Here is a 72,089-nt window from a genome sequence, read left to right on the forward strand (position 1 = left end):
TGAAAAAATGGAAATTATTCCAGTAACAAACTATATTTGCTCTTGTTGAACCACTTAATAAGGTTACTCCAGGATTCAACAAAGTCATCCTAAGCTTAATCACTCCATGATATATGCTTATTAAATATGAGAGTTGTGGGATAGTCAAGGATGTGGCATTCAGAGTTAAAATGAAATATAACTCAAAATATTACCCTGGGATCAAGTATAGTGAATCTCACAGCTTTTTTTTTTTTTTTCATGGAAGTAAGGTTTATATTCTACATTTTATTGCCTTTTTTTTTTCTTTCCTGAAAGACTACATGGGCTGCTTCTTTTTTATTGAGGTAAAATTCATAAATAACATTATATTAGTTGCAAGTGTACAACATAATAATTTAATATTTGTATACAACACAAAGTCATCACCACAATCAATAAATCTAGTTTAATATCAATCATACATACAGTTGACCTCCTTCTCCCATCCCTCCCCCACCCCCACTAATCTCCTTCTCCTCTGGTGACCACATATCTGTTGTCTGTATTTTTGACTTTGGTTTGTTTTGTTTTAAGAAAACACTCTTTGATATAAATGACAGTAACATCTTGTTTGATCCATGTCCTAGAATAATGACAATAAAGACACATATAAACCAATGGTACTGAATTAAACTCAAAAGCTTTTGCAGGAGTTCCCATCGTGGCTTAGTGGTTAATAAATCCATCTAGGAACCATGAGGTTGCCAGTTTGATCCCTGGCCTTGCTTACTGGGTTAAGGACCTGGTGTTGCTGTGAGCTGCAGTGGAGGCTGCAGACTGGGCTCTGATCCTGAGTTGCTGTGGCTGTGGCATAGCTCTGATTAGACCCCTAGCCTGGGAACCTCCATATGCCGCGGGTGCAGCCCTGGAAAAGACAAAAATAAAATGCTTTTGCACAGCAAAGGAAAACATTAAAAAAATAAATAAGCTGCAAGAATGGGAGAAAATCTTTACAAACAATGCAACAGACAAAGGCCTAATCTCCAAAACATACAAACAACTCATACAATTCAACAGCAAAAAAAAAAAAAAAAAAAAAAACACAACATAAATGAAAAATGAGCAGAAGACCTAAATAGACAATTCTCCAAAGAAGACATATGGATGGCCAACAGGCACATGAAAAAAATCATCAAATTGCTAATCATTAGAGAAATGCAAACTAAAACTACAATGAGGTAGCACAACACACCTGACGGAATGGCCATCATTAACAAGCCAACAAATAACAAAGGCTGGAAAGGGTGTGGAGAAAAGGCCACCCTCTTTCACTTTTGGTGGGAATGTAAATTGGTACAACTGCTATGGAAAACAGTATGGAGGTGCCTCAGAAAACTAAATATAGAACTAACATATAATCTAGCAATCCCACTCCTGGGTATATGTTCAAACTTTCATTGAAAAAGATACATGCACCCCTATGTTCATCACAGTGCTATTAATAGCCAAGGCATGGAAACAACCTAAATGTCCATTGACAGATGAATGAATTAAAAATATGTGGTACATATATACAATGGAGTACTACTCAGCCATAGAAAGATAATCTAATGCCATTTGCAGCAAAATGGATGGAACTAGAGATTCTCATACTAAGTGAGATAAGCCAGAAAGAAAAAGACAAATACCAGTGATATCACTTACTTGTGGAATCTAAAACATGGCACAGATGATTCTATCTACAAAACAGAAATAGATCATGGCCAAGGAAAGCAGACTTGTGGTTCCCAGGGGGGAGGAGGAAGGGAGAGGGATGGATGGGCAGTTCAGCATTTTTAGATGCAAACTATTATATTTGGAATAATTAAAAAAAATAAGGCAAAAGACTTGTAGGCCAAAAAATAGAGAACACTGCCAGGAGTTCCCATTTTTGTTAAGCAGGTTAAGGATTCCCAACATAGTCTCGATGAGGATGCAGGTTTGATCCCTGGCCTCACTCAGTGGGTTAAACATCCAGCATTGCCAGCATTGCCACAAGCTGCAGCAAAAATTGTAGATACATCTTGTATCTGGTGCTGCCATGGCTGTGGTGTAGGCCAGCAGCTGCAGTTCAAATTCAATCCCTAGCCTGGGAACTTCCATATGATGCACATACAACCCTAAAAAGAAAAAACTAAGAAAAAAGATAAAGAACATTGCTGAAAGAAATTAAAATAGACACAAAAAGTGGAAAGGCATCTTGTGTTCATGGATTGGAAGATTTAATATAGCTAAAATGTCCATACTATTCAAAGCAATCTACAGATACAATATAACTCAAACCCTTTCAAAATACCAAAGAATTTTTTTTTTGTCTTTTGTCCTTTTAGGGCTGCACCAGCAGCATATGGAGGTTCCCAGGCTAGGGGTCTAATCAGAGCTGTTGCTGCTGGCCTACACCAGAGCTACAGCAATGCCAGATCCAAGCCGAGTGTGCAACCTACACCACAGCTCATGGCACTGCTGGATCCTTAACCCACTGAGCGAGGCCAGGGATCAAACCCACAACCTCATGGTTCCTGGTGATTCGTTTCCACTACACCATGACAGGAACTCCCCAAAGGAATTTTTTGAAGAACTAGAAAAAGCATCTTAAAACTCATAATCTTAAGAAATAGAAACAAAGTTGGAGGCCCCACACTCCTTGATTTCAAAACATATTACAAAGCTACAATAATCAAAACAGTGCTGTGCTGGCATAAAGGCAGGCATGTAGACTAATGAAACAGGGTAGAGAGCGCAGGAATAAAAACTCACATATATGGTCAATTGATCTTTCAAAAGTGTACTAAGGCTAAATTAGGGGGAAAGATAGTCTCTTTAACAAATGGAATTTGGAAAACTGGATATCCACATGCAAAAGAATGAAGTTGAAACTTTACATACCACAATAGACAAAAATTAAGTCCAAATGAATTAAAGACTTAAACATTAAGTCCTGAAACTGTAAAATTCCTAAGAGAAAACACAGGAGAAAACTTTCATGACAATTAGTTTGGTAATTCTTTCTTGGATATGACAGCCAAGCACAAGCAATAAAGCAAGAATAATTAAATGGGACTCCATCAAATTAAAAACCTTCCGTGCTACCAAGAAAACATTCAGCAGAGTAAAAAAGTAGCCTACAGAATCAGAGGATATTTTTGCAAACCATGTATCGGGTCAGGGGTTGATATCCAGAGCATATACAGAACTCTTACAACCCAATAGCAACAAAACAAATAACCAAGTAAAATATGGTCAAGAGATTTTTTTTTCTTCTTTTTTGGGCTCACCTGCAGCATATGGAAGTTTCTGGTCCAAGGGTGGAATCAGAGCTGCAGCTGCTGGCCTACAGCACAACCACAGCAACACCAGATTCAAGCTGCATTTGGAACCTACACCACAACTCACGGCAATGCCATATCCTTAACCCACTGAGCGGGGCCTGGGATCAAACCCACATCCTCAAGGATACTAGTCAGTTACCACTGAGCCACAATGGGAACTCTGGAAGAGGTTTGAATAGCTATTTCTCCAAAAGTGATATACAAATTGCTAACAAGCATATGAAAAAATGCTCAACATCACTCATCATAAAAGAAATGTAACTCAAAACCACAAAGAGATATCACTTCACATCTGTTAGCATGTTTACTATTAAAAAAAAAAACCCACAAAATAATAAAGATTAATGAGATGAGAAGGATGTGGAAAACATGTAACTATTGGTAGGAATGTAAAGTGATTCAGCCTGTTATATAAAACAGTGTGGTGGTTGCTCAAAAAATAAAAAAAAATATAACTACCACATGGTTCAGCAATCCTAATTCTGGATATTTATCAAAATAATTGAAATTAGTATCTTGAAGAGATATTCATACCTCTATGTTCATTACAGTATTATTCAAAATAGCCAAGAGAGTTACAAACACCCCACATGTCCAGTGATGGATGAATATATAAAGACAATCTATGAAAAGTATATATAAAGAAATTGTATATATATAATTTGTTCTTTAAAAAAGGGAGGAAATCCTGTCATGTGCTGCAACATTGGGATGAGCCTTGAGGACACTATGCTGAGTGAAATAATCCAGTCACAAAAAGGCAAATACTCATTCCTGGTGAGGTTTCTAAAATAGTCAAACACTTAGAAATAGAAAGCAAAATGGTGGCCACCAGGAGAAGGGGAAGCTGGTAAAAGGAGAATAGTTCAGTGGGTGTAGTTTCTGTTTTCTAAAATGAAAATTTTCCAGGGATATTGCTGCATGATGATGTGCATAGAGTTAACACAATTTTACTGCGATCTTAAAAATAGGTAAGATGGTAAATTTTATGGTACATGTTTTTTACCAGAAAACATTTAAAACTTACTTTTCTCAATAAAATTTTAAGTTCTATATGAAAAGTCTTTAACTATAGCAAGAAACACCAAATAACTCTATTGGATTTTTTCACTTCAGCCTGCCACCAAGTACATAAAAATTTTTCTGCAATGCGACTGGAAATCAATGGGGAACAAACATACAGAGAAAAATAAATGTTTGTCTTTCTCTCCATAATTATGGGGAAAGGCTGGTTAGGAAAAAACCCGGAGTCCATGGAAGAAAAAGAGAGATGTTGGTAAATTCTTTGAGATCACTGATGTATACTCAATAATTTGCCTCTGCCAGATTGTGCCAGAAGGACAAATAGAAAAGTATTGATAAGTAAACAATCCATAGGGATTGAGAATTTCCATTTATATTGTTAACTTTTAATCATTTCTGAAAGTACTGTAGTGAGTTCAAGGGCCTTCTCAGCTGATTGAGGAAAAAAATATATGGCCACGAGGTGGCACCAGGACCCAACAATCTCTATTTGGGCCAAACTGATAGGTTTGCATGCAGACATGTCTTTCATAGCATGAGACCTCCCAGAGGTCACAGCTCAGAAGAGGATGAGGACCAGAGGCTCCTGGGGGAGAGGGCAATCAGAAAGAGGACTTGCATGCCTACATGACATCACTTAGCAGCAAGATGGGGCACCTGTAGGTCTGAGAGCAGCAAAGGGCAGCAACAACTTGGGTTCTTCCAAGCTCAGGCTTATCTTATCTATGGCCAGAGGATATAAACTGAATGCAACTTTGTAGGGTACAGTGGACAGGGCTATATTTAAATATTTCAGGGCTATATTTAAACCAACTGAATGTGTAGAAATATGGGTTCAGCACCAGTGAGCTTTTGAGTTAATGGGTCCCAGCCTGCTGTGAAGACATAAACAATATAGGACAACATACAAGGGGCTGTCTTTAACCCATCTAGATACCCAATATGTCACAAGGTATGCTCACTCAGCAGTAGAGGATGGGGACATACATAGTATCTTAGGAAAATCACTGTTTCCTCCCAGCTTTTTCGAAAGGAGCCATGCTATTTTCAGAGGAAGAAAATATGCTATTTAGTCATCTTTGGGAAATATAATAATAGTTTTTGTGACCTTAAAAATACTTCATGTTTATGATAGAGTGAATATGGGCTCTGGGTTTGTTTTGTTTCCTTGATTGTATTGAAGCCAAATATGTTTTATCATCACTTTGAGATTTCTAAAACACTTAGAACACAAGTCTGTAGATTATGGAAATAGATCAACTTTGGTTTTAGTTGCAAAAACTTTGCTTGAATTAACTCACTCTTTGAAGTCTCTTGAATAAGGCTATTTGTAAATAAGATTAGTCTGCTATGAAATCAAAATATTTCTGGTTTTTAATATGTGATTTAATACAAATGTAATTTGTACTTAAAGGCCAACTCAGTATGCTCTAAAAATATACCAGGCCTGTTTTATGTGATGAAGTATTTTCAGTAAGTAGCTTAGTTACTTTTACGTTTATTTACACTTTTGCTTTTTATTGAATTCAGCTCAATTCAAATAATTATAAACTATATATATATTTGTTCCCAGATACAAATTTTATTTTGTATTGTGATAGTGAAAAAAAATTAAGTCCACTGGTCTGTACTACATATATATATTTAAGATATTTATTATATAATGACATTTAAGAGCTATATTAAAATACTATTGTGGTAGATTCTTTTTTAGTAATAATAACGTCATTCTAGCTGGACTAATCATAAAATGTAGAGGGCATTAGGTTACATTCTGTAACTGATAATATAGTTTGAAAAATACAGGAAAAGGAACCCTATTTCCTTTATATAAGCACAGATATACACTGGAAACAAATAAAAGGAAGTATTTGAAACATAAATTCAAGAAATTCCATATGACTATATACTGGAAAGGATGATCCTATCTGATGAAATGCCTTGAGTCCTTCTAGAGTCATATTTAGCACATCTCGTCATTTCCAATAAGCAGTCAAAGCCCTGAATCACGGAGACGGCTGAAATTAGAGAATTCTGAAACCATAAGCAAAAGCAGTTAACCCCAATCAAGTCTCAATAATTAATATCTTTGGTTGGCAGCTGAGCCCGAATGTCATCATATATTACAGATGATGAGGCTACAGTGAATTAAATCTTGTCGTTGAGATTGCTTTCACCATGGTTAGGAAATATATTTCATACCTTATTTTACCACCAGGTGTGTGGCTTTTGCCACTATGGCAAGTAGGCCACAGTTGGGATTCAATGGATGAGTTTAAAAATGAGTTGGGAGTAGTGGGCAAGGTAAACTTGAACCATTCCAAATTGAAATTCCAAAACTAATGGAGCTCCAATGTTGCCTGCAGCTTCAATAATCAAGTTTAAAACCCTCCCTTCCACCTACTAGGTCTGGGCTAGGTCTGCTGCCTCCAGCTCGCAGGGATTCCTTGTGCGCATGCACTCAGCCTCACCACTTTGCTCATCTGTTGGCAGCCTCTGTCTTAAACTTAAGACTTTAGGTCATGCTTTCTATTGCTAGCGTTCTTACTTGGAAAACTTTAAAAACTGATTATGAGACTACCTTGGATGTTAGGTTATTTGTGTAAAATTTAACTGACAGTGAAAACCTTGATGTGCAGATGGAAACCCTAAATTCTGTGAATCAATGACTGCAGCTGAATTTATTTTTCCAGTTTCACTCTGGACTGCCTTTTTCACTTCTGTGGTCTATGACAAGAGATCAAAACCCTCAGAGAAAATATGAGCTCTAGTTGGGGTAACCACATAAATTACACATCTATGATCTTCTTTCTTTACAATGATTTTTTTGCCAGTCGTGTTAGTTCTATCATCTTTTCAAAAGCCTTATCAGCACTGTGGACAGGGTATATCAGTCGTAAAAATTAACATTTAACCAACTCTGAGGTCAGTCTGGCTATGGAAGCCAGCTGTTCAGACTGATACTTTGCGTTCAAAGTGTGATTTCAGAGAAATACATTTAATTGTAAAACAGATACATAAATAACTTCTCAAGGCCTCCAACATCTGGATAATATAACCCTGTGATTGGATTAAAAATGTTTGCTTTAGAGGAGAAAGGGTGAAGTTCTAGATATGAATGCACAGGGAACTCAGGATAATAAAGACAGAGCTTGCTTACAGTTTAGGTTTCAGAGGTGTACAACTCCCTCAGCCCTTTGATACCTACGTTCCTCCCAACCCTCTCATTCCCCTCCCCCCTCAGCTCAGCCACTAAGAGGCACTGGCAGATTCAAGCACAGCAGGGCAGAGAAAACATACAGACTTGCCTCTATAAGAATTTGGTTCACCCGATCCAAGGTAAGCATTCAGGATTCATAAGAAAAGAAAGTAAATATGGATTTTCTTATATCCACCTTAAAAAGAATGCAGTAACGGAAAGCATCGGGCAAGAAAGAATTTTTTTTTTTGTATTTTCTCTATACACTTAATTCTACATGTATTCTTTCTGTAACATACATAAAATGTGGGTAAAAAACATTGAACACATTCCTAACAGGCTTGAAATGCACAAATACCTTACTCTGCTTGGTTGTAATAGTGACATACATTTATAATAGTAAGTATAAATATATATATGCTGTAAGGATATTGCATACTGAGAATCAAAAACTATTTGTATTTTAAACATATAAATGCTAAATCTGAGAGCATAATAAACAAATGGATTACAATTATCTCCGGCTGCCTTTCTGGATAATTGAGGATCAAATAACAAGACACCTAGTACGCACAGACAATTGTTTGGAGCCTGTCTAGACTAGGAAAGGCAAGCAATATGGTTGTCATCCTCAACGTGTTCATCTGCAAGATGAACAGGTGGAAATTTAAATGACAGGAAATATTTAAGAGGGTTCAAGAAAAACATGATATTGCCTGACATTACAATAATTCACTAGCAAATAAGCCATGCTGAGAGTAAGTCCATAAGTGTTCAAAGGTCAGAGGTTCACAGAAATTCGCAATGAATGAAGATACAGGGGAGGAGTGTTGAACAGTCCTGAAGGTTGGGAAGATTTTTATAGACAGGTAAGGAGGCGAGAAAATACTAGAATGTGCTAGGAAGTCAATATCCCACCTCTCCAGCAGTAGAACAATTTGTTCTGTTTTAAGTAGTAAACAACAAAATCTTTAAATCCTGAATTTGTAATTGCTAGTTGGATTCATTACTGCAGGATTTCTGAGAAAAGTAAGATATTTTAAATCCAAAAGGCACCAATGTTGAGCTTATTACTAGCATTTTAAAATTCTTTTAACTCTTACTGGTGCTCAGTTTCTATCATTGTAAAATAGCACTACTCGCAGGCCTGCCAGGATAACTCAGTGCTGTTCTGAGGCCCTAGGGAAATGTTGGGGACAAACATGCACTTGAATTATAAGCACAATGAAATGTTATAAACTATTTTTAAGGGAAATATCCCTACCCACAGGTGCAATGAGCTGTCGCTGTGTGTCCTGAGATATATGTATCGAAATCTTGTTCTTTATTCTCACTAACAGTATTCAATCCATTTTGAGAAATAAAGTACTTTTGCCTGTAAGTTGTACATACATTGCATTTTGCAATGATTCTTTTTTTTTTTTTTTCAAAAAGACAGAGAATGACAAGGGAATATTGTGCTATTGATATGTCCAGCCACAGGGTGTCATTCTAGTTTTACAGATTAGCCTGTCTGAAAGCAATACTCTGGAAGCAGAGTCCAAGCACCATATCATATTCAGTTTATTGAATAAACAGGGAAAACTCTTAGTTGCTACACTCAGCAAAGTACATTACATATTTTCCTCAATCTATTTTTACTTTTAAATTATTTTATCTTTAGAATAAAATATGAAGGCCCTAGACTAAAATATCTGTAGTTGACTCAACCTTAGTAAATTAAATTAGTCTATGCTTGCCTTGGGAATATAGTGAGAGAAATGTGCCGACAATTTACTGTCTCTCATATTCAGAACTGGCTATAAGGAAAAGTCAAGTTGACTAAGAACTTTATTTATTTATTTATTTATTTATTTTACTTTTTTTATTATAGTTGATTTACAATGCGCTGTCAATTTCTGCTGTATAGGAATGTGACCCAGTAATACATTCATATATATTCTTTTTTTTTCATATTATCCTCCGTCATATCCTATCACAAGTAATTAGGCATATTTCCCTGTACTATACAGCAGAACCTTATTGCTCGTCCATTCTAAATATATGAAAACTTTTTTTCTTTTAAAACTGTTTCCATTCATCTCATCAAACCCTTAAACTTTGTCATAGCAGTTCATGATTCAAGTAAAATCCAGGTGTGGTGGGTACCATTAATTTAGGCTGAATCTGCAAACCCTTTCAGCCCAGCATTAACACAGACTCTGAATCTATAGTGTTGCCCCAGTTGGTTTAAACTTGGCACCAAGTAGCTCACATTGCCTTCTCCTTTATTTGGTACAGCTCATTAACTGAAAAAGGATAGCTTTAACCATTTTAGAGAAACAGGGTCAAAATGGCTTAGAAAGATCCCTTCAATCTTTAAAGCAGTGACAGACTAAGGTTAATAAGAGGTAATATTAGCCTGATTCTTTGCACCTCCCTTCTCAAGTCACTGGTAATTTGGGGAGACTTCAGCCTCTATCAGAAACTTGAGAAACTCCCTCATGCCTGCTTTTATTGTTTACCCAGCCCATCACCATGTGTAGAAAATGGAGGCATGTTTTACTCACTCATTCAGCAAGCATTTTTGAGATACTTGGCCACAATGGAGAGAAAACCAGACATGATTCTTTCACTCATTCTGTGAGTCTTTCTTGGGTGAGAGAGACATGAATCAAATAACCACACAAGACATAATGTTCCAGCGTGGTTAGTGCTGAGAAGGAGACCTACACCGCAGCACTACAAATGCTCCTGTAACTGGGGACTTGGCCTCCTGGCAGAGATCATAAGGGACATCCTGAGTAAGCTCAGGATAAGCTTGGGTGTGACCAATGAAGACAAACATGCACTTAAGTTATAAACACAATGAAGTGTTATGAACTATTTTTAAGGGAAATATCCCTACCCACTGGTGTAATGAGTTGTGCCTGAGTGTCCTGGGATACAAAGAATAAGATATAAGTATTGAAATATTTTTCTACACCAGTCAAGTGCATGTCAGGCCAGGAGACAGCACAGTGACTCCCAGGACCAGGACAGGACGGTCTTTGTGCATGGCCAATGCAGAAAACGTGATGCCAGAAGGTGGAAGTGGAGTCAGTGAGTCCCTTCAAGGATCTGGTTCTTTATCTCTGGTCTTCGTGCTCTGAACAAGAGGAAGGAGAGAAAGGTTCTAAGTGAGAATAAGGATGGGGGAGGGCAAAGAGGTGACTCTTCCAGGATCAGATTTGCCTTTGAGAAAGATTATTCTGACCTTAGGATGCAGAAGAAGTTCTAGGGGAAATAAGGAGGAGGTTCTCAACGGGAGCTTGTGTTAGGGACATAAAAGCTAAGGATTGGAAGAAGAGCATGAACTTGAGACATAAAGTAACCCCTTTCCTGTTTAGAGATTCCATGTGGGGAGAGATATGATTTCATTTCTTTAATGTCCCATGTTGCCATCCTATAAAAAGTTGGCTTAAGTGTTGACATGTCAATCACCATCCCAAGGGAAGCAAAAGGAGTTTTCCTGACATTATGATGCTATATTTTAATGACTCATGCATATGTTTAGGTAAATAACCCCACATACTGCTGTAAATTATTATTATACCCATTTAGACTTTCACAAAACTTGTGTGGAAATCGGAGTTTTCCTACATTCATGATAACTTTGAGCATTGTCAATATTTTTTAACTTTGCTTTTAAAACTTAATTTAAAAAGTCTTTGTGTTGACATTTCTATAATTATTACAATTGAACATATTTTCACATGTTTATGAACTATTTCTATGAATTATTTGTGTCATCTGCCCAATGCTACTGCAGTATTTGTCTCTTTCTGAAAGATTTGTAAGAGCTCTTGTCTTTCTGTATTTAGCAATTCATCTTCCTATTTGTTTAATAAGAACAAAATAAGGACCTCAAATTGTCCTCTATCTTAATTTTTTTCTTTGTATTCTATCTTACATCTTCTGTTTCCTCCAAAGTTTTCAATTTCTTTATCCCTTCATCTACTTCATGGCCACTTAAGAACAATTATCTCCTTTCTGTAGGAGTGCCAGATTTAGCAAATAAAATTATAGCACACCTAATTAAATTTGAATTCCAGATAAGCAACACACAATTTTTTATCATGAGCATGTCCCCTGCATTTTTCGGGACATATAGTACTAAAAGATGATGTGTTAATTACCCAAAATTCGAATTTAGTTGAGGGTCCTAAATTTTTTCCTGGCCACGTTATCCCTGTTTCAATTTTCACGTGTAATTACAAGCTGCGTAATTCATTCTCTATGTGTCCATGCAAATTCTGAAGAGCAAGAAGGATATTGTGCTCAACCATGTTTGGACAGAGAACTTTTGTAAGGCTAACCTGTAAGCTGCAGTCCTTCTATTGGATTGATTGCCTTTGGTGAGTTTCCCAGAATGCTCTGAGGCTGAGGGATCACTACCATCAATGGAATGAGAAGTTTCTCTCAAAAAAGAGTAGAAAGTTATACACCTCATGATTATTAAGTTTAAAAGAAATCACCCTCCCATTTGGAGTGTTTTGATAAATCTATAAGAGTAGTCTTCAAATATCTGTTCTATTCATTCTGATGTTTTTAGTTTTAAAATACAATCATATTATTTTGTAAAGGTCCTATTTCTTTACTTACCTAGGTATTTCTGAAAAAAATCAAACATAATTGTGGTAGGCCAAATAATATTACCTAAAATATTAGATGCCTCCTAATTCTTAAAACCTATGAATGTGTTACCATGGATGGGCAAAGGGACATCCACAGAGGTAATTAATAAAAGAACTGGAGATGGAGCATTATCCTGGGTAACCAGGGTGGAACCGTGTCCTTACAAGGGCACCTATCAGATGGAGGCAGTGAGATTAGAATCAGAGAATGGATGTATACAGGTATAACTGAATCACTTTGTTGCATAGCAAAAATCATCACAACTTTGATAATCAACTATACTTCAATAAAACTTTAAAAAAGGAAAAAAAAAAGAATCCGAGAAGCCAACATGATAATGAAAGCAGGGTCACAGAGAACGGTTGGGGAATGCTATATTCTTGGTTTGAAGGTAGATTATGGGGTCAGGAGCCCAGGAAGGCAGGCCCGCATTGAATCAGGAAAAAGCAAGGAAACAATGATCCCCTTGAACGATCAGAAGAAAGACTATTCTGCACCTTGATTTTAGCCCATAAGACCCATTTTTGACTTCTAGCCTTCAGAACTATAAGATTACAAATATGTGCTGTTTTAAGCCACTAGATTTGCAGTCACTTTACAATAGCAATAGAAGCCTAATACGATGACCATGATCAGAATATTTTCCAGGTTTTCTTGTATGTCCATACATTTCATTCAATATAAACAGAAGTAAAATAGAAAGAACTCTTTATATTACTATTTGTTTATTTTTTAGGTAATAAATATAAGAAAATAGAACTGCTGCAAAATAACAACTCTTCATGCTTTGTGCTTTCCCAAATCTCATATCAACTGGAATTTGGCAAATCAATAGGTTTTGTTTAAAGATGCACTTTATCATTTTTGGTTGTTGCTATCAAACGTTATCCAAAGGTAAATGTTTTTTATTATGAAATTTGGATTTTATTTCTAAAATATGTACCATATTTTTTTAATTCATATTACTCTTCTAAAGATTGAAGCATATAAAATATAGTTTAGTTACTTTGAACATACATAAGACTTTTTTTAAAATCAAAAAGAGAAATATTAAAATACTCTATTTTGAAAAGAAAGTGTTAGTTTCTGATATACAAAGACACTGACATGAATATTCTATTTTCAAAAATTGTTGGATCTTCTGTTTTGCATTCAATTTACAGTAACATAATTTTAAAACAGTTTCAGAGAAAAAATTTATGTGACTTACTGTTGTGTTCCTAATAAAACAGAAAAACGGCATGTTATGAAGAGCCATAATTATAGGGAGTTTCATAAGATATACTTGCAAAGGTCTCATGGATTAGTCTTTAAAATGGTCCAGCTGCTGTTGTTTGCCTTTAAGTTTTGGTTGGATATATTTTTGAGCACAACACATTTGGTTATAAAGAATATTGTATTATACCCAAATAGTTCCATGTGTATAATATTATATACTTTGGAACTCTGAAATTAAAAAAAATTCTTAACAATCTCTTACTTTGAATTGTATTTTATTAGGTTTCAATAATTGCATATATGATGTGAATTTTTTCCACTCAACATTGTGTTTTCATTGTAAAAACTGATGGATTCCTAAGATATTTATTTCATTAGTGAGTTTGTTAACTTTTTTTAAAATTTGTTTTTTATTGTTATTTCCCCCAACACACTATTTTTTTTCCACTGTGCAGCATGGGGACCCAGTTACATATACATGTATACATAATTTTTTCTCCCATTGTCATGCTGCAGTGTAAGTATCTAGACATAGTTCTCAGTGCTACACAGAAGGACCTCATTGTAAAAGCATTCCATAAGCAGTAGTTTGCATCCATTAACCCCAAGCTCCCAATCCCCCTCCTCCCGCTGGGCAACCACAAGTCTATTCTCCAAGTCCATGAGTTTCTTTTCTGTGGAAAGTTTAATTTGTGCTATATATAAGATACCACATATGAGTGATATCATATGGTATATGTCTTTCTCTTTCTGACTTACTTCACTCAGTATGAGAGTCTCTAGTTCCATCCATGTTGCTGCAAATGGCAATACTTCATTCTTTTTTATGGCTGAGTAGTAGTCCATTCTGTATATATACCATATCTTCCTAATCCAATCATCTGTCAATGGACATTTGGGTTGTTTCGAGCTCTTGGATATTGTGAATAGAGCTGCAATGAACATGTGAGTGCATGTGTCTTTTTTAAGGAAAGTTTTGTCCAGATATATGCCCAAGAGTGGGAGTGGGACTGCTGGATCATATGGTAGTTCTACGTATAGATTTCTAAGGTACCTCCATACTGTTCGCCATAGTGGCTGTACCAGCTTACATTCCCACCAACAGTGCAGAAGGGTTCCCTTTTCTCCACAACTTTTTGAATAATATTGATTGATTTCCTATGTAACAGACATTTATACATTTATTCTTGCAATGATCTCATGGAACACATATTCATTATATATGTAAGGAAAACGAGGCTGAGAGAACTTGTTCCAAAGACTGTTATTTTAGCAAATACACATTTCTATCTCTGCTGTCAATAATATTCTGAGTTACACTTTGTGAATATATTTTAATCCTGATCTCTAAGCTGATATAAATGATTGTTGTGCACAGCATTTAAGCTTTTTATTTAGCAGGGTATTATCCACCTTACATAGTAATATGTCTGTATTAGTCAGACAATGCTAGGCTATGCTTCATAACAAAAATACCCCAAATTTCATTAGGAGTGTTTGTTGCCTATTCCTGTGCAGTTGACTTCAGATTGTATATTTACTCGGAAATTTCTCTCTATTTGTTTATCATTCTAACCTGTTCTCTATCTAATTTTGTGTTTCTCTACCATGAATACACACACACACACACACACACACTTAAAGTAAACTCTAGAGGAGCCAAGAAGGGAAAATAAAAGCAAGGGGATGGGGAAATTCACATAAAAAGAGATTTAATAATTTTTTTTAATAAATGAAAAAGATAAAAGTCAAGAAACTAACAAAAATCTGTAAAAACAAAAACAATGTGCATAAATAGAGATCTGTCTGCATAAATGTAGAAGTGCCCCTAAAACAAGCTATTTAGGGTAAAGAAGCAATATAAAAGTTGCTTTTTTTAAAAAAAAGTAACCTACTATACCAGGAGGTTACTACTGGCTGATAAAAAAAAAAAATGAAGTGGAATAAAATTGCTTTGAGAAACCTCTTGAATAGAAAATCTTGAATAAATTTTGAAATATACTGTTATATAGTTAAGGTTGAAAACTGATTTCAGACAAAAAATTTAGGCCTTCAGGATAGGAGCATAGCTCATGACATTGCTTTTACATAAGAAATGCAGGCTTGCTAGTTTGTGTCTGACCCAGTATAACTTTTCATTCCTGTATAATTAGCACTGATAATGCTGATCTTATGTCTTCTTGTGTTACAACTTCTTTTTTTTTTTCCTTAGATGTAAGCCTAACAGGGAAATATGTGAGCTGTACAATGTGTTGTTCATATTTGCAATTCTGTCTCACCGCCACATATGCATGCATAATAGCAGAATGGTCTCAGAAAGAATTCAGAAATTTAAAGTTTTAACTCTGGCACTTCCACAGGTTTAGGATAAGACATTCACTCCTTTCCTTGTTGGTTTGATCCTCTCTTTTTCTTGTACTTAAAAGACTGTTTAAAAATCAAATGAAAAATAAAATAGTGTATAGTGTTGGTTGTTTGGCATCATTTCTTATCTCCTGTCTTTTTATTCACCATTAAATAAGCTCACAGAGGAAATTTGCATCAAAACAGAATGGCTAAGTAAAGAGAATGCATTTGTACCCTTTACTGTGGTAAATATGTATAAAAGTAATAAAAAATTAAATCCCCCCACCCTCCTTTGCTTGGATTCTCTTAATATATATGACCAGTGTTTTGCCAATTTTTCAAAAAATATTTTAATGTAGGCAAAATAAAAAATATAATGTGTATGCCTTTAATAATTCATTTTATCTTAAAATATGTGTCCATTCAGTAAAAATCTTTTATTGATATGCCAAGATCTTATTCAGGTGTGTTTGTCGAATAGCATGACCAGCTCTTTCTTAGTTTCATTTTCTTTAAACTGGAATGGGAACTTAAGATACTTTTCAAGCAATATGAGTACAGAATCCTTCTATATTTTTTTTCAATCTTCTAGCTAGTGTCTTGTCTACACCTAATTTATGTTTGTGCTGGGGTTTTTTTAAGAAACTAGGCCACATATAGTTAAACAAAATTCTCTAAGTAATCAAATTCTTAAAATCCTATTATTTTATTATATAACAAAATTTAAATCACTAGTATCCTTATTAAGAATATGTTTTTAAAGCTGTATTTTTTTTCCTTTTCTTTTTATGGCTGCACTTACCCCGTCCCATATAGAAGTTCCCAGGCTAGGGAAAAACTGGAGCTGCAGCTTCAGGCCTACACCACAGCCACAATAACAGTGGATCTGAGCTGCATCTGTGACCTACACCACAGCTTGTGGCAATGCCAGATCCTTAGCCCACTGAGCGAGGCCAGGGATCAAACCCACATCTTTCATGGACACCCTGTCAGGTTCTGAACCTGCTGAGCCACAACAGAACTCTGATTTTATAATTTTCAAGTCATAAACACATATGGGACTTTTTATTTGAGTCTGTTTTACTTCTTGCTGCTTTACATAAAAGGCCCTTCCCTGGGACATCCACAAGGTTTCCCTCGCTTCTGTCTGGTCTCTGCTGAAATATTAACTCCATAGAAAGCCTTCCTTGCCCAGCCTGGCTAAAATAGCCCACACATAAATATATACCTCTTATCCTGATTTATTATTGTCCATAGCACCTAAAACTGCCTGCCATGTTCTATTTTTATTTCTGCATTTTGTTTTTCTTCCTATTCTAGAATCAAAGCTCCATGGAGCCTGGTTCCATGACTGTTATTTTTCCCACTGCTATATCCAAGTCATAGCATGTGATCAAAAATATTTGTTGAATTAATGTGTTAAATCACTGTGAGCCCCCATTTCTGCTTAAGAGCAGAATAATTAATCTAGATACCTCCAAGTAAATGCAGACAAATTCAAAATTTCAATAATAATTTCTGACTTGAACTTAATTGAATTCATGGATTTCTCTCTCTTGTCCTTACCCTAAGAAGCCATCTCAATTATGATCATGCATAAGAAGATGGGCTTACTTGCTGTCACAGCATGGTGTTGCTGGGGGCACCACAGTGCCCTGCGCAGTTCTGCACTGGCACCCACTGAGATGGAACAATTGAACCCAACACTTTATTTTTGTCCTCTTTTCCCTTGGAAACTTCTGTTGATATCTGAGATCTTCCATGATCTTTGATGGACCAGAATTGGCTGCCAAGATCCTCTGGGTCTATAGACCACTTCCATGACTGGGGAGGGAGAGTCAAGTGGCAGGCACAGAAAACCAAAGGAAACTCAGAGGCACAGGAAAGAGGTTGCTTTCCTGGGTCCCCTCATAAATAGAAAAGGCAATTTTCCATTTATCATTTGATGCCCCTACATCACTGCTCAGCAGGTCTGTGAGGCTGTTCCACTTCAGGGTCCAGGAAAAAATGGGGCACAAGCCCTCTTCGTTCTGACATTTGAGGGTTACTATCATTTCCCACTTGGAACTTGGCTTAAGATCCCTTCTCAGAACACTTGACACCTATCATCCAGTCATTTCATATCTCCCCCCATCATCCCTTCATCACCCACCCTGTGGACAAGTACTTCTTCTGTTCTCTTATATAAGGAGGAATTTTAGGAACTAAGGCCTCAACTTCCTGGTGTTTGAATATAATTACCTTTATTTTTTTTTCAACATATCCATCTTTTGCTTTTGAACCTTGGTAAAACTATTTTTTATGTCATGCACTTTAAAAGCTACTTAGAAACTCTTGTTTTATCTGCCAAACAAATAGCTCAATGAGTATCAATTTCAATGAACCAGTAGGTCTTTGGGATAACTACTTGGGAGAAGGAATGGAGAGGCTTCACAGGTCTAAAACTTTGACCCAACTACATGAACTCCACTCAAACGACACACACAACACATATATACATACATACATATGTACAATTAACTCAAAAACATTAGGGAAAGAAGGAAAAACAAGGAAACAAAAATTATATGCACAAAATTGGCTTTGCCTGACAATATTTGAAGATGAAAATATACCTTAGATAATAATATATTTATGTTTTTAGTTGTAACATTTTTAAAGAAAACAGTATCATACCATCGAGATAATTGAAAAGGTAATTGAAAACCCTTGAAGTGAGGGCTTTTAATGTATAGTAGGACTTTGAAGCATTAAAGTCCTACTACCAAGGATAAACAAATGCAAAGGGGGAGATGTGGTTGTAGATTCAGTGGTCATTGAAGAATATCAACAATTTTCACTAAAATATCCTTAGCTATTAAATATCATAGGACATTAGAAGAATCAGGAAGTTCAAAAAAATGATTAAGGAGTTCCTGCCATGGTGCAGTGGATTAAGAATCCCACCAAGATGATGGCTCAGGTTGCTGCAGAGGCTTAATTCCTGGCCGTGGGTTAAAGGATCCAGCATTGCCACAGCTTCAGTGTAGGTCACAGCTGTGGCTCAGATTCAATCCTTGGCCTGGGAACTTCTGTATGCCATGGTTGCAGCCATAAAAAAGAAAAAAAAATTATTACTAAAATACAAACTTATGGAAACTTTGGAAGATGCAGAAAAGTGAAACTCATACCAAGAATATTTCCATGTCCCAAAGGTAAATCTGCATTAATATAGTCATTTAATTGCTTCTTTTTTTTTTGAAATTTCTGTAAAGCTCTCTGTCTGTTTTATACAACTGTGACAATAGTACACTATGTAATAATAAATTTTGAAGGTGTTGTTCACTTAATATTATAACATTAACTTTCCGTATTATGATAAGTTCTTCTTTAACATTCATTTATTAGATAATAATCAAGATTGAAAATCATGGCATGGATAAGTAAAGGATTTTAAATATAAAAATTTAAGTATTACATGCATGATATTTTTTCCCAAACTTTTTATATTATTCTTTAGAAATCTTAGAAAACAGTCTTTCTGGTATATAGTCACACCACTTAGAGTATAAAATTTAAAAGGTTAAGATGTGCCACCCAAATAGTTCAAAATCATTTGAAATAGTAGCAGACTCTGATCGTACAAAGATATGTATATTTTTCATGCCTCAGTGTAATTCCTTCTATCTGTATCCAATTAGCTCCCCCAAAAGACAGACCAACTATTTTCTTCAAATCTTTATCCCCGATTTATTTTTGATAAATTGAATAATAACAACATTCTACTATGAGGGACAAAACAACTTCAGAGAAACTATTCTACAGTTAACATTTGCCTCAATGCTTCATTCAATTTAGAAAATGCTTAAGGCTTAAGATTTGCCAAACATTTTCCAATCCATCTTCAAAGATTTACATCTAGGCAATAGCTATCTCAAGGATCAGCAATATAATCTTGATGCAATCATCAATTCTAATGGATATTCAGAAGTCTTATCACAACACCATTTTAGGATCAACATACTTGGAATTGAGCCTTTGGCAAAACAAGTTCCTGTCTGGAGCGGTGTAATACAGAACTAAGTCATAGCTTTCTCCTTCCTCTTCTCTATGAAAATCATCAGATAAATAACTATATATAATTGGATGCACTTCCTCTTGACAACGTGTGTTAGAATTGAAGTTGTGTTCTAAAAAGATATGATTATCATCTCTGCATAAAACCAGTTTTGATGATGATATTAGCTCATTCTTTCTCTTTGCATTCCTGTTGTAACAATGAAAATTACCCTGAGGTGGCTAAGTGCTTCATATATATTATGGGGAAAAAGCTGAAGTACAAATAAATGCAAATGAGAAATACACACTAATGTAAAATATTTCAAAACATTGCTCTGCCATTCTATGCTCCTTTTAGTAAACCCATGTGGTCCTACAATGGGTATTTACTGTGGTCCTGAAGTCTATCCATCTCCTTGAAATTGAGAGCTCGGTCTTTATCCAAAAATATGCTTTCCTCCATTTAAAAATTGACTTAATAGGCAACACTTCACATTTAGTGGGAGTCTCCCAACTCATAATGGGTGACAACTGGGTCCTCCTGGGTGCCCAGTTGCCCTTGCACTGACCCTTTCCCTATTGAGAGTTCAGATGTGGTCACAGGCAAACACTGAATGGATTTAAGCCTCAAGTAGAGCATTTGGCTCTACGCAAAGGCTGCCAGAAGTGTAAGAGACCTCATCCTTGTTGCCCCACCATCCTTGAACCAGTCCCCAAATATCTGGCCAGTTTCTGGCCTCAGATTCTTGGCTTGAGAGGGAAATGGGTATCATTGCTCCTGAGAGCTGCATGGCCACATGCCTCAGTTTGCCTGGACCACTCAACGTGGTCCTGGCTTATGCATGACTAGCTGTAGATTCTTTCTCAGATTTGGTTCTGAAGTTTGCTTTTCTCCAGAGGACACACTTTCTAAATACATCCTAGACATTGTATATTTATTTTTTTAATTTTAAAAAAATTATTAAGGTATATTTGATTTACTATTTTGTGCCAGTTGCTGCTACAGTAAACTGGCCCAGTCATATATATATATATATATATATATATATGCATACACACATTTCCTTTCTTATATTATCCTTCATTCTAGACACTGTATGGATGGCTTGAGTTGTCACTGCTAAATCTGAGATCCCCGATATAAAGTCATAATCCAAGAAGGGACCTTTAAAATATTTGTCAGGACTCCTCCTTTCTTTCCTTCCTCTATTAATGATTCTGTGTCTCATGCTCATCTTTCATCTCTTTCAGGAGTCCATCCATGGACTCAAAGTAGCTTGCTGCTCTAATTTAGACTACAGGTATGTTATGAGCTTTGAGTAGAGTAATGTATGCACAGAGATCCTGAAAGATGCCAAACAATTTTCCTAAATGGGATAGGGTCAAATGATTCCTGAGACTACATTCAGAAGAACTGAGAATCCCAGTAAACTCATCTGACCTTCCTACAGTGTTGGAAGAAATAAATAAATCTGCGTTTTGTCCAACCAGATAAGCTGAGATCAGTCCAACCATTGACACTCTTGCCCTAGGAAAGTCCATCTCTACTTGGAGAGTTCAGATAAATTCTCAGTCTCCTAGATGGCAAGAGGCAGCCTCTAGGTGCATGAGGTCACAGCTGTTTCATGGGACTTGTGGTTTCAGAGAAGAGACGTGTTCCTTGGATCCATCTGGTAGCTTTGGTACCTCTCCTGCTACTTGCCACACACTAGGTGCTGAGGATATTCCCTAGACTGGTGACCCTTGGCCTGAACGGGGACTGACATTGCCCTGGGCAGAAATCTGCTGCCAAAAGCTCTGTTGTAAATCATTGTCCCGTGTAATTTATAGTCTGTGATCTCTCAGAGAGGAAATGTTTCTCGGTCCTCCCCAGTGGCTTTTCCCCACTTATCAACTGCCACTCCCAGAGACTTGCTTGGGTCTGTGATCTTTACATAATTTCCCTGCTGAGGGCTTATAGGTAGGAGGATCCAAATTTCAGAAAACATTGCTTATCCTCAGTGATTTTCTCTGACAAGAGCCATTGGCCAGACTCTTCCTTTTTTTTCCTAAGTTTTATCCAAATGTAGTTAATTTACAAAATTGTAATAATTTTGCTGTACAACAAAGTGACCTAGTCTACATAGACACATATCCATTCTCTCTCATATTCTTCTCCCACATAGATCATCACAGAACACCAACTGGGTAAAGTTCTCTGTGCTATCAGCAAGTCCCCTTTGGCCAGTCATTCCCTATACCTTAGTGGCCAGACTCTTAATTTTATTTATTTATTTATTTATTTGTCTTTTTGCTATTTCTTGGGCCGCTCCCGCAGCATATGGAGGTTCCCAGGCTAGGGGTCGAATCAGAGCTGTAGCCACCAGCCTATGCCAGAGCCACAGCAACGCAGGATCCAAGCCGTATCTGTGACCTACACCACAGCTCATGGCAATGCCCGATCAGTTAACCCACTGAGCAAGAGCAGGGACCAAACCCGCAACCTCATGGTTCCTAGTCGGATTCATTAACCACTGCAGCACAACGGGAACTCCTGGCCAGACTCTTAGTCCCCTGCTCTTCAGAAGCAAAAGAGATCATCTTGTCCTATACTTATTATATAGGAAGCAAAACTGCAGGCTTCCTTTAGCTGAATGATAAGATTTCACTGGGTTTATTTTGCTGTGTCTTCCCTGAGGTTGGTATGGGGCACTTGGAAGAGGGTCTGCCTCCAGAACTCCATATGTAAAGGGGGGATTTCTGAACTCCTCTTCCTTCCTCTCCCCATTCTTCCCTACAATATCTTTTCAAGGATTTTAGCCTAAGGGAGGTGTGTTACTCCTGCTTTTTCAGGATTTCACTGGGACTAGAATGAGAAAGACTAACTGGCCTTTCGCCCTTCCCTAGAAGTGTTCATCTGCTTTACCTGGATCTATCTGGCACACAGGTTTTCAGAGTATCCTGGAGGAGAGAAGAAGAGGATGACAATTTTCCCCATTGACACCATAGTTTTGACCACATCTCCTAATGATGTTTTTTGTTGTTGTTGTTTGTTGTTTGTTTTTGTTTTTGTTTTTTGTCTCTTTAGGGCTGTGCCAGTGGTATATGGATGTTCCCAGGCTAGGGGTCGGATTGGAGCTACAGCTGGCCAGCTTACACCACAGCCACAGCAATGCCAAATCCAAGTCACAACTGTGACCTACAGCACAGCTCACGGCAACATCAGATCCTTAACCCACTGAGCAAAGCCAGGGGTCAAACCCACGTTCTTATGGATGCTAGTCAGATTAATTTCTCTGAGCCATGATGATAACTCCTCCTAATGATGGTTTTAAGGAAGGTACAGGAAGCCGTTGTTCAATTACTGTCAGAAAAACTAAAAATAACTTACATGTCAAGACAAAATGCTATAAATCTCAGAACATTATCCTTAGCATTCAGGTGGAATCTACCAAAAAAACTAAATGCAAAGTGTTAAGCTATTTATTCATTTGAGGGATTTCTTTTGAGCTCGCTTCTCCTGACAGGCCAAATATCTTCAAAAAAAGAATTTTATACAAGCTTGACTAAAGCATTTTTGTAATATGTGAAGACAGTTGAATATATTTACTCTCCAGGCTATTCCAGACATTTTTCAGTGTTTTAAAATGGAAAATATCAGAGTTTAAATCAAGTATTTATTTAGTAATTTGAGGAGAGAGAAAATGCCTTTGACCAAAATATCAGTGACCTCCTTCCCACAAAAGTCCCTACCCTACTTTCATGAAAGTTTTGAGTAGTAGTCAAATGAGGCTATAACACATTTCAGTATATTCATTTTTTCAACAGAATGTTGAGGATCAGCACAGAAAAAGACATGAAAGTTGTGTATCCATTTTTCACAAATTTCTATTCCAGACTCTATCCTTATAAAGTTGCAAATTTCTCCTTATGTAAATGTCTGCCTAAAAACTTCCTATGAATACCTTTAACTTTTAAAAAAGACTTTTTTATTTTATTTTTTCATCTTTTATAGCTGCTCCTGTGGCATATGTAAGTTTCCAGTTTAGGGATCGAATTAGAGCTGCCCCTGCCAACCTACACCACGGCCACAGCAATGCCAGTTCCAAGCTGCATCTGCTACCTACACCACAGCACATGGCAACTTCGGATCCATAACCCACTGAATGAGGCCAGGGTTCAAACCCACATCCTCAAGGACACTATGTTGGATTCTTAACCCACTGAGCCATAGCAAGAACTCCAAAAGCCTTTATAGTTTTAAAAATTTTGAAGTTCCCAGCATAACTGAGAGGGAAGCACATAGATTACCCATATACTCCCTGCCCCACCATGCACATCCTCTGCAACCCTCCATATCCCATATCAGAGGGTACATTTGTTAAAACTGATGAACCTACATGGATTCGCCATCATCACTCAAAGTCTATAGGTTGCATGAGTGTTCACTCTTGGTGTTGTAAGTTCAGTGGATTTGTGTCATCATGTTAATACCACATAGTGTATTTCACTGCCCTAGAAATCTTCTGGACTTTGCCTAGTATCCTTGCCCACCTCTAACCCCAGGCAATCACATATCCTTTCACTTCAGAGTTCTGCCTTTTTCATAAGGTCCTTTTGGAGTCATGAAATATGTAACTTTTCCAATGGATTTCTCTCACTCAGTGATATGCTTTTAAGGTTTCTCCATGTCTTTTCAGGACTTCATAGCTCATTCCTTTTCAGTATTGAGTAATATTCCATTGTCTGGACATACCAGTGTATTTATCCATTCACCTACTGGAGGACATCATTGTTGCTTCCAAGTTTGTGAAATTATGAATAGAGCCACTCTAAACATCCATCTTCATGTTTTTGTGTGATGTAATTTTTCAGCTGTTTTGAGTAAATACCAAGCAGTGTGACTGTAGATCATATGGTAAAGGTGTGTGTAGTTTTGTAAGATAACACCAAACTGCTTTTTAAAGTTTAAACTGTGTTTTACTCCTTATAAGAGAAGATATTGCCTAGAACTTGCTTCTATGCCCTATACTCTCACATTTTCTTTTCTCCCTTCTTTTCAATGATTTGGGTGACCTTACATTAAATGAGTGTTCAAAATTAACATTCAATTCATTAAAATATAAATTGAAACTCAAAGTTTTTTTTAAATCATTGAGTCCAACTATAAAGGTTTTCCACACATTAACAATGTTATAATAATTTCCCTCAGAGGGACTTTTACTGATTTATCAATTATCTTAATTATTTGTTTATTTCTTACACTCCACTCCAAAGCAAACCATTTTTTTCAAATACATAAGCCATTTCTATTAATCTAGTAATTTAAACATACATTTAAAGTTATATTACATATTTTACAGTGATTTTTACATGATTTTTATACATTTAGTAAATGTATTTTTAATTTATCATAATATCTCAGGTTTATTTTCAAATGCCCAATAAGATGTAAATTTTGAGTTAGCTACTCTAGCATTCTAAATCCTTTCCAGGAGATTACCATACTGAACAACCAACATGCACAAGTTATTTCTAAAATTCAGAGAAAAAAATTTTTTTTAGTTTAATTTATTTAACCTTTGAAAAAAATTATATTTCTAGCCCTCTATTAGAATTAAAAGTTCTATCAAGGATGTAATTATACTTCTGTTGCTTGTCTGCTAGTTATGTTTGCTTAATGTATGCAATTTGAATGCAATTTTATTCACTTGAGAACCCTCACCAACAGATAGAACCCCCTTTAATAACCTAGAACAAGGACTCTGTCATCTTCAGAGGATTCAAAGTATCATTTCCTCATTCCTAGTCTTATCTTATTTACCTCACTCTTCCATCTTCTGAAGAATTCTGCACACATGCAAAGATGGCCTGTAAGGGCTTTACTGATTGATTGAATATTGCAAATCCTTGGTTCTTTCATATATTTTAGTGTTTTCTTGTCTGGCTCTACAAACATTTTTAATGCCCTTACAATGGAACCTTCATACACTTATGTCTTTCTTTCATAGACTCTTTTAAATGTAAGACCTTGTTAGGATGAGCAGAATTCTGTATTCTGTATTCTTTTCATATTTTCCCTCTCTTGTAGGCCACACATCTTATAGACATCACATAATCAGGTAGGATTCTGTATATCTCTTATGTTTGTGGTCCTAACAGGGCACTCATGCTGATGAAAGCAGCACTTAAAGATGAGTGAGATCTGGAGTATCTGTCGTGGATCAGCCAGTTAAGAACCCAACTCATATCTATGAGGATATGGGTTCAATCCCTGGCCTCACTCAGTGGGTGAAGGATCTGGCATTGCCGTGAGTTGTGGTGTAGATTACAGACCATAGCTCAGATCTGGGGTTGCTGTGTCTGTGGCATTGGCTGGCAGCAGCAATTCCGATTCGACCCCTAGCTTGGGAACTTCCATATGTCATTGTGGCCCTAAAAATAAACAGAAAAAGAGTGAGATCCCGTGCTGAGTTCATTAAGGATGCCCAGTGCAGTCATGAGCAGTGGGCCTCCCTTGTTTACATGCTCATTGGCTTTCCCTCCTTGGGCTTTGATTTCTTGCTCATATACAATGATTTCCTTATCATAGGTTATCCTTGTCCAAATTCCTTACTTTTCTCTTTTCATTTAGTATAGTGGATCTATTATTTTATCTTTTTACTTTAAATTTTCTTTAAGCCTTTTGAACATAAGGAAGTTTTAAAAAGGCAAGTAGGAAATTTGACTTACATTATATTAGTTTAAGGTGTAAAACACAGTGATTCAATAATTTTATACATTACAAAATGATAAACACAGTAAGTCCAGTTTATACAAAATTACTATGATATTTTTAACTATATTTCCTATGCTGTACATTACCTCTTGTGACTTTTTTTTTTTTTTTTTTTTTTTTTTAGGGCCGGACCGTGGCATATGGAGTTTTCCAGGCTAGGGGTCCAAACAGAGCTCTAGCTGACAGCCTACACCACAGCCACAGCAATGCGGGAATCCGAACCACATCTGTGCCCTACACCACAGCTCAAGGCAATGCTGGATCCTTAACCCACTGAGTGAGGCCAGGGGTCAAACCCACATTTTCATGGGTACTAGTTGGGTTAATTACTTCTGAGCCATGACAGGAACTCCTGACATATTGTTTTATAGCTGAAGTGTACCACTTAATGTTCACTCATCCCCCACTTCTCTTCCATCTGGGAACCACTGATTTTTTTTTTTTGTATCTATGAGATTGTTTCTATTTTGTTATGTATATTTATTTCTTTAATTTCTTAGATTCTACATACAAGCAAAATCACATGGTATTTGTCTTTCTCTGACATTTCTTTCAGCATAATGTTATCTAGGGCCATCTGTGTTGTCACAAATGGCAAGAGTTCATTTTTTTATGGCTACCGTTACATCATATATCATCTTTATCCATTTCTCTATCCCTGGGCTCTTAGGGATACTTTTACATCTTGGATATTATACATAATACTGCAATGAACAGTGAGGTGCATATACCATTTTGAATTATTTTTTTTGTTTTCTTCAGATAAATATCCAGAATGGAATTGCTGAATTATCTGGTAGTTTGTTTACAAAGTCTTTTTAATGCTATTGTAAATTAGATTTTTTATTTCCCTTTATAATAGTTATCAGTTTATATAGAAACACAAAATATTTCTGTATATTAATTTTGTATTCTGCAACTTTACTGATTTTATTTATTTGTTTATTTTCTTTTTAAGGCCACACCATACCATATGGAAGTTCCCAGGCTAGGAGTTGAATCAGAGCTGTAGCTGCCAGCCTATGCCACAGCCATAGCAATGCAGGATCCAAGCCACATCTGTGACCTATACCATAGCTCATGGCAACAATGGATCCTTAACCCACTGAGTGAGGCAAGGTATTGAACCTGTGTCCTCATAGATACTAGTTGGGTTCATTACCTCTGAGCCACAACAGAAACTCCTAAATTCATTTATTAGTACTAATAGATTTTTTTAGCAGTCTTTAGTTTTCTATGTATAACACCATGTCATCTGCAAATAATGACGTTTTGCTTCTTCCCTTCCAATTTGTATTCCTTTTTGCTTTTCTTGTCTGATTGCTGTGGCTAGGATTTTTCAATAAAAGTGGCAAGTATGGGAATTCTTGGTTTTTATCTCAGTCTTAAAGGGACAGCTTTCAGCTGTTCACAATTTCTGTGCTCAAACTTTCTATTTTTTCTTGATTTAGTTGTGGAAGAGTCTATGTTTCTAGATATTTATCTATTTCTTCTAGATTGTCCAATGTGTTGCCCTATAATTTTTTGTAGGAGACTCTTATGCTTCATAATAGATTTTGAAAGCAATTTTTTTATTCTTTAAAAAATATAGTGCTCTGGGCAAAACTTTTCTAAAAATTATGTTGTGTTTTTAAATTTAAAAAAGCATAGATTCTCTAATAAGACTGCCTGGTTTTGAACTATATCTTAATCCCTTTCTTATTCCAATCCTTGGGAAAATCATGTAAGGTCTCTGAGTTTCTTTTACCTCATCCATGAAATGGGGATAATTAATGAACCTCCAGAATTCAACATGTGAGTGGTTACATTTTTTTAATTCCCCCTAAACACAGAAAAAGAGTGTTTTGGCATATTGGAAAGATATTAATGACAAAGTATATTTTATTTTTATTTTTGCTTATAACAAGTGCATGTATTTTTATGTTCTCATATAGTAATAGAGAATGTTCTCATGTATCTTGGAATGGCTATAGTGATTGCAACTAAAGAGAAAAAGAAATGTGAAGTTATCAATGACCAGATGAGGGAAGGCTTTAACTGCAAATGCTAAGCAGTTTGGGATTTTGAACTTCAAGGAAAGACATCCACTGACAGAATTTTAAAAATTTTTTTGTTGTTATTTCTCCAATACAATTTTTTTTCTACTGTACAACATGGTAACCGATTTGTTCGTTGCAGCACTATTCACAATAGCCAATACATGGAAACAATCACTGACAGAATTTAAGAAAACTAATAATATGATTACATTTCTATGTTGGAAATATCAGACTATTGACAATGAAGGTCATGAAATATAGGATAATAATATTCGCCATAGCAAGAAGACTGGCAGAAATCATTTAGAATGGTATCCTAAAATTAAAGGTATCAAAATAAATAATACTAGAAAAATCTCTCCTTGGTGACAATTAAAATTACAGTCATCAAGATGTTTTCCCAGTTAGTAAAATACCAAAATTCCCTTTGATAATCTGTAGAATCTGGGCAGAAAATCTCTAAAGTGACTCTCAAAACAAATTGATAAAGATCAGAAGCAAATTTCTCAGTAAAATATTAAATTAAAATTGCATATGTGACTAAGAAAGATGTATTATATTTGTTAACATTGAAATTTTAAATTAGACTCAGTTGGTTACCAGAGTCACTCCTGCCAGTCACTAATCCCAAGCAGCACTTTATTACATGCCCTTTGCACACATAAGCTATCTTCATGGAATGAATTTTTAAACAGCCTGTGAAAACAGCTATTTTTTTCATCATAGCTCAAATTATGCAATTTTATAAGTCTCAGTCATGTCTAATCTCTCCAGGCTACAAGGATATGATATGTTCTGTGTTTTAGGTTGACTTGAGATGAATGTTTGACTTTCGAATTTTTGGAAGCAAATTTGTACAAGGCTTCCATGGCTCAACTTCTGAAGGTACAAACACTCATTCTTCAGCCAAATATTTTCTCAATTTATTTCAGGGTAATTCTGACCCACTGTAGTAGCTGTGAATATCTAACTCTTCACCTGGCAAGAACTAATGGCTTCCTAAATGCCTTGCAATCCCAAGCCCATGTAAAAATAGACACTAATACTCATAAAATTTTCTCCTTATTAAATTGAACTATGAGTTTACCAAATCAATCAGAGCTTAATGCAATAAAACCTATGAAATTAATTTCTCCATTTACTGATCATTGATAAAAATTGTCATATATTTTGCTTTTTTTTTTTTTTTTTTTTTTATGGCTGCACCTGCAGCATATGGAAGTTCCTAGGCCAGGGGTCACATTGGATCTGCAGCTTCAGTCCTATACCACAGCCATATCCACACTGGCTGGATCCCAGCCATATCTGTGACCTACACCACAGTTTTCAGCAACACCAGATCCTTAACCTATTAAATGAGTCTGGGGAACAAACCCACATTCTCGCAGACGCTATGTTGGGTTCTTAACCTGCTGAGCTTCAATGAGAACTCCAAGAAGTCATAAATTTTCAAAGCGTTCTAAACATAAGAAGAAATCATGGCAATTACTTACATTGTTTGTTCTTTTACAGTTTCAAAGCATGTAGTTTATTGTCATAGTTCATCAAACATTCCTCATTTTGTATAAGCTACGGCTTTACTTGTACTAAATTTGTTTAGTACAAGTAAAAAGATTAATGAAACAGGTCTTCTAATTTCCTTTAATAGACATCAAAATCAAATGGAAAGAAAATGACTGTATGATTTGTCATTATACTTGAATTTTATAGCCACTTTTTATGGTAAATAACTGATTTGTTCATTGCATAAGACTTTGTTTAAAAACTAGACCTGTATAAACACACTACTAAATATTAAATAGTTAATCAGCAAAAACCTACTGTATAGCACAGGGAACTCTACTCAATATTCTGTAATAACCTATAAGGGAAAAGAATCTTAAAAATACCAGTAGATATATGTATAACTGAATCACTTGGCTGTACACCTGAAAATAACACCACATTGTAAATAAACTACATCAATAAAAATAAAAAATTGGAAATTCCTGTTGTGACTCAGCAGGTTAAGAACACAACTAGTATCCATGAGGAAGGGAATTTAATCCCTGGCCTTGCTCAGTGGATTAAGGATCCAGTGTTGCCCCAAGCTGCTGTGTAGGCCTCTGATATATCTGTGGCACAGACCGTGGATGTCATGGGTGTGGCTCTTAAAAATAATTGATTAATTAATTAAAATTAAAATCTCAAAAAGAAAACTATACCTGTGATAGATCATGGGATAAATTGAGAGATGTATAAGACTATCCGTATTTTTTTAAAGGTTTCTAATCCATAGTGTGTTTATCAGAAAAGAGGGTTGTGTATGTGTGCATGTGTGTTTCATCTTACTAAATTTTACCATCAGAATATCAAATAAATCAGAGCTTTATCTTTCAAACTTCCTAATTAATATGAAGTATCATAACACTTGACCTTTCCAAAGATGGTATTTATAAGCTTCTTGATCATATTCTCACATACGCATTTTTGCTTTTTACAAAACAAGGCTAAAAAAATCTAAGTGGGAGTTCTCTTGTGGCACAGTAGGTTAAGGATCCTGCATTGTCACTGCTGTGGCTTGGGTCAATGCTGTGGTCTGGGTTTGATCCCTGGCCTGGAAACTCCCCTATCATGAGGGTGAAGCCAAAAAAAAAAAATCTAAGTGGAGTCATAAGTCTAAAAAGTGCTATATTATAATCAACAAATATATTGAAAAAATCCATTGCTGCATGAAAAAATGCATTTTACTTTTGTAATATTTTTAATGTTTACATTCCATGAACAATTTAGAGGTGGATCAACTTAGTTTTTCCTTTATGAGTAAACCATTATGTTTCCCAGGAGAGTTTTGTGAACAAGTTAATATTTTGTGCTTTTGCTAGGTAGATCACCTTTTAGGACAATTTCATACCTTCGACACTATTGAATTATTCTTTTAAAATTATATTTTCTCTTGTTGCCACTGTGTGCCCTGCGATATTCACCAAATAGTATCTGTAAGCAGTATTATCCATTTGAACACTATTTGACTAATTATACTTTTACTAGTTGTTCTCTGCAAAGTCAACTTACACTGAATCTTCTTCAACGTCATGCCATTCCCACATGGGCCTCATTTGGAAGGCACTTCCTTTGATGACATAACTCATACATACGAGTTCATTTCTTAAACATCACCCACAAATTATGATCCATTTCCTTCTTTAAAAAAATTTTTCTTGTTATTTCCCTAATACAATTTTTTTCTACTGTACAGCATATTGACCCAGTTACATATACATGTATACATTCTTTTTTCTCCCATTATCATGCTCCATCATAAGTGACTAGACATAGTTCTCAGTGCTACAAAGCAGGATCTCATTGCTAATCCTCCAAAAGCAATAGTCTGCACCTATTAACCCTCAGCACTCCATCCATCCCACTCCCTCCCCCTCCTCCTCCCCCTTGGCAACCACAAGTCTATTCTCCAAGTCCATGAGTTTCTTTTCTGTGGAAAAATTCCTTTGTGCCATATATTAGATCCCAGATATAAGTGATATCATATGGTATTTGTCTTTCTGACTTACTTCACTCAGGATGAGAGTCTCTAGTTCCATCCATGTTGCTGCAAATGGCATTATTTCATTCTTTTTTATGGCTGAGTAGTATTCAATTGTGTGCATATACCATATCTCCCTAATCTGCTCATCTGTCAATAGACATTTGGGTTGTTTCCATGTCTTGGCTATAGTGAATAGAGCTGCAATGAACATGTAGGTGTATAAGTCTTTTTCAAGGAAGATTTTTCCAGGTATATGCTCAAGAGTAGGGTTACTGGGTCATATGGTAGTTCCATGTATAGTTTTCTAAGGTACCCCCGTACTGTTCTCCACAGTGGTTGTACCAGCTTACATTCCAACCAGCAGTGCAAGAGGGTTCCCTTTTCTCCATACCCCTGCAGCACTTGTTATTTGTGAACTTATTAATGATGGCCATTCTGACTGGTGTGAGAAATACAAATCAAATCATGGTAGATTTGATTTGTATTTCTCTAATAACAAGGGATGTTGAACATTGTTTCGCAGGTTTGTTGGCAATCTGTATATCTTCCTTGGAGAAACGTCTATTCAGGTCTTTTGCCCATTTTTCCATTGGGTTGTTGGCTTTTTGCTGTTGAGTTGTATAAATTGTTTGTATGTTTTAGAGATTAAGCCCTTGTCAATTACATCATTTGAAATTTTTTCTCCCATTCAGTAAGTTGTCTTTTTGGTTTCTTTTTGTTTTCCTTTGCTGTGCAAAAGCTTGTCAGTTTGATGAGGTCCCATTGGTTTATTTTTGCTTTTATTTCTGTTGTTCTGGGAGACTGACCTGAGAAAACATTTGTAAGGCTGATGTCAGAGACTGTTTTGCCTGTGTTCTCTTCCAGGAGTTTGATGGTGTCTTGTCTTATATGTAAGTGTTTCATCCATTTTGAGTTCATTTTTGTGCATGGTGTGAGGGTGTGTTCTAGTTTCATTGCTTTGCATGCAGCTGTCCAGGTTTCCCAGCAATACTTGCTAAAAAGACTGTCTTTTCCCCATTTTATGTTCTTACCTCCTTTGTCCAAGATTAATTGACCATATGTGCCTGGGTTTCTTTCTGGGTTCTCTATTCTGTTCCATTGGTCTGTCTGTCTGTTTTGGTACCAGTACCACACTGTCTTGATGACTGTGGCTTTGTAATATTGCCTGAAGTCTGGGAGAGTTAGGCCTCCTGCTTGGTTTTTGTTCCTCCAGACTGCTTTGGCAATTCTGGGTCTTTTGTGGTTCCATATAAATTTTTGGAATGTTTGCTTAGTTCTATTAAAAAAATGTCCTGGATAATTTTATAGGGGTTGTATTGAATCTGTAGATTGTTTCGGGTTAGTGTAGCCATTTTTACAATATTGATTTTCCCAATCCAGGAACATGGAATATCTTTCCATTTCTTTACATCTTCATTAATTTCCTTGATTAATGTTTTACAGTTGTCTGCATATAAGTCCTTTACCTCCTTGGTTAGGAGTATTCCCAGGTATTTGATTTTTTGGGGTGCAATTTTAAAAGGCCATTTTCTACTTACCTGCACAGTGTAAAGTAATGCACATATTAAAGAAGTGGTAAATACCTTTAAATCTGGGAATGTAATATTATTGATTTTACTGTTTAATGAAACAATGTCTAAATCTCTATGTGCGATTTAATAATTGCCCCTTAAAATTTTTAATATAGTAAGAGTTTGCAAGAAAACCAGAAAATTGGGTAATGGACTGGGTCTAGTTTTGAAAAGAGGGCATGGATAATTATGCTTTCTGCCCTAGTCTCACTAGGTGTTGGATTTCAGCAGGGGATATTTTAGGGCCAAATGAATCTTCTGATTGGTGTTTTGAAACATGGCAGCCAAAAAATTAGCATCCGTATTTGTTTTGGACATTAGCATTTCATTTTGTATAAAATGACATAAGACACACAGATGGAAAACACAACGTGCTAGTGGGTCTCTCTTATTATCTTTCTAGTGGCACAACTCTTCCTCCAAAGCAAAAGGCATTTATCGGAAATTGTGTTTACCTTTTTTGACTCAACCAGTGTCTGGGAATGGGATTGAGGAAGGCCTGAGGATTTTATCAGAGTCATGCCCAAATTTGCTCACAGTCTGTTGAAGTTCCACGTGATTACACCTTGTCAGACAGGCAGCAAGTTAACAAACATGAAACTTCCCTGAGGGCATTTCCTGTAAAAATGCTACAGACTTTATTCTTTCATCAAGAAAAACAAAACTTCTACACTAACCCCGACCCCTCATTAACACGATGACAACATGAGATCCATGGAACTTTGGAAATTTCTAACATTATTTTTAATTTTTAAAAAGTATATGAACATTGATATCCCAAAAAGAATATAGTCTTCTTGAGATCGTGTAGCACATTTATACTTCCATTTTATAGAAATATGGCAGTGAAATAACAATTAGCAATCATTAGCACTTTTGATTATAGGGAGATGTTTCTTCACATATTTTTAACCAGAAATCTTGACTGTTTCTACCACCTGTTGTCTCCTACCTCTTCCTTCTGCTAAGAATAGAATAGACAAGCATGAATCCTTTGAAGATTAAAAAGATATTATTTTTGGTTCATCAATATATATATATTGGACCAAGGAAAAAGAAATGGAGAGGAAAAGAACAGGCAGGATGGAAGGTGATGCCAATAACATGTGTGATAAAGGAAGAGTTGGAAAAGAAGAAGGTGTATCTGGAGTTAGAGCGAGGCAGACCTGCTCTGTTGTCAGAGCTCAGTGAAACATTATGACCATCCCCAGAACAAGCTTACTCCTTATAGGATATCATCCTGAACAAACTTTCCTCATCCTTGTGACACTTGTTAAATTTTATTTATTGAATACCACTGAAATGTAGAAATCCATGAATATAATTTTAAGACTTAAGAAAGCAATTCATAGAGCAAAATTTGCTGCCGTGAATTGGATGAAAACATTGCTGGAACACACAATGAATCTTCCAAAAATGACTCTACTATATTTTGATTCCAAAACCATAGATCTGGCTGACTTAGACTGACCCAGTTATATTTTTCCTGGCCATCTCTTCAAATACTACTAGTTGTCTTCTGTTAGGGCTGTTTCCAAAAATACTATCTTTCTTGTCACCCACACATTTCAGTTTTCTTTCATTTCCCAGGGCTGCTGTGAGTTTGGAGGTCGTCAGTTATAAAACTAAGAAGCTTCTGGCATCATAAAATGATCATCTTTATGTTTTGAAAAACAACTACTAATATACAACTTTTTAAGCCAGGTTTTCAAGTTCAAAAACATTTAGTATTTGACTTGTGTTGCATTCTCAATGTGTTCTTCTGTTCCACTGTTCTGCCACTTGCTTTTCCTGTTCAACATGTATTAAAAGACTTTTTGAAATTCAGGAGATGTTATAAACATATTTACATGTACAGTACATCACTCTGGCTATCAAATTAAAACCTTTGGCCAAATAATAGAGACAGAGCATAGGATAGATAATACAGTCAAACTTATGAACAAAATTGCTCTGGCTCCCCTTGTACTTTCTGTATCGTAACATGGTGTACCACTTAAGTATCCTCAAATTGCTTCTTATAAATCATTCATATTGACCCAAATTGTTTGCTGTGGCCCTTAAGAGAAAAGAGCCTTAGGACCTGTCAGTATCCAACAACAGTATCAGGAAGCTAGTGGGTATTCACCAAGCGCCCTCTGAGTGAGAGTTGATTGCTTATTTTTGAATCACCGAAATTACTTCCTAGTTTAAGCCAAGCGCTAGCTGGTTCACACTTCTCATTAAAGACCAAGGTGCCTTTGAAACCATGGAATGCAACGGTAGTACATGGTTTTCAGGAAGTCCAGACCCCAAAACCTACAGTGTGATGTTGACACCCTAAACCACAGTTTCTGTTTCAGTTACAATATGATTTGGATTATTTAGACCTCATGAAAACTGTCTGCTTCATGGACCAAGAAAACTTTGATTCATATATATATAAACACACAAGGTCCGTATGTGAATAAAAGACTTTAATAAACTTTCAAGACTGTGGAGCAAGTTAGATTGCAACAATAAATACAAAGCACTTGAAAGTTAAATTTAGCTGCCCCTCTTCCAAAGCATCACATGACATTGTTACCAAGGGCTCTTACCTGTTTTGTTATTGTACAAGTGCACACACCCTCCAGTCATATTCTATGTCCCTTTCTCTTCCTACCATCTCTCCTGCTCCTTATTCTCTATAGGGTTATTCCTGGAGGTACTACTTTTTAATATTCTATGATGAAGTAAAATTAAGCTTTCCAAGCATCAAGTTGGACAGTAATTCTAAATCCTTGGCTGCACAAAGGCTTGGAACTCACCCTCTTCAGATAGCTTTCAGCAGTAATTTATTTTTCTCTTCTACTCCAGAATTTCCTTCACTGTCATCATCTCTAATTGCTAGGACTCATGTAAAGGAAGTGTTAAACAACATGTCTTAATGTTATTAGAGAGGATACCAGATTTAAAGACTTTCATTTAAATCCTTTAAAAAGATAGAAGGGTCAAAATCAGAGAAGCAGCCACAGATGGTATAATGGTCTTCAGAATATGTTCCTAATAAAGAAATCTACTGGGAAAAGAAGGTATGCCTGGGGTGGCTTTTGCTAGAAGAGGAGGGACATGAGATGAAACATTTCTCCAGCATCCACCGCACTAGATAGGATCTCTTAGCACTGAAAGTAAAGAGTACCCAAGAAATTTATAGAATATCAAACTCTTGAATCTGAGGAGAACTGGGATTCAAGCAACTCATGTCTCACTCAAAAGTACAGACAATGAAATGTATGACTTTTTCAGCCAACAATCCTTCAGTGAGTAGTTCTTGAGTTACAAGTTCTGTAATATTACATGTTTCCATCAAACTATTATATTTAGATGCATCTTGCCCTATACACAAAAGATTTGAGCTGTATTATACTAAATCAGAAAGAATCAGAGCCATGGCAATTTAGCTATATGGGAGCAATATTAGCAGAAGCAAATATTACATTGAAATGTAGATGAAAGAATGCTACACAAATAAAACATTGATATTAAATTGCACTAAATACCTGAAAAATTATTTTAAAAACTCAATTTTTTATACAGTCTACATCTCTTATTATTAAAAAAATAAATAGAACTGAAACTAGGTCATCCTAAAACTGAGTTCCTCTGCTAAGCTTAGGATCAAACTCTCTATCCAAAACTCTTCTCTTTTCTTAAACCTCTTCCCCTCAAGATTGAAGAGTAGCAAAGAAAATAGGGGGATTGAAACTTTATGCAAGCCCCTGTGCCCCTGTCCTTTGAATTAAGAGGCTTTGTTTTAGTCTCCCAGGCCTCCCTTAAGCCTCAAAATGCTAGCTCAGGAGTTACTTATGAGGAAATGTGAAGAAGGAAAAAAAAATTTTTTAAAGCTATTGGGCCTGAAACTGATAACAATTAATAAATCCATCACATAGCTGAATCACCAAACACCTGCTTCCCTGAAAGATATAGAGAAAGGCCTGACACACATTCTTAAATTGTTTTTGCAGGAAGCAGACCTCCCCCTAGATGAAAATGCTGAATATGAGCACATAGACCCTAGATAGGTTGAAACCAGAGGGTTGATGATGCCTGAAATTTTACCTTGATGGCAACCAATTTGAGAATTGTCCATGAGATGATCACACACCCTGCAGCTCCCTCTCACATTTCCTTAAAAACCTTCCTTGAAATCCACTAGGGTATTTAGATCATTTGCACATGAGCAGCTCATTCTCCTTGCTTGGCCTTCCTATAAATGTCATGGTTTCTTTAACCACAACTCAGTGTCAATAGATTGGCTATACTGTGCATGGGCAAGTGGACCAAGTTTGGTGTGGTAACAAAACAAATGTGTAACAGAAAGAGTTCCTTCTACTTATTGCAGTAGAAATTATTTTTATGGTCAATGTACTGGACAGCCTCCTCAAAAACCTTCTGACCAGCGAGGCAACAGTAGATTTTGTGTAGAAATAAATCGTGTACTTCATCAGTGAATGAAAATGTAACTCAGTGAAAGAAATTCAGGAGGAGATATAAAATGTGGCTCAAATCTGCAGTTACCTGTTGCCAAAATAATCAAGAATAAAAACAAATAGGATGAATAGATTGCATGTCCTTGAAATAGACTTCCTTTGTAAGCAATGTTTCGTAAAAGATATTTAATGACTTTGAAGATACAGTCTCTAGCAAGGGTTCAAAACAGAGGTATCATCTCTAGCTTGTAGAGGCATATACTTTTTTTATAGAATGCATTTGGAAGGATATAATGTAAAGTGTTAATAACGGTTGTCTATAGAGGTATATTTATGAGTGTATTTTGCCTTGTATAATTTTGAGTCTATTTTCTTTGAGATTTGATGTGAAGGGGGATGTCTAGACATATGCCTGTGGCCCTTGTCCCTGCCTTGTCCTACCTGGTTAAGATTCATATCACTTTTTTTTTCTTAAGGTAATGATATTTGCTAATCTGAAATTGGTTGTAGAGATAGGGAGAATATTCTTTCTGTGACTTCAAAAAGTGGTTCTCAGTCTGGGTTAGGTGAACTTTATTTATTTATTTATTGTCTTTTTAGAGCCACACCCCCAGCCTATGAAAGTTCCCAGGCTAGGAGTAGAATTGGAGCTGAAGCCTCTGGTCTATCCCACAGCCACAGCAACTCAGGATATGAGCCATGTCTGTGACCTACCCCTCAGCTCACAGCAATGCCAGATTCTTGACCCACTGAGAGAGGCCAGGGATCGAACCTGCATCCTCATGGATACTAGTCAGATTCATTTTCACTGTACCACAAGAGGAAGTCCCTATTTGTTTTAAAGATACTTCAAACACAATATGTTCAAAAGTAGACTCCAAGTCTCTCTGCCACTCCTCCCTTCCAAAAAAGCCTGGTGTTCCTCCCATATTCCCTGATTTGTTGGATAATAACACCATTCATTCTGCCATATAATTCAGTTGTGGTATAGCCTTGAAATTCCCTCATTCTCTCTGCTCACAACCAATTAATCAGCACATATTACAGATTTAATTTTCTAATTATTTTTCAGATAACTCCACCTCTCATCCCCTCACCAGCATTCTAGTCAAAGGTACCTTCATCATTCACTTGTGTTTTTTACTATTTTAGCTCCCAGCAGGTATCCCTAGATTCCACTCTTGACACCACCCCCTTCTTGTTGTTTTCCACATTTGTATTGATTTTCTGTTGTCCCCATAACAAATTACCAGGGTTAAAGGCTCAAAAACCATACTCATGTATTATCTCGGCTTCTGCATGTCAGGAGTCTGGGTCAAGGATGTCTTAGCTTGTTCCTCTACTTGGGGACCCCCAAAATGAAAAGTAAGCTGGAAACACAACTGCATTCACTGTGGGAGACTCTTGGGAAGACTGTTCCCAAGCTCATTCCAGGTGTTGACCTAATTTCAGTTCTGTGGTTAAAGAACCTAGGTCACTGTTTCCTTGTTGACTCTGCACCAAGGGACAATTTTAGCTCCCAGGAGTTTCCTCCCATCCTTGCACTTGGCCCCCTATTTCTTAGAACCAGTAATGGTGGTCAAATCTTCATCCATGCGCCATCTCTCAAGCACTCATCTGCTCCATCTGTCTGCTTCCAGCCAAAGAAACTCATCCGCTCATAAAGGCTCATGTGATTAGGTTGGCTGCACAGGCATAATCCAAGATAATCTCATTATTTTGAGGTTTATAACCTTAATTACATCTGTAGAGATTTTTGCCATGTAGCATAATTCCAGTTTCTAGAAATTCAGATACATATGTCTTTAGGGGCCATTCTCCCTACCATAATGGTCAATGTAGGACTATTCTCCTACCATAACATTCAATGTAGGGGACATTTCTTCCTGCCATAATGGTCAATGTCATCACTTTGCCCTTAGCTTAAAGACAAAACTCTTAACACTGCTAATACAGCCCTGAAATACATGGTCTGAACCCTTCATTCAGTCAAGACTACTGTCCCTTCATTTTCTGCTGCCCAATCACTCCAGCCCTATTCAAGTTCCTCCTACATTTTATGCTTACATTCTCCATGAAGACATTACACATACTGGTATCTATACCTAGAAAATCTTTCTTCCAATTATTTTTCCCTCAGATAATTTCTATTTTTCACTCTGCCTTTTCCTCCAGGCAGATTTCTGAATTAAGTCAAAGTCCCATATATAAGCTTGTGTACCAACTCTTGATAATCTCTTACAGTTATGAGTTTACATTAGTCTATGTTTATCTAAAATCTCTCTTCACTTAGGCAACAGCCCCATAATGTACAGGTGTGCTCACCTCAATGTCCCCATGCCTGGCCAAGTATCTGCCACTTGGTAGGCACTCGAAATACAGTCCTTCAGTGAACCCTGTGTGACTAGTAATTGGTAACATGGCTCCTACACTGAATGACTCAATGGAAATTCACAAATTTCCCAGAACTGAATTTTCAATATTGATAATGTTACAATATGACATAAAAATAAAATCATATTAAAGATACGTTTCAATATCACCCCTTCAGATATAAGGTGTCTTGGTTCTATAAATGTTAGAACTACATCTTGAGCAATTATAGACACTGACACTTTCAGTTTTCTGGTTTTATCTTTTACTGTTAAAATGGGATTATTTTTTCTTTTTTGGCTGCCCCAAAGCATACGGAGTTTCTGGGCCAGGGATCAGATCTGGAGCCACAGTTTCAACCTACTATGCAGCTGCAGCAGCAAAAGGCAGATCTTTTTTTTTTTTTTTCATTTAATGAATTTTATTACATTTATAGGTATACAACAATTATCACAACCAAATTTTATAGCATGTCCATCCCAAACCCTCAGTACACCCCCCCCAGCCCCCCAACCTGTCTCATTTGGAAATCATGCATTTTTCCAAGTCTGTGAGTCAGTATCTGTTCTGTAAAGAAGTTCCTTCTGTCCTTTTTTCAGATTCCACATGTAAGTGATAGCATTTGATGTTGGTGTCTCATTGTCTGACTTCACTTAGCATGATAATTTCTAGGTCCATCCATGGTGCTAAAAATGCTGGTATTTTGTTCCTTTTAATGGCTGAGTAATATTCCATTGTGTATATGTACCACATTTTCTTGATCAATGCCTCTGTCAATGGACATTTAGGTTGTTTCCATGTCTTGGCTATTGAAAATAGTGCTGCAATGAACATCAGAGTACATGTGTCTTTTCAAGTCATGGTTTTCTCTGGATAGATGTCCAAGAGTGGTTCTGCTAGATCAAATGGTAGTTCTATGTTTAGTTTTCTGAGCCATCTCCATACTGTTTTCCACAGTGGTTGCACCAATTTACAATCCCACCAACAGTATAATAGGGTTCTTTTTTCTCCACACCCTCTCCAGCACTTACTGTTTGTAGACTTTTTGATGATGGACATTCTGGCTGATGTAAGGTGGTACCTCAGAGTGGTTTTGATTTGCATTTTTCTAATGAGTGATGTTGAATATCTTTTCATGTGCTTTTTGGCAATCCATATGTCTTTGTTGGAGAATTGTCTGTTTAGATCTTCTGCCCATTTTTTGATGGGGTTGTTTGTTTTTTTGGTATTATAGATAGGAGGTGTTTATAAATTTTGGAGATTAATCCCTTGTCAGTTGCTTCATTTGCAAAGATTTTCGCCCATTCTGTGGGTTGTCTTTTCATTTTGTTCAGGGTTTCCTTTGCTGTGCAGAAACTTTTAAGTTTAATTAAGTTCCATTTGCTTATTTTTTGTTTTTACTGTCATGACTCTAAGAGGTGGATCTGAGAAGATGTTGCTGTCATTTATGTCTGAGAGTGTTTGGCATACGTTTTCCTCTAGGAGTTTTATAGTATCTTGTCTTATATCTAGGTCTTTAATCCATTTTGAGTTTATTTTTATGAACAGGTGGATCCTTAATGCATCATTCCTGGCTGGGAATAGAACCTACCTCCCAGTACTCCAGAGATGCCACCAATTCTGGTGCACCAAAAAGGAAACTCTAAAATATTTTTTTTCTTTTCCCTGTCCCTTTCATCTGAAGTCCCAAGAAAACAAGTGCCACCATTGCAGCATTGCCACGGAGGCACTGGACCACCTACCAGGACTAAAACAGAGTTGCCAAACCAGTCTTGTGAACTATACTAACACGTATCTTCAAGTCACACAAACAAAGGCTAAGAATTCAGCCAGGAAGTTGAAGACTGGATATTTACAGAGCGTTGTAGGTGAAGCACTGTACACCCTAGCCTCCCTGCCCTCTCACCTTGCCTGCAGCAGGAGAGGGATATACGGCAGATGGAAGAACGTCAGTCTCCCAGAACTTAGTATGTTTCTCCTGGAATTTGGGGAAAGCAGTTGAGGGTGTCTTATTGTAGTGTGAGAACTTGTTTAGGGTGATGATGCCAGCAGAATAGAGGCTAGAGCTAGGAAGTTAGCTGCAGTCACATGCAGTGAGGTCCCTATAGAGGCAGGGAGGTGTCACCACCAAAGGAGGCATGGAGGAGCCCATGGGATAAGTTGGAAATGTAGAAGGGCCCAGCTAGTGCAGAGACTTTGATTTATGTCAAGAAAATTACAAAGAAAGATGCTCAGTGATGAGGGGATTTCTAGATGCCTATAGAACAGTGCATTTTTCAAATGTGCACAGCCAGCAAAATCTCTCTTAGCTTGATTGTCAGGTAAAGCTCTTCCCTCCCTGAACCCAAAGTTTGGGGCGGGGGCTGGGTTGAAGCTATAACTAGCAAGTAGTGGGGTGAGAGATGGCAGAGCAGAAAATGAAAAGCTGACTGTGAGTTCCTTTCCCACTTCCAAAAGGAGCTTTTGACTAGCCGAGACAGGGTGGGCTGGAGAAGGAGGACATTTTGAATTGAAATTGGAATTTTGTCAGATTAATTAAGGAAATGAAGGTCCCTTGAGAACTAAAGAAACAGAGGTCTTCTGAAAATTATTTAATAGTAAACACACTAAACAAACTGACAACCATTTAGTACAGGGAAGGGAAAAACCAACATAAACAGCCAGTTTATAGGAGAAGACAAAAGAATAATTGAAATTGTTCTAAAACTGCATCCTATGAATCATTTACTCTCAGTGTTCATGGTACATACTCAGGATCCATAGGTTACTAGATCATTAAGTGTATATGTTTGTATTAATGTGAGCATTTCTAAAGCACTGGAACAAGTTTTGAAATAAATGCTCAGTTTTTATGAATAGAGCAGAAACAAAGGTACTAATTTTTTGGCTTAATTAGTTTCAATTCTTGCAAAGTAAAGCATATTTCAATGACAAAAATGCATTGGGTATTTCACTCTTGCTTTTGTATTAGTACATAAAAACATCTTAGTAAGACAATGAAAGGAAGTATCTGACATCCAAATATTTTCTTTTTCTTTTTCTTTTGTTTACTTTCTTAAGAGTTAGATACCTGCCACAGACTTGCACAGCCTCCATGGAGATATCAGAAATCTGGGTTTGACTTAAGAATCCCACAACACTCAAGAGATTAGCTCGGTTCAGAGGTGGGAAGCATGAATGCCACCCTCTTCCAGAACAGCCTTTCAATGTAACTTGGCCATATGTAAACTGGTGCCAGTCAGCCACTTGACTTGTGTCAGGGTGGAACTTAACAAATAATGACTTTTTTATAATTTTTCATATATATAAGGATCTGCCCTACATTCCTCCATTATTGTAAATCAAGAACTTGGAAACATTAAATTACATGCTTACCATGTAATGAAGGGTTTTAAAGAGTTAATATCTTCATGATCAGAGATCAGCACAATTTTTAAAAAAAACTTTCTTCATATACTGCCCACTCTGCCTATTTTTGAAGTTAAAAACTTTGATTAAAAATCTAGTGTCGCTTTATAAAAAGCATAAATTTGGAATCATTCACTCATGGATTTATGTGCAATGTCTGAAAGTCCAAAGGTTCTACTAATATAAGCTTGCATGACACTGTTGTTAAGGCAGAGGTCAAAAAATAGATTGATATAACAAATGAACTAACCAAGATTCATTTATAATGAAAGAGCAAACAAAATGACAGGCACAACCTACTCAAGGTAAATTTTATGATGTACTGAGTGAGCTTTGCACTGAGAAAATGGCAAGGCCAACCTCTGGCATCATTAGCGTATGTGCACAGACCATCCCATGGCCAATGCCCTTGCAATACGACTCATTCTATTGAGCATTTGGGAAGTTCTGTAAACAAATTGACTATGCTTCACACATTCCAAACTGTTAATTCTCAATGACTCACTTATCACTATACTAATAAATAACACTTACTCATGTTTTAAAAGAGAAAATATAGAATTGTAGTTTGCACATCAGCAGAGGGCAGCTGGCTATATTCTTAAAAGTCAATATTCAAAACACAGTTTAATTATTCAAGTTCTAATCCACTGTATCCAATAATAAAGAGAGAGAGAGGTGGATGGTGTAGATGGCAGTGGATCCCATTGTACAAGGCCATCCCATGAAGGCTTGTTCATACATACCCAAATTAAGGAACCCATAAATGCTGCGGTTATAAATAAAATCTGTGCTAATTTTTGTCTTCTTAATGAAGTCCTTCTGAAAGTACTAGTTTGACACACATATAACAGTCTTGGTCCTCTTGAAAATGTATCAGGTTATCTCCATAGATTCAGGTAAGGAGAAAAATTATCAAGGTATGAAGTAAAATCATGGCATGCAAAGTTTAAAATATATACAAAATTTTTTAATTAATTATTCAACTGTAATATTTATTTAATCAACTTAAATGAATTTAAATTTAAATATGAATTCTTTTGCAAAGAACACTGGGGAGCTTACAAACTCAAATTTTCACATAAAAGTTTAGAAGATAAAAAATATTCACATTCCTATCTGTTATACTCAGGTTATGTCTTTTTTAATATTTTAAGTCTTTTGTCTCTAAGTACATATACTTTGCTAATATCTCATTTCTTTTTCTCATGTCATTAAAAATCACAATTTATTTAGCTCATTTATTCACTCAACAGACTAGATTACACTGTGGTAACATTCAACTCCAATGTATTAGCAGCCTATACTCAAGAATGTTTACTTTTCACTCATTTCTTGTCCATTTTGGGTTCTATGGTCTGGTCTCCAGGACTTACTTCAAGAGATTGGCTGAGAAATACAGGGGGAACTCATATGCAGGGTTAAAGCTTCTGCCTGGAATGGAAGCTGATTTCCACATCCACATTTACTTGGCTTTTCATAACATCAAGGACTCAAGGAAATCCAATTCTACCTTGGGCTTGAAAAGGAGAAAAAATATTTTTTAAACAGTAATAATGACCATTCCACCCATTTTTAGACATTGAATTTGTTTTTAATCTTCCTACAACTTTGAGTGCCATAATGAATATTCTCAAATATATTTTTCCTGTTGTTATTTCTTCAGTACTAATTTCCAGGAGTGGAATTACTGGGTCAAGAATACAAATATTGTAATTACGCAAAACATAGTACCATATCGTTTTTCAATGTTATGTCAAATAAATGTATCTATTTTATTCCCCAGAACCACTTGTCATTCATCTTGGTACCCTCATTGTTTTAAATTTTAAACAATCCAATCTTCATTAAGTACATAAATAATACATTCCAGCCTATGATTTTGCAACTATCTCTTTGTTTTGAAATATCAGGACTTTATATCGAGAACTTGAAGTTATTTTAACTGAGAAAATATTTTGGCAAGTCATAAGGGTTATAAATCTATCATTCTTTTGTTTCATGTTAATTTGCAATGCCAACCTCAGATCGTTGATATAGGAAGTTCAATGCAATCTTTCTAGTTCTATCTATCCTATGTATCATACATGTATGTATGCATATGCTACTCTTTTAGGGACAATAAAATAGTACTTAGATTCACTTAACGATTTTTTGTAATAATGACTGAATCAGGGTTCTTACTTGCCTTTAGTAACAGACTGGCTAATTGAAAAAACATTTTGAAAGGAAATTGAGTAGCTTACTGAATCACTAGATCACAAGGAATATTGGAAAAAATAGTTTTAAAAAATAGGCAGAATTCCTTACAGCTCAAATCTGCCTTTGCGAACAGCCTGTTTGAGGACATTTTGCTGTGACCACTGTTCCCTCAGTATAGCCGTTGGCATAAATGCCTCTGTAGGCATATGACATGGTTCAGTTATTACCCCAATTCCACCACTGCCTTTGGAAACCAAAAATTGATGCCACTGCCTCTGTGCTCCCTCCAGGATCATTTCCTCTGGACGCAAATGCCTAGGTGTTAGCACGTGATGGGCCAAGAACAATTCAAATGTCCAAAACCAGAACTGCAAGGTATGGGACACAGTGTCTCTGTGTCAGGGCTGGACCTGTCCCACAGAGGCTCACACAGGAGGTATTCCCCAGACATAGGAAGGAATTCAGAAGCAGGGAAGCCCAAAGCAACAAAATAAATAACAACAAAAACTAAACAAATAGTTACTATAATTAACAAAATTAGACATTTTCTAAAATCTCCTTTAGTATATTCTAGCCCCTGACCCTAAACCCTTCAAAGCCTCATTAAGATGGTTCTGTTCACTTCCTCTGCCCTTTAAACTTTGAAATTTAAAAAGCTTTGCTTTGCTTTGTGTTCTTCTTATAAAGAGAGTATTCATTTCAGATTTCCTTTGATGAGTCACATCCTCCTTCTTTCAGAGTCTCTGATATATTCCTTTTCCCATATTTTGGTTATGTCATCCATTATAAAATCTATGTAGTATATCCAAAAATTTTTATTGCAGGTCATTCACAATATCCCTTTTCTCTAGTTTGAAGGAAGAAGAACATGTCAATGGAAACTGCCATTATCCAGGAATGAGGCACAAAAAGAAATAGGGCTTTTTTCCCCAAATTTGTCTAGTAGAAAAAATAAGCAATCCCAATACAAACATAGGTGCCAAACACAGAATATTCTAGGTACATGAGAAAGGCAGTGACCAGACATACCTGGGAAAAGTTTCAGAGAAGAGAAATTTGAGCTGAGGATTTCCGTTAGCATGAAGTCTGTCATGTAAAGAAAGGAATAAGCACATATAGGGAGCTTTTCCACACTGATTTCCCTAAGTTCTCTCCAAGAGGTGAATTTTATAACAATAGGATGATTTAATAATAAATAGTCACCATGTTCGTTAGCATGCATTATCTAATGTTGAATAATTTTCTAAGCTTCCAGTATTAACTGAACATTGCCCCCAATGTTTGAAGTAACAGAAGTTTTTGAAAAGGAAAGAGAGCACAAAAATCAGAGATGCATGTTTCAAACTTTGCCCCATTTTCATTGATTTGCAGGCAGCTGTCCAGGTTTCCCAGCAATACCTGCTGAAAAGACTGTCTTTTCCCCATTGTATGTTCTTGCCTTCTTTGTCAAAGATTAATTGACCATAGGTGTCTGGGTTTCTTTCTGGGTTCTCTATTCTGTTCCATTAGTCTGTATGTCTGTTTTGGTACCAGTGCCAAACTGTTTTGATGACTGTGGCTTTGTAATATTGCCTGAAGTCTGGGAGAGTTAGGCCTCCTGCTTGGTTTTTGTTCCTCAGGACTGCTTTGGAAATTCTGGGTCTTTTGTGGTTCCATTTAAATTTTTGGATTGCTTGTTCTAGTTCTGTGAAAAATGTTACAGGTAATTCGATAGAGATTGTGTTGAATCTGTAGATTGCTTTGGGTAGTATGGCCATTTTTACAATATTAATTTTTCCAACCCAGGAGCATGTACTATCTTTCCATTTCTTTACATCTTCGTTAATTTCCTTGATTAATGTTTTATGGTTATCTGCATATAAGTCCTTTACCTCCTTGGTCAGGTGTATTCCCAGGTATTTGAATTTTTAGGGTGCAGTTCTGAAAGGTATTATATTTTCATATTCCTTTTCTAATATTTCATTATTAGTATACATAAATGCGATGGATTTCTGAATGTTAATCTTATATCCTGCTACTTTGCTGAATTTGTTGATCAGTTCAAGTAGTTTTTGGGTTGAGTCCTTAGGGTTTTCTATATATACTATCATGTCATCTGCATACAGTGACAGTTTTACCTCTTCTCTTCCTATTTGGATGCCTTTTATTTCTTTTGATTGTCTGATTGCTGTGGTGAGGACTTCCAATACTATGTTGAATAACAGTGGTGAGAGTGGGCATCCTTGTCTTGTTCCAGATTTTAGTGGGAAGGCTTTCAGCTTTTCTCCATTGAGTATTGTATTTGCTATGGGTTTTTCATAAATGGTTTTTATTATGTTAGGGTATGTTCCCTCTATACACACTTTTGTAAGAGTTTTTAATCATGAATGGATGTTGGACTTTATCAAATCCTTTTTCTGCATCTTGAGATGATCATGTGGTTTCTGACTTTTCTTTTGCCTCACACCAGTCAGAATGGCCATCATTAATATGTCCACAAATAAAACATGCTGCAAGGGTGTGGAGAAAAGGGAACCCTCCTGCACTGTTGGTGGGAGTATAAGCTGGTACAGCCACTATGGAGAACAGTATGGAGGTACCTTAGAAAACTACACATAGAACTACCATATGACCCAGCAATCCCACTCTTGGGCACATATCCATACAAAACATTCCTTAAAAAAGACACATGCACTCGCATGTTCATTGCAGCACTATTCACAATAGCCAAGACATGGAAACAACCCAAATGTCCACTGATAGATGATTGGATCAGGAAGATGTGGTATATATACACAATGGAATACTACTCAGCCATAAAAAAGAACAAAATAATGCCATTTGCAGCAACATGGATGGAACTAGAGACTCATACTAAGCAAAGTAAGTCCGAAAGAGAAAGACAAATGCCATACTATATCACTAATATCTGGGATCTAATATATGGCACAAAGGAACCTTTCCACAGAAAAGAAAATCCTGGACTTGGAGAATAGACTTGTGGTTGCCAAGAGGAGGGGGAGAGTGATGGATGGGGTGATTGGGGTTAATAGATGCAGACTATTACATTTGTAATGGATTAGCAATGAGATCCTACTGTGTAGCACTGTGAATTATGTCTGCTCACTTTTGATGGAGCATAATAATGGGAGAAAAAATAATGTATACATGTATGTGTAACTGGATCACCATGCTGTACAGTAGAAAATTGACAGAACACTGTAAACCAGCTATAACAGAAAAAAATAAAAATCATTATATTAAAAAAAACTTTGCTCCATTTAAAGGAAAATAAACTCATCTTTATGTCTTTTTTAACATTGAAAAAATCAGTTTGCTTTTAATACAAATATCTCAATACCATGTAAACAGCAAAACAGTTTTAAACAAGCTCAAAGTAGAGTTTCCAAATCATCAATTTTAGAACTAAATGTTAGTTCTCCCTCTTAATATTAGAATATTTAATTCTCCCTCTGTAATATTCCAGTCAAATTCGAATATTACCACCTGCATCCAGATCTCCATCTGATTCTTTCTCCATAATTCCTGACTCATAATTATTTTTTTTTCCTTTTTTTAATACTCAAATGAATTTATCACATCTGTAGTTGTATAATGATCAAAACAACCCAATTTCACAGGATTTCCATCCCACAGCCCAAGCGCATCCCCCCACCCCCCAAACTATCTCCTCTGGAGATCATAAGTTTTTCAATGTCTTTGAGTCAGCATCTGTTCTGTAAAGAAGTTCCATCTGTCCTTTTTTCAGATTCCACACGTCACTGAAAGCATTTGATGTTGGTGTCTCATTGTATGGCTGACTTCACTTAGCGTAATAGTTTCTAGGTCCATCCATGTTGCTAAAAATGCTGGTATTTCATTCTTTTTAATGGTGGAGTAATATTCCATTGTGTATATGTACCATATCTTCTGGATTCACTCCTCTGTTGATGGACATTTGGGTTGTTTCCATGTCTTGGCTATTGTAAATAGTGCTGCAATGAGCATTGGAGTACATGTGTCTGCGAGTCGTGGTTTTTCTGGATACATGCCCAGGAGTGGGATTGCTGGATCAAATGGGAGTTCTATTTTTAGTTTTCTGAGGAATCTCCATACTGCTTTCCACAGTGGTTACACCAATTTACAATCCCACCAACAGTGTACTAGGGTTCCTTTTTCTCCACACCCTCTCCAGCACTTATTGTTTGTAGACTTTTGGATGATGGCCATTCTGGCTGGTGTAAGGTGGTACCTCAGAGTGGTTTTGATTTGCATCTCTCTAATAATGAGTGATGTTAAACATTATTTCATAAGTTTTGTGGCCATCAGTATGTCTTCTTTGGAGAATTGTCTGTTTAGATCTTCTGCCCATTTTTGGGTGGGGTTGTTTGTTTTTTTGGTATGGAGCTGCAGAAGTTGTTAATAAATTTTGGAGATTAATCCCTTGTCAGTTGCTTCATTTGCAAAGATTTTCTCCCATTCTGTGGGTTGTCTTTTTGTGTTGTTTACAGGGTTTCCTTTGCTGTGCAGAAACTTTGAAGTTTGAGTAGGTCCCATTTGTTTATTTTTCTTTTTATTGTCAATACTCTAAGAGGTGGATCTGAGAAGATGTTGCTGTCGTTTATGTCAGAGTGTTTGGCCTATGTTTTCCTCTAGGAGTTTGATAGTGTCTGGTCTTATATCTAGGTCTTTAATCCACTTGGAGTTTATTTTTGTGTATGGTGTTAGAGAGTGTTCTAATTTCATTCTTTTCCATGTGGCTGTCCAGGTTTCCCAGCACCACTTATTGAACAAATTGTCCTTTCTCCATTGTATAGTCTTGCTTCCTTTGTCATAGATTAGTTGGCTGTAAGTGCATAGGTTTAATTCTGGGCTTTCTATCCTGTTCCACTGATCTATATGTGTGTCTTTGTGCAAGTACCATGCAGTTTTGAAGACTGTTGCTTTGTAGTATAGTCTGAAGTCCGGGAGCCTGATTCCTCCAGCTCCATTTTTCTTTTTCAGGATGTCTTTGGCTATTCTGGGTCTTTTGTACTTCCAAACAAACTTTAAAATATTTTGTTCAAGTTCTGTGAAAAATGTCCTTGGTAATTTGATAGGGATTGCAGTGAATCTGTAGATTGCCTTGGATAGTATCATCATTTTGATAATATTAACTCTTCCAATCCACGAGCATGGTATATCTTTCCATCTCTTTGTGTCATCTTTGATTTCTTTCATCAGTGGCTTGTAGTTTTCAGAGTACAGGTCCTTTGTTTCTTTAGGTAGGTTTACTCCTAGGTATTTTATTCTTTTGGATGCAATGGTAAACGGGATTGCTTCCCTAATTTCCTTTTCTGCTTTTTCATTGTTAGTATATAGAAACGCTATCGATTTCTGTGTATTGATTTTGTATTCTGCAATTTTGCCAAATTTGTGGATAAGCTCTCACAGTTTTCTGGTAGAGTCTTAGGATTCTCTAGGTATAGTATCATGTCATCTGCAGATAGTGATAGTTTTACCTCTTCCTTTCCAATTTGGATTCCTTTTATTTCTTTTACTTCTCTGATTGCTGTGGCTAGGGCTTCCAAAACTGTGTTGAAGAGTAGTGGCTAGAGCGGACATCCTTGTCTTGTTCCTGATCTCAGCGGGAATTCTTTCAGCTTTTCACCATTGAGAATGATGTTCGCTGTGGGTTTGTCATATATGGCCTTTATTATGTTGAGGTAGGTTCCTGTTATGCCCGCTTTCTGAAGGGTTTTTATCGGAAATGGGTGTTGGATTTTGTCAAAGGCTTTTTCCGCATCTATTGAGAGGATCATATGGTTTTTATTCTTCAGTTTGTTAATGTGGTGTATCACACTGATGGATTTGTGGATATTGAAGAAACTTACATCCCTGGGATAAATCCCACTTGATCACAATGTACAATCCTTTTAATGTGTTGTTGGATAGTGTTTGCTAGGATTTTGTTGAGGATTTTTGCATTGATGTTCATCAATGAAATTGGTCTGTAGTTTTCTTTTCTTGTGGAGTCTTTGTCTGGTTTTGGTACCAGGGTGACGGTGGCCTCATAGAATGAGTTTGGGAGTATCTCTTCTTCTGCAATTTTTTGAAATAGCTTCAGAAGGAGAGGTGTTATCTCTTCTCTTAGTGATTGGTAGAATTTGCCTGTGAGCACATCTGATCCTGGACTTTTGTTTGTTGGAAGTTTTTTAATCACAGTTTCAATTTCAGTTCTTGTGATGGGTCCATTCATCTTTTCTATTTCATCTTGGTTTAGTCTTGGAGGATTGTACTTTTCTAAGAATTTGTCCATTTCTTCTAGGTTTTCCATTTTATTGGCATATAGTTGCATATAGTAGTCTCTTCTGATCCTTTGTATTTCTGTGGTGTCCATTGTTACTTCTCCTTTTTCATTTCTAATTTTATCAATTTGAGTCCTCTCTCGTTTTTTCTTGATAAGTCTGGCTAAGGGTTTATCAATTTTGTTGATCTTTTCAAAGAACCAGCTTTTTGTTTCATTGATCTTTTCTATGGTTTTCTTTGTTTCTATTTCATTGATATCTGCTCTGATCTTTATGATTTCTTTCCTTCTACTAACTTTAGGTCTTGTCTGCTCTTCTCTCTCGAGCTGCTTTAGATGTAAAGTTAGCTTGTTTATTTGGGCTTTTTGTTGTTTCCTGAGGTGGCCTTGTATTGCTATAAACTTTCTTCTTAGAATGGCTTTTGCTGCATCCCATAGGTTTTGGAGTGTCATATCTTCGTTGTCATTTGCTGCTAGGTATTTTTTAATTTCCTCTTTGATTTCTTCAGTGATCCATTGGTTGTTTAGTAGCATGTTGTTGAGTCTCCACGTGTTTGTGTTTTTTGCAGTTTTTTTCTTGTTGTTGATTTCTAGTTGTATAACATTGATATGATCCATTTTTAAGAGGATGACATTCAAAGACACTTTAAGGTACTCAAATCTATTTGGTTGTGAAGTCAAGTCAAGGGCAAAGACGGTGAAAATTATGGAATACATCTCACCCTGAGATTAGTGCAATTTCCGTGGAGTATTTACTTTGGAGTTTGATTTAGTTAAATATTTCTTAGGTCAGTAAAATTGAACACAAATGTCTGAAGCCTTCAAGAAGGTATTTTCAGTTCAACTTTGCAAATAACTAAAAGGTGGCATTCCCTAAGATAATTCTCCCAGTAGAATAAATTGTCTTTCATAATGGTGAGTTCTTTTATATTTGTTATATTCCTGATGATAATTAATTATGAGGACTGAGGTTGGTTTGGAAGCAATTATGTATTTGGACTAAAGATTCCCCTGGAAGATACTTGGTCTTTGTCAGATGACCAACCCACAAGGGAGTTCCATTTATGTCACTGCTGAATTCTTCAGTCAGGGGAAAATCACTTATTTGTCCTCATCAGATTTTTGTGATGATCATCTGAGGTGACATATAGAAATTCACAAGGATATTTGTTCTCTACTCCCCAGTTTGCAGTTTGCACTGTTGTTATTCACCCAACATTCTATCAAATGTATTATCACTTTAAAATTATCAGCACTGAACTTAAAACACTTTGGCTATGTAGGCCACTCTAAGAAAATAACTGCAACAAGAATAACAGCAAAATATCCTTTATGTTTTTTTGGAAATGAATTTTCAGGGCATATATTGAGAGATTCTTTTTCAACCCATGGGTGTCTGTTCAACTCCTACTTCCTGTATCTAAATCAATGAGTTAGCCTGTCAGGTAATGAAAAGTAATAAGGTGAAGAGTGTGTATCATTACCTTTTACCTCACTGCCTAATAATTTTGAGCTAGTATAGCTACAGGCACAAACACAAACACAAACAGGCACTATTATGCACAGTGCTCTGCTGTGTTGAAGGGGCAGCAATCTGCACTTGCATATAAGTATGATGCCGTCCTTTAGAAATTATAAGAAGGGCAGAGAAAGAAGAGGGGTTTCTGACTCTTTAAAATCCAGAAACATGGTAGAAAGAGAAAGAGAGAGAGACAGAGATAGACAGGGAGGGAGGGGTAATGGAAGGAAGGGAAGGAGAAAAGCACTTGACAAGAAAGGGAACTCGAAGAGGCTCATTTTCATAACATGAAATGTAATATTTATTCTTCTCTAATGAGCAATAAAGGAACTCAGCATGTAAGGATTAGCTCAAATTGATTTGAAGGCACTGATCTCTTTATGAGCGAGCTTTCAAAGGAAAAACATGTCATGTTCTGGCACTAGGAAGATGGTACCAGGAAGCATATTCAGCAATTTACTTTCCAAATAGGAAATATTCATTAGATCTAAATACCAAGTTGTTTGCAGAACACACTCCTGCACAAACTTGTTGCTAAAACTGCTGAACATTATTTCCATTTGGCCTTATATCAGGGGTTGCTTATAATATTATCTTTTGGCTTTATTCCTGAAGGAGATTAACTCTATATTTGAGTATGCACAGTGCAGTGAAAGTTGGTACATTGTCCTTTACAAATAAGATATATAGGAACAGTCTAGGCAGAGAAAAAATCAAAAATTTATCCAATTACAAAATACAGTGTATCATGGGAAAATAAATAAAACATCTGTTGATGAAACTTTTTAAAGAGACATAAAAATATTATGAAGTTGCATTTTATGAAAGAAAAGGAAAGAAAACCTTATTTTTAGAAAATGCCTATGATGGTAAAAACTTAATCAGATTTCTTTCTTGAAAAAAGAATGAGAAAAAAATTAAAAAATCATTGAGTCAATCTTACAGGAAATATTTATGAATCTCACTATTATAAAATAGATAAAACATCATCCACATTCTGGCTAAGTTATTCATAAATTGTCAGTTACCTATTATCATAAAAATGCATTTCTAAAGAATCAAAAATATTTGCCACCCTCACAACCACACACCTTCATATTTCCAAAGTGTTATCCCTGGGAAAAAACATACTCCAAAAATCAAGCTCACAGAATTATGCTTCCTGCTTTGAAACACCCAAAGGCAGATTAATACCATAGAAACCACACCCTGTTTATGTCTTGTTGCTGCTCACTAGAGACAGATTTCTGTTCTAGTTTCTCCTTCGGTTATCAGAGCAAAGATAAGAACCAGACTGTGTGATTTCTAAAGAAAGGAAAGTGACAGCTTTGAATATTGCACAAACTAGATAACTTGCCTTACAGAAAAATTAATTAAGCTAATACATAATTATTTTAAAAAGAAAATAAAATTAAGATTATATATTATATGTATGTAACTAAGAGATAGAACACTCTTAATAATAAATATAAAAATGAAAAGCATACCTAATATGCTTAAAAATTGTCCCTTTCTCCTGTTCTGACAAGAGCTACCCAAACACATGGTGGATGATTCATGTAGGTTCATACACATTAACATCCTCCACATCAAGTGGGCCTCAGAGGGAAGTAAGTGGGTTAATATTCTCACGCCTGGAATTTCACATTGTACAGAATGTGCCTTAAACTCAGCCTTCCAAGTGGACTCTCAAAGTTACTGTCATGGTGCAGCAGAAGTGAATCCAACTAGGAGCCATGAGGTTGTGGGTTCAATCCCTGGCCTCACTCAGTGGGCTAAGGTTCCGGCTTTGCAGTGAGATGTGATGTAGGTCAGACGTAGCTCGGATATGGCGTTGCTGTGGCTGTGGCACAGGCCAGAAGCCATTGCTCCAATTAGACCCCTACCCTCAGATCCTCCATATGCTGTGGGTGCAGCCCTAAAATGGAAAAACAAAAAACAGTGGGCTCTCATCCACCATTGCCCTCACCCCATCCCTCCGTGTCCCCTCTTCCAAATGGAAATGAATAGAATGACAATTACATAAATATGCCAAAGTTTTTCAATGATTGGTTCACAGAAAAAAATACTAAGTGACTACCTAGTATGTGCCAGACACTCTTTCAGAGTGCACTATAATCATCAATGGAAAAATCAAATAAAGATCTCTGCCCTCCTGCCACTTCCATTCTGGAGGAGCCTACCCATGATAAACAATGAATCTATTAGTAAATGATAACTGTTATGGAAAAAACAAAAAGCCAAAGTAGTCGTAAGTAACGTCAAGAGTACCTAGGGTATGGGCATCATTTGTAATTCTAACAGTGTGCAGGATAATCCCACTAAGCAGGTCCTTGAGAAACAGGTGACATTTAGGGTTAGCAATTGTTCTCACAGATTAACTGGTGAAAAAGGATTTCAGGCAGGAAAACAGGCAGAGCCAAAGTTTTAAGGAGGTCTTCGTATAGCATTTGGCTTTTACCATGAAGGACAGAGGAAACTCTTACATAATCACTCTTTGCTCCATGAGACTCAGGGAGCAAAGGCAGATACAAAATGACAAACAGAGGCTATTAAGTGAGGCAAGTGAAAAATAATGTCTTCCACCCAGGTAGTAGAAGTGGAGAGGGTGAGAAACAGCTGGATTCCTGGAAGGGAGATGTAATGGAACCAAATTTAAGAATTGCGTTCTTTGGGTACCATAAAAAGGACCCATAGATATAACATGGAGTCTTGAGTCACTAAAAAATTTTATTTTCTTGGTTAATAACATGAATGTTGTTGGAAAAATCAGAACAAACTTAACTTGTGTCTGTCCTACCCTTAATTACTAAACTTTCTGAATCAAGTAAAAATGATTTTTTTATCAGAATATGGAACGGTTCTCCATTTCAACAAATTTTCCAGTAACTACTCTGCAGCAGAACAATGCTAGCCAAGGTATAGAAAGACACATCAAAAGTAGTCCATGTATGTTTCAGCAGAGAAAAAGTCATTTAAACAAGCCAGGGTAAGAAAGAAATGCCATTGTTATGCTAAAAGTTTCAGGAGGTAAATCAGGGTTCAGAGAGGGATACTTAGTAATGAGGGGCAAATGGAAAAAGGGGTTTAAGAGAGATATTTGGGAGGTCCCGCTGTGGTGCAGTGGGTTAAGAATCCGACTTCAAGGCATTCCTCTTGTGGCAGAGCAGAAACGGGTCCAACTAGTAACCATGAGGATGCAGATTTGATCCCTGGCCACACTCAGTGGTCGGGGATCTGGCATTGCAGTAAGATGTGGTGTAGGTCGCAGACATGGCTTGGATCCCACGTTGCTGTGGCTGTGGTGTAGGTCAAAAGCTGTAGTTCTGATTTGACTGCTAGCCTATGAACTTCTTTTTTTTTTTTTTTTTTTTTTTTTTTTTTTTTTTTTTTTTTTTTTATTAAATTTTATTTTATTTTCCCACTGTACAGCAAGGGGGTCAGGTTATCCTTACATGTATACATTACAATTACAGTTTTTCCCCCCACCATTTCTTCTGTTGCAACATGAGTATCTAGACATAGTTCTCAATGCTATTCAGCGGGATCTCCTTGTAAATCTATTCTACGTTGTGACTGATAAGCCCAAGCTCCCGATCCCTCCCACTCCCTCCCCCTCCCATCAGGCAACCACAAGTCTCTTCTCCAAGTCCATGATTGATTTTCTTTTCTGAGGAGATGTTCATTTGTGCTGGATATTAGATTCCAGTTATAAGTGATGTCATATGGTATTTGTCTTTGTCTTTCTGGCTCATTTCACTCAGTATGAGATTCTCTAGTTCCATCCATGTTGCTGCAAATGGCATGATGTCATCCTTTTTAATGGCTGAGTAGTATTCCATCGTGTATATATACCACTTCTTCCGAATCCAATCCTCTGTCGATGGACATTTGGGTTGTTTCCATGTCCTGGCTATTGTGAATAGTGCTGCAATGAACATGCGGGTGCATGTGTCTCTTTTAAGTAGAGCTTTGTCCGGATAGATGCCCAAGAGTGGGATTGCAGGGTCATATGGAAGTTCTATGTATAGATTTCTAAGGTATCTCCAAACTGTTCTCCATAGTGGCTGTACCAGTTTACATTCCCACCAACAGTGCAGGAGGGTTCCCTTTTCTCCACAGCCCCTCCAGCACTTGTTATTTGTGGATTTATTAATGATGGCCATTCTGACTGGTGTGAGGTGGTATCTCATGGTAGTTTTGATTTGCATTTCTCTTATAATCAGCGATGTTGAGCATTTTTTCATGTGTTTGTTGGCCATCTGTATATCTTCTTTGGAGAAATGTCTATTCAGGTCTTTTGCCCATTTTTCCATTGATTGATTGGTTTTTTTGCTGTTGAGTTGTATAAGTTGCTTGTATATTCTAGAGATTAAGCCCTTGTCAGTTGCATCATTTGAAACTATTTTCTCCCATTCTGTAAGTTGTCTTTTTGTTTTCTTTTGGGTTTCCTTTGCTGTGCAAAAGCTTTTCAGTTTGATGAGGTCCCATGGGTTTATTTTTGCTCTAGTTTCTATTGCTTTGGGAGACTGACCTGAGAAAATATTCATGATGTTGATGTCAGAGAGTGTTTTGCCTATGTTTTCTTCTAGGAGTTTGATGGTGTCCTGTCGTATATTTAAGTCTTTCAGCCATTTGGAGTTTATTTTTGTGCATGGTGTGAGGGTGTGTTCTAGTTTCATTGCTTTGCATACAGCTGTCCAGGTTTCCCAGCAATGCTTGCTGAATAGACTTTCCTTTTCCCATTTGATGTTCTTGCCTCCCTTGTCAAAGATTAATTGACCATAGGTGTCAGGGTTAATTTCCAGATTCTCTATTCTGTTCCATTGGTCTGTCTGTCTGTTTTGATACCAGTACCACACTGTTTTGATGACTGTGGCTTTGTAGTATTTCTTGAAGTCTGGGAGAGTTATGCCTCCTGCTTGGTTTTTGTTTCTCAGGATTGCTTTGGCGATTCTGGGTCTTTTGTTGTTCCATATAAATGTTTGGATTGTTTGTTCTAGTTCTGTGAAAAATGTCATGGGTAATTTGATAGGGATTGCATTGAATCTGTAGATTGCTTTGGGTAGGATGGCCATTTTCACAATATTGATTTTTCCAATCCAGGAACATGGAATATCTTTCCATTTTTTTACATCTTCTTTGATTTCTTTGATTAAGGTTTTATAGTTCTCGGCATATAGGTCCTTTACCTCTTTGGTTAGGTGTATTCCGAGGTATTTGATTTTGTGAGGTACAATTTTAAAAGGTATCGTATTTTTGTATTCCTTTTCTAATGCTTCATTGCTGGTATACAGAAATGCAACTGACTTCTGAATGTTAATCTTATATCCTGCCACTTTGCTGAATTTATTAATCAGTTCAAGGAGTTTTGGGGTTGAGTCCTTAGGGTTTTCTAGGTATAGAATCATGTCATCTGCATACAGTGACAGTTTGATCTCTTCTCTTCCTATATGGATGCCTTTGATTTCTTTTGTTTGTCTAATTGCTGTGGCTAAGACTTCCAAAACTATGTTGAAGAGCAGTGGTGAGAGTGGGCATCCCTGTCTTGTTCCAGATTTGAGTGAGAAGGCTTTCAGTTTTTCCCCATTGAGGATTATATTTGCTGTGGGTTTATCATAAATGGCTTTGATTATATTCAGGAATGTTCCCTCTATACCCACTTTGGCAAGGGTCTTGATCATGAATGGATGTTGAACTTTGTCAAATGCTTTTTCTGCATCTATTGAGATGATCATATGATTTTTGACTTTTTTTTTGTTAATGTGGTGTATGATGTTGATTGATTTGCGTATGTTGAACCATCCTTGTGAACCTGGGATGAACCCAACCTGGTCATGGTGTATAATTTTTTTGATATGTTGTTGGATTCGGTTGGCTAAGATTTTGTTGAGAAGTTTTGCATCTATATTCATCAATGATATTGGGCGATAGTTTTCTTTTTTGGTGGTATCTCTGCCTGGTTTTGGAATGAGGGTGATGGTGGCCTCATAGAATGTCTTTGGGAGTATTCCTTCTTCTTCAACCTTTTGAAAGAGTTTAAGGAGGATGGGCACCAATTCCTCTTTATATGTTTGATAGAATTCACCTGTGAAGCCATCTGGTCCTGGGCTTTTATTTGTAGGGAGTGATTTTATGACCTCTTCAATTTCATTTCTAGTGATTGGTCTGTTCAGTTGGTCTGTTTCTGCTTGATTCAGTTTTGGCAGGCTGTAAGATTCTAGAAAATTGTCCATTTCTTCCAGATTGTCAAACTTATTGCCATATAGTTGTTCATAGTATTCTCTTATGGTTTTTTGTATTTCTGCTGTATCCGTTGTGATTTCTCCTTTTTCATTTATAATTTTGGTGATTTGGGTTCTTTCTCTCCTCTTTTTAGTGAGTCTGGCCAGGGGTTTATCAATTTTGTTCACCTTTTCAAAGAACCAGCTCTTGGTTTTATTAATTTTCTCTATTGTTTTTTGAGTCTCTATTTTATTGATTTCTTCTTTGATCTTTACAATTTCCTTCCTTCTGCTGACTTTAGGACTTCTTTGTTCTTCTTTTTCTAATTCATTTAGGTGGAGGGTTAAGTTGTCAATTTGGGATCTTTCTTCTTTTTTGAGAAAGGCCTGGATTGCTATAAATTTCCCTCTGAGCACTGCTTTCGCAGCATCCCATAGATTTTGAGAGGTTGTGTCTTCATTATCATTTGTTTCAAGATAGTTTTTAATTTCCTTCTTGATTTCCTCATTGACCCATTGGTTTTTTAGTAGCATGTTGTTTAGTCTCCATGGAGTAGGTTTTTTCTCATTTCTTTTCCCATGGTTGATTTCTAATTTCATGGCATTGTGGTCAGAGAAGATACTTGAGATAATTTCTATGCTCCTAAATTTATGGAGATTCGCTTTGTGTCCCAATATGTGGTCGATTCTTGAGAATGTTCCTTGAGCATTTGAGAAGAATGTGTATTCTGCTTTTTTTGGATGTAGTGTCCTGAAGATATCAATTAAGTCTAACTTTTCTATTGTTTCCTTTAGGATCTCTGTTGCTTTATTGGTTTTCTGTCTAGAGGATCTGTCCATTGATGTGAGGGGGGTATTTAGGTCTCCTACTATGATTGTATTCTCATCAATATCTCCCTTTATGTCTGTTAATATTTGTTGTATGTATCTGGGTGCTCCTATGTTTGGGGCATATATGTTGATGATAGTAACATCCTCTCCTTGGATGGATCCCTTAATCATTAAATAGTGTCCTTCTTTGTCTTTCTTTATGTCTTTTGTTTTAAAGTCTATTTTGTCTGATATGAGCGTTGCAACTCCTGCTTTTCTGTCATGTCTATTGGCATGAAATACTTTTCCCCAGCCTTTCACTTTCAATCTATATGTATCTTTTGTCCTAAGGTGAGTTTCTTGTAGGCAGCATATTGAAGGTTTTTGCCGTTTTATCCACTCAGCCATTCTGTGTCTTTTGATTGGGGCATTCAGTCCATTGACATTTAAGGTGATAATTGATAGATGATTATTTATTGCCATTTGATCCTCGCTCGTGTTCCAGTTGATTCTATGGTTCTCCATTCTTCTTTTTTTTTTTTTTTTTTTTTTTTTGGTTGGATGGTCTCCTGTTATTATCTGCTTGAGTGTATTTTTTTTTTTCATTTTTTGCAAATGCAATATTTGGTTTTGGCTTGTGGTTGCCCTGTTTTTTAAGTATGCTAACCCCTTCCCATAATTGTGTGTTTTAGCCTGATGGTCCTGTAAGTTCAAACACTTCATCAAATATATTTTCCATTCCTTTATCTTTTTCTACTCCTTCTGGAATTCCTATTATGCGTAGATTGGCCCGTTTTATATTATCCCATAGGTCTCTTATATTGCTTTCCAGTTTTTTGATTCGGTTTTCTGTCTGTTGACCAGATTGAGTGATTTCCATTATTCTATCTTCCATATCACTGATTCGTTCTTCTGCATTATTCATTCTGGTTTTTACTGCCCCTAGTTCAGTTTGCATCTCTGCAAATGAATGTTCTAGTTTTTCTTGGCTCCTCCTTATATTTTCTAGCTCCTTTCTGAGGGTATCTGCATTGCTGTTCATATCTTCTCTTAATTCCTTCAGTATTTTCACTATTTCTCTTTTGAACTCCAGGTCTGTCAGACTGCAGAGATCAGTTTCATTGTTGACTGTTTTAGGTGAGTTCTCCTGTTGGTTTGACTGGGGGTGGTTTCTCAGCTTCTTCATCTTGCTTGTTGTCTTCTTTCTCCTGAGGGAGTTGTACTCTCTGTTATCGGGTAGTGTTTGCCTTGTCACTGCCCTGGAATATTTCCTGAGGGCTGTCGTTGTTGGTCAATCTTTTTTTGAGGCAGTGTGGCTTTTCTGGAGTGTTGATGGGACTAACAGTGTTTCTTTGAAGCAAAGGAGGACTTCCTGAGGGCAGACAGGACTGGGAGGTCCACCCCACGATGGTAGCAGATTTCACTTGGTTCTCAGCACCCCCTGGGGTCTTGGGCGGGTAGCAGGGCCCTTGGAGACTCAAGAGGTTCCTCCCCAGGGCAGCCCGACTCAGAAAGACCGTCTGAGATCTTTTCCCGATTCCGCCAGGCTTGTTGCAGCTTTTCTGGGCTGCAGGGGGTCCTGCCTGGAGCTGGCAGTCCTATGCAGCTGGTCCACTAGGTCTCAGCACCCCTTGGGGTCTTGGGCGGGTAGCAGGGCCTTTGGAGACTCAAGAGGCTCCTCCCCAGAACAGCCCGACTCAGAAAGACCGTCTGAGATCTTTTCCCAAGTCGGCCAGGCTTGTTGCAGCTTTTCTGGGCTGCAGGGGGTCCTGCCTGGAGCTGGCAGTCCTATGCAGCTGGTCCACTAGGTCTCAGCACCCCCTGGGGTCTTGGGCGGGTAGCAGGGCCCTTGGAGACTCAAGAGGCTCCTCCCCAGGACAGCCCGACTCAGAAAGACCGTCTGGGATCTTTTCCCAAGTCGGCCAGGCTTGTTGCAGCTTTTCTGGGCTGCAGGGGGTCCTGCCTGGAGCTGGCAGTCCTATGCAGCTGGTCCACTAGGTCTCAGCACCCCCTGGGGTCTTGGGCGGGTAGCAGGGCCCTTGGAGGCTCAAGAGGCTCCTCCCCAGGACAGCCCGACTCAGAAAGACCGTCTGAGATCTTTTCCCGATTCCGCCAGGCTTGTTGCAGCTTTTCTGGGCTGCAGGGGGTCCTGCCTGGAGCTGGCAGTCCTATGCAGCTGGTCCACTAGGTCTCAGCACCCCCTGGGGTCTTGGGCGGGTAGCAGGGCCCTTGGAGACTCAAGAGGCTCCTCCCCAGGACAGCCCGACTCAGAAAGACCGTCTGGGATCTTTTCCCAAGTCGGCCAGGCTTGTTGCAGCTTTTCTGGGCTGCAGGGGGTCCTGCCTGGAGCTGGCAGTCCTATGCAGCTGGTCCACTAGGTCTCAGCACCCCCTGGGGTCTTGGGCGGGTAGCAGGGCCCTTGGAGGCTCAAGAGGCTCCTCCCCAGGACAGCCCAACTCAGAAAGACCGTCTGAGATCTTTTCCCGATTCGGCCAGGCTTGTTGCAGCTTTTCTGGGCTGCAGGGGGTCCTGCCTGGAGCTGGCAGTCCTATGCAGCTGGTCCACTAGGTCTCAGCACCCCCTGGGGTCTTGGGCGGGTAGCAGGGCCCTTGGAGGCTCAAGAGGCTCCTCCCCAGGACAGCCCGACTCAGAAAGACCGTCTGAGATCTTTTCCCGATTCGGCCAGGCTTGTTGCAGCTTTTCTGGGCTGCAGGGGGTCCTGCCTGGAGCTGGCAGTCCTATGCAGCTGGTCCACTAGGTCTCAGCACCCCTTGGGGTCTTGGGCGGGTAGCAGGGCCCTTGGAGACTCAAGAGGCTCCTCCCCAGGACAGCCCGACTCCGAAAGACCGTCTGAGATCTTTTCCCGATTCGGCCAGGCTTGTTGCAGCTTTTCTGGGCTGCAGGGGGTCCTGCCTGGAGCTGGCAGTCCTATGCAGCTGGTCCACTAGGTCTTAGCACCCCCTAGGGTCTTGGGCGTGTAGCAAGGCCCTTGGAGACTCAAGAGGCTCCTCCCCGGGGGAGCCCGTCTCAGAAAAACCGTCAGAGAATTAGGTCGATCTATTCACGGCCTGGCTAGGCTTGTTCTAGCTTTTCTGGGCTGCAGGCCTTTTTTAGGGGGCTGGTGGTGTTTGGTGCTGCTCTGTGGAAGTGTAGCCCCTCCAAAGGGCAAGCAGGCCTGTGCAGGGAGAGCCCCTGCGGTGGTAGGCTTCAGGCAATTGTTGAGGCCAGCCCTCCTGGATGGCAGGCAGCCCCAGGTTCGGCGAGAGCGTAGGGGGTGGTGGGGGTGGGGGGAGGGAATGCACTGGGAAGCACAGCTTTCTGCTAGCTAGCGGGCCTGTAAGCTTGTTGTGGCGTGGGGGGTATTCTATGGGGACCCACCCCTTCTTCTCTCCCCTCCCCAGCACTGGCGCAGACCAGGCTCTTCTCCAAGGTTCCCTCTGAGGCGGCTTTCCACTTCCCCGCCCCTAGAGTATTGCTCCCTTCCTCTGCGACAGCTTTGTTTTCTAGTCTCCCAGGCAGTCTCTGCCCCGTCAAATGGTTTAGAGACCTCCCAAGCAGTTTCCGCTCTTCCCCGCCCCCCTAGCCCGGGGACTAATCTCTGGAGCCGAGGTCTCGGTGCCCAGCCCCCCCCCCAGGCGTCCCCCGGCCCTTTCTTGGGGACTAACCTTCGGAGGCGAGGTCTCGGTGCCCAGCCCCAACCCAGGCGTCCCCGGCCCCCTCTCGGGGACCAACCTTCAGAGCTGAGGTCTCGGTGCCCAGCCCCCACCCAGGCGTCCCCCGGCCCTTTCCCGGGGACTAACCTCTGGAGCCGAGGATTCGGTGCCCAGCCCCCACCCAGGCGTCTCAATTTTTGGTGACTGTGCCCGTAGTTCAGATGGTCCGTTGGGTTCTTGATCGTTTTTCCGTACTCCAACTTACTGCTACACTCTTCTCTGCATCTGGAGATTCCTCCGGTTCGTTTGATCTTTCGCCCGGTAGGTGACTTTCCAGGGTGCGGGATCCCTTTCCCCTCCGCAGTTCCCTTTCGGGAGCGCCCGTCCCGCTCGGATTCACCTTCTCTCACTCTCCTCTTTTCTCCCGTTCTGCCCAATAATGTCACGAATTTCTTGCCGTTATTGGAGATTAGGTTCCTCTGCCAGCGATTGGTTGTTGTTCTGTGCGAGTCATTTCTTCTGTAGATGTGCTTTTTTTGTTGTGTTTGTGGGAGAGGGCGAGCGTGTCCCCCTACTCCTCCGCCATCTTGTCCTCTAGCCTATGAACTTCTATACGCTGGAGGTACAGCCCTAAAAAAAAAAAAAAAAAAAAAAAAAAAAAAAAAAAAAAAAAAAAGAATGTAACCTCAGCAGCTAGGGTCACTTCAGAGGCGCAGGTTCAATCCCTAGCCCAGGACAGTGGGTTAAAGTATTAGGTGTTGTCCCAGCTAAGGCATAGTTTGCAGCTGTGACTCAGAGTCAATCCCTGGCTCAGAAACTTCCATATGCCATGGGTGCAAACATTAAAAAAAAAGAAAAAAAGAGCAATATTTGGAAAGATATGCTTGAAAAGAATCTGGAAAGATGAAAAACATTCATCACAATAATCAGTGATTTTGGACAGAAGGGGAGTGTGAGCAAAACATAGACACAGGATAATTTGCAGCAAATAACCTTGGAAGATAGAGGCAGTGACTCCCTCCACAGCAAATGGCAGGTTTGTAGAGATAAGAGAGTGTTTTCTGGGTGGGCTTATTTATATTTCAGTATTAAAGTTCCCCGAGTTCGGGTTCCTCCACTGTGCTTCAAGCCCTCTCTGAGGCCAGCATGCACCCGGACCCCTCCACTTGTCTGTATGGGACTTGGGAACCAAAGGAAACCTATGCATCCTTGAAATGCATCCTTCTTACTATGCCATGAGTTCTACCTAACCTTCCTGTCACTGCATAATTAGAGGACAGGTCACATGACCAGCATCACTTCTGAGGCAACTACAAAGTTCAGGGGTCCCTAACCACCCTTAGTTGTGACGATTTACTAAAAAGACTCAAAAAACTCACTGAAAGTATTTTTTATGGTTTCATAGAGCAAAGGGATAGAGACTAAAATAAGCCAAGGGAAGAGATGGGAGGTGCAGAATCCAAGACCTCCAGACACAGAGCTTCCAGCTGTCCTCTCCCAGTGGAGTCAATGGTCTGCCTACTCCTCCCAAAATCGAAGTGTGTTAATATACACAGTGTACACCCAGCTGAGCCCTAATGAGCCGAGTCCACCATACAGACACAGTTGACTGTTCTCATGGTCAACCTAAGTCTCCAGCCCCTCCAGGGCTCTAGCTGATACTACAAGACCCAAACCCCCATTGTAAATCACATCATCACACCAGCCAGCAAAACTCCCAGGTAAACATACTCTTTTTCAAACAGGACATTCCAAGAGCTTAGTGATTATCTCCCAGTAACTGAGAATAAAAGCCAGTCCTCTTTTTGGGCAAGGTTAAATATTTCACTGCACACCCTACACCAGGAGTCTCATGTGTTCTGCCAATGTTCATGAAACTGTGGCAGGCTGACTTGTTGGCTTGCAATTAAGGCAACAGCTCACACCCATGGTTCTTAACAGGAAAATGAAGAGGTATTTAAGGAAAAACATATCTAGAAAAGGAGGTAAGCAGAGGTCACATGATGGATTCCTTTTATGTTTTGCTAAAAGATTGAACTTGGTTCTTCAGCCAATTTAGTTTATATATTTGTAGAGACACAGTCAACATTAGAAATGTGCTTTTTTCTTAAACATCGTTCAATATACCATATATAGAGGCAAAGACTGCAAGCTGTTGGAGTGATTCAAGTTCAGGAGTTTTAGGAAAGTGTTTTGAAAACCTAGAGGGTGAAGGCATTGAAGATGTTGGCAATAAGGAGACTGAATTTATGATTCAGAATGTATCAGCTAGATCAGTCATGGGGAAGTCTACCAATGACGGTGGAAAAAAAGGCAGGTCCTGAGGAATGGTAACAAAGAACAGGTGTCAAAAGAATTGAGGAGGAAGATCTGGAATGCTAGAAGACTCTGACGAAAGCTCGGCATATTAGAGTTTCTAACTTCTTAAACTGATCAGATGAACAAACAGCAATATTCAGGAACTACTACAAATCTGAGTTATTAAGACTGGCTATGAATAAAATGTCAGCCTGAAAAAGCATAATATAGGTATACCTTAATTTTATTGCACTTCAAAGATATTGTTTTTTGGTTTTTGGTTTTTGGGTTTTTTTTAACAAATGAAGGTTTTGTGGCAATCCTGCATTAAGGAAGTCTATTGGCAATGTTTTTCTAATAGTGTTTGCTCAGTTCATGTCTATCTTTCATATTTTGATAAGTCCCATAATACTTCAAATCCTCCACCAGCAAAAAGATTACAACTTGATGAAGCTCAGGTGATGGTTAGCATTTTTTAGCAATAAAGTTTTTGTTTGTTAGTTTGTTTTGCTTTTTAGGGCCTCACCCTAAAGGCCACATATGGAAGTTCCCAGACTAGGGGTCAAATCTGAGCTACAGGTGTCGGCCTACACCACAGCCACAGCAATGGCGGGATCTGAGCCATGTCTGCAACCTATACCACAGTTCACGGCAACATGGGATCCCCAACCCACTGAGCAAGGCCAGGGATGGAACCTGCATCCTCATGGATTCTAATTGGATTCGTTTCCGCTGCACCAAGAAGAGAACTCCCAAGTTTTTTGGGTTTTGTTGTTGTTGTTGTTTTGTCTTTTTGACTTTTCTAGAGCTACACCCGAGTCATGTGGAGGTTCCCAGGCTAGGGGTCTAATTGGAGCTGTAGCCACCGGCCTATGCCAGAGCCACAGCAACACGGGATCCGAGCCGCGTCTTCAGACTACACCACAGCTCATGGCAACGGAAGATCCTTAACCCAGTGAACAAGGCCAGGGATCGAAACCACAACCTCAGGGCTACTAGTCGGATTCATCAACCACTGAGCCACGATGGGAACTCCAAAGTATTTTTTTTTCTTTTTTGTCTTTTTGCTATTTCTTGGGCCGCTCCCGCGGCATATGGAGGTTCCCCGGCTAGGGGTCGAATTGGAGCTGTAGCCACCGGCCTATGCCAGAGCCACAGCAACGCGGGATCCGAGCCGCGTCTGCAGACTACACCACAGCTCACGGCAACGCCGGATCCTTAACCCACTGAGCAAGGGCAGGAACCGAACTCGCAACCTCATGGTTCCTAGTCGGATTCGTTAACCACTGTGCCACGACGGGAACTCCTCCAAAGTATTTTTTAATTAAAGTATATACATTCCACGACGGGAACTCCTCCAAAGTATTTTTTAATTAAAGTATATACATTCCTTTTTGTAGACATAGTGCTACTGCATACTTAATAGATTACAATTTAGTATAAGTATGCTTTTTTATTTTTTATTAAAGTATAGTTAATTTCTAATGTTGTGTTAGTTTCTAATGTACAGCAAAGTGATTCAATTACACACATATTCCTTTTCGTATTATTTTCCATTATAGTTTAGTATAAGATATTGAATCTAGTTCCCTGTGCTATACAGTAGGTTCTTGATGTTTATATGTTTTACATATAGTAGTTTGCATCTGTTAATCTTAAACTCCTAATCTTACACTCAATCTTAAACCTAATCTTAACCTCCTAATTTATACACTGGAAAACAAACAAACAAAACTTATGTGACTTACTTTATTGTAAAATTTACTTATTGTGATGATCTGAAACCAAATTTGCAATATGGCCAAGGTGTGCCTGTAAATTTGGCACTAGTACTACTCATATACGAAGACATTAAAGTCATCGAAATGGGTATGAGGCATCACAAGAAAGGAAAATAAATACACTAGAAGCCAAATTCCTAAATGAATGTGGAGGGCAAAGTGAGTAAATGGCAAACTATATATGGGCTCAAAGTGTCATATCTAGTGAGAAGAACCTAAAGGAGGAAGGACAGAGCAGCAATTGTAGGAATTCTCCGTGGAGAGCTAGAACCCCTGGATTTTCCTTGTGTTGTGTGCAGATTCTACACCCCAGATCTGACTGGACTTCAAGGGAAAGTTCTGGAAACTGGGTAAGCTCTAGGTCTCCCAAAAGAAAAATAATGAGTACAAAGGCGGATATTGAGATTCTCTAAGAAACTGAGGACAGGCATATTTGCCAATGGTGAATCCATCTTAAAGGGCACAAGGATCATGTGTGATGGTTAATTGTATGTGTCCACTTGAGTGGACCATGAAAGGTGCAGTGGGGGTGGGTATCTGGATATGTGGTTAAACACTCTTCTGGATGTATCTCTGAGGGTGTGTCAGAGATGATTAATATTTGAATTGAATTGAAGTGAAACAGATTGCCCTCCCTAAAGTGGGGGCCCTCATATAATCCTGATCTAATACTGAGCCTGGATGGAACCAAAGGCTGAGTAAGGAAGAATTCATACCCTCTAACTAACTGTCTTTGAACTGGGATATCAGTCATCTCCTGCCTTTGGATTTGGACTGGGATAAGAGCTACACCATAAGGTCTCCTGGGTCTCCAGCCACCATACCACATAAGACAGGTCCTTAGAATAAATCATGTTAATAAATCGTACATATCTCTCCTCTATAATATGTCCTTTTGGTTCTGTTTCTCTGGAGAACACAGATCTAACACAAATGAGGGGATGTTATCAGAGGAACGAATGGGTGAAAGGGACCCTGGATAAAGCAGTGTGGTGTGATAAGTGTGGGGTCCTGTGGCTATATGGGTGCAAGAATGAGATACATCAGGGGACATATTTTCTGCAAATTTCTGAACTCACAAAACATGCAGTCTATTTACAGACAAAGCCCTTCCAAGTTATCAAAGCTAAATCTTTTCCAAAGTTCCCAAAAAGATGGTATGAAAACTTCTAATTAAGGGTTGCTGAAAGGATGACCTTGTTTCCTACACACTCTCTCCTGGTAAAACTATCTGAAACAATCTTGCTTGTATTAAGCATCAGTAGTGGAAGATATATTGGCCTAGCATAAGAAGGTGAAATATCTCTTGTGGTGGATGGGAGAGAACTATATTCTTATTTATTTATTTTTTGCTGCACCCATGGCATGTGGAAGAACCTGTGCCAGGGACTGAACCTATGCTATAGCAGTGACCTGAGTCACAGCAGTGACAATATCAGGTCCTTAGCCACTAGGCTACCAGGGAACTCCCTGAGAAGTATATTCTTTAAAATTAAATCATTGCTTGTAATGAGTAGTAAATAAGTCATATAAAAGCAACACACCATATAATGGACATAACTAATAGTGTTGTACTATAACTAGGCACAGGGATAAATATCACTGTAACCAGCAATCATATTTTAATATATAAATGTATCAAAGTAAAATGGCATAAACCTTAAACATACACAATGTTTTATGTCAAGTTTATGCAATAAAAAGACTTAAAAAATTTAAATTGAATCACTGCAATTAGATGCACCCATCTAGTTTAATTTAAAAAAAGCCTAAATCATAGAAGAATTCAAGAATGTAATGATATCCACCTGAAATGATCAGAATAAAGATTGAAGACATTAATGAGCAAATAGAGATGATGATAAGAAACAGTTTCCTTGAGGAAGGAAATTACCAAGGAAATTGAGTCCTTCATGATTTCCTTCTATTTCTTCCTATATTTGAGAGCCATATGTGATCTTTTGAAGTATGGGACAGAATTCCTTACACATGAAGAGGTGTGATCTCTTAGGAGATCTGGGCTTTCAGTGAACACAGTTGAACATCAGGCTAAAGTGACCTCATTTCGTTTTCAACTAGTGAATTGTCTCTCAGGACATGACATTTCTGGGTACACTGAGAGGTTAAAGAAAGGTCTATCAGGGAGAGGAAAGAGCAAAAGGAAAGTTTAAGAACACAGAGTTAATGGAGTTCTTCACCTTCTTTGTATCATAAATCTCTTACATACCCTGAGATATCATAAATCTCTTATATACCCTAAGATTTCCTTCTCAGGATAATGCATAAAAATGCAGAGGATGATTAAAGAATCCAAGTATAATAAGAGACATTTACTAAAATATATTTTTAAAATATTGATGTTTTAATATTCATACTTTCTCAGTAAGACATTAAGTAAAATGATACATGGATGGATCTAATAACTACCACAATTTTAAAGTAGTGGTAAATATAAGGTATAATTTGAGACATCTATAACAGCTATAAGGTAATATGAAAATATACTTGCCTTCTGCTGGTGACAAAATCACAGATCCTGGTAATACTACTTTTTTAAGCCTAAATTTATGATTGAAATAATCAATTTAATTTAGAGCTTAGGAAAAAACACTGATGTAATTTTTCCCATGTAATACATGAGCCCCCTGAATTCTATCCACTGACACCCAAGTAGTGAAAAGGAAGATGCTTGAATATAGCCTTTTCTGTGTCACATATTGTACTAAAAAAGACACAGGATTATTGAGCGCATATCTTGGCTTCAGGCATGTTGGAATCTGGTAAAGTAACCCAGACCAGAAGGAAGCAGAAAGGAATAAGACAGTTGTCTTCTAAAATGGCCCTGGGATTCCGTTTGGATCTCTATTCTAGACTCTGGGCCAGGAGAAATTGTCATGTGTGTACACCAGGGTCAATTATTTATTACAATGTTCTTAGTGAAAGTATAAAACTGTAAGCAATCTAATGATCCGTAAGTAAACAAAGGGAGATATTATACAAAGTGGGATTTATTATTAAGATGAACTATTACAAAGCAGTTAAATGGGGTAGTGTTGGTTCTGTAAGTTTTACGGGAATCAAAACCAATGGTCACAGCTGCACTATCCATATATGTATCGATATTAATAGGAATAGCCATGCACCCTTGGGGGAATCTTTAAGACACAAATGAGGGGCAGGGAATAGCAAGCACAGATAAGGTATCATAAATCTCTTATATACCCTTGTAATTTAAAAAAAAAATCACAGTCAAGGAAGTTACCTTGTGGCACAGGTTAAGGATCCAGTGTTACTGCAGCTGTAGTACAGGTTCAATCTCTGGCTAGGGAACTTCTGCATGGCAAGAGTGTAGCCAAAAAACAAAAAAAAAAAAAAAAAAAAAAAAAAAACAACGCAAAAAACC

The sequence above is a fragment of the Sus scrofa genome, chromosome 8 (assembly GCF_054392235.1).
Source record: "Sus scrofa isolate SSC_HxYL_T2T_F1_AM1 chromosome 8, Sscrofa_HxYL_maternal_Yorkshire_Landrace_v2.0, whole genome shotgun sequence".
Classification (NCBI taxonomy): Eukaryota; Metazoa; Chordata; class Mammalia; order Artiodactyla; family Suidae; genus Sus; species Sus scrofa.